The sequence below is a fragment of the Rosa chinensis genome, chromosome 1 (assembly GCF_002994745.2).
Source record: "Rosa chinensis cultivar Old Blush chromosome 1, RchiOBHm-V2, whole genome shotgun sequence".
NCBI classification, from domain to species: Eukaryota; Viridiplantae; Streptophyta; class Magnoliopsida; order Rosales; family Rosaceae; genus Rosa; species Rosa chinensis.
The window spans coordinates 13,395,222-13,467,310 of NC_037088.1; the positions used below are offsets into that span (position 1 = coordinate 13,395,222).

At 37.1% G+C, this 72,089-nt stretch overlaps 1 protein-coding gene, 1 long non-coding RNA gene and 2 pseudogenes across 2 annotated transcripts; 2 read left to right on the forward strand and 2 right to left on the reverse strand.

Annotated features, from left to right (window-relative positions):
- Positions 1-4,297: 4,297 nt before the first annotated feature.
- Positions 4,298-6,149, reverse strand: LOC112201563 (annotated as a pseudogene).
- Positions 6,150-23,106: 16,957 nt separating this feature from the next.
- LOC112182466 lies at positions 23,107-25,874 on the forward strand (annotated as a pseudogene).
- Positions 25,875-37,504: 11,630 nt separating this feature from the next.
- On the reverse strand, positions 37,505-41,029 carry LOC112181558. Its single transcript, XM_040519287.1, has 4 exons — positions 40,961-41,029; positions 40,413-40,601; positions 38,161-38,268; positions 37,505-37,783 (listed from the first exon to the last, which is right to left on the reverse strand). The coding sequence occupies exons 1-4, from the start codon at positions 41,027-41,029 to the stop codon at positions 37,652-37,654; spliced, it is 498 nt and encodes a 165-aa protein (XP_040375221.1). The 3' UTR covers positions 37,505-37,651.
- Positions 41,030-58,586: 17,557 nt separating this feature from the next.
- LOC112189877 lies at positions 58,587-61,966 on the forward strand. The gene is made up of 4 exons (XR_005804820.1): positions 58,587-58,775; positions 60,243-60,307; positions 60,852-60,919; positions 61,584-61,966. It is a non-coding gene; the product is annotated as an uncharacterized LOC112189877 (long non-coding RNA).
- Positions 61,967-72,089: the final 10,123 nt, after the last annotated feature.

The following is a 72,089-nucleotide window of genomic DNA, read 5'->3' on the forward strand; positions in this document are numbered from 1 at the left end:
TTCAGTGCAGATTGGTAATGGTTCTCAGCTCAAAATATCTCATTCTGGTAATACTATGTTGGGTCCACTCAAATTGAACAATGTTCTGCTAATTCCTGAGCTTGCTGCACACTTGCTATCCATTTATCAATTGTGTAAGAAAAATAATTGCCTAATGTGGTTTGATGAGTTTATGTGTGTGATTCAGGACAAAGTGTTGGGCAAAATTCTTTACAAGGGACTGAGTAAACAAGGGTTCTATCCAATACCTTTTGATCTGCCACTTCAACTGTCTGCATCTTCAACATCTATGATAAACAAGGTCAAGCCATCTACATCTTCCTCAGATTGCTTACCTGTCAAGCATACTGCTTATGTTGGAAAGATTGTAAAACACTCCTTGTGGCATCAGAGGTTTGGTCACCCTTCAAATGAGGTTGTTAGATCTATGCTAAATAAGTGTAATCTGTCTAGTACAGCAGATTCTGAGTCCACTGTGTGTGAGCCATGTCTTCTAGGTAAGTTTCAGAAGCTACCTTTCTCTAGCTCACAGTCTAGATCCTCTGCTCCCTTTGAGCTTGTACACTCTGATGTATGGGGTCCTTCTCCCTATGTGTCAATTGATGGATTCAGGTATTTTGTATTGTTCATCGATGATTGTACCAGATTCACATGGATGTTTCCCATGAGAAATAAAAATGAAGTGTTCAATTACTTTAAATCTCTGTGTGCCCTTGTTTCTACACAATTTTCTGCAAAAATAAAATGTCTCAGAAGTGATGGAGGAGGAGAATATATGAGTATTTTATTCAGGGATTTTCTTGCTAACAGTGGCATCATTCATCAAGTTTCCTGTCCCTATACTCCGGAACAAAATGGTGTCTCAGAGAGGAAAAATAGACATGTTAGGGAAACTGCAGTAACTTTGCTTCAAACTGCCTCTCTACCAGCACAGTTCTGGTATCATGCTTGTGCAATTTCCACTTATTTGATAAACAGAATGCCTACTGCAGTTTTAAATATGTCTTCTCCTTTTGAGATGTTGTATAAGTCTAAACCAGCTCTGGAATTACTAAGGGTCTTTGGTTGTGCATGTTTTCCCTTATTAGCTCCCTACAAATCAAACAAGCTCCAAGCAAAGACAATGAGGTGCATATTTCTGGGATTTGCAGCTGGTTACAAGGGCTATATATGCTACAGTCCAACTACTAAGAGATATATTATCTCCAGACATGTGTTCTTTGAAGAGACTTGTTTTCCTTATAGTGGTATACCTAGCAAGATCAGTCCACATGTGTCACCTGTGTCTTCTTCTCCACACTCTGCAATTATTAGTCCAATTTCTTCTCAGTCAGCTGTTCAATACTCACTACCAACACATCACGCACATATATCAGGTCAGTCATCTCTTCATACATCACATAATGCTGATAATGCATCTGGTCACTCTATCCCATCAGATGATACAACTAGTAGTGATTCAAGTTCAGGAGGCACTGAAGACAATCAATTATGTAATTTTGTGGATAATGAGCCTATCATTCACACTAGTGACTCTACTTCTGAGCTTTATCCAGCTTTTAGTCCTTCTGCAAATACAGAAATTCATTTTGAAGAAGATGATGGTCAGTTAAATGTTAGCTCACAGGCTGGCAATGGTTTCGTATCAGTTGTACTTGATTGCTCTTCTGCAAGAACTCTTTGCCAAGTATCTGATGCCAATGTTCTTCACCCTGTAACTTGTCTCACTACAATGAACAATACACATCCAATGCTAACAAGAAGTAAACGAGGTGTGTTCAAGAAAAAATGCTTTCTGTCCATCTTATCATCCACTAGTACTGATCCTGTTGATCTTGAACCATGTACTTACAAGGATGCTTTACAAGTTCTTGTCTGGAAACAGGCTATGCAAGAGGAATTTGATGCTTTGATAAAGCAGCATACTTGGGACCTTGTTCCTCTCCCTCCTGGGAAAAATCTTGTCTCCTGCAAATGGTTGTTCAAAGTCAAAAGAAATGCAGATGGTTCTATTGCTAGGCACAAGGCAAGGCTTGTTGCCAGAGGCTTTAGTCAAGAATATGGCATCGATTATGAAGAAACCTTCTCTCCTGTAGTCAGGCATACTACAGTTCGACTCATTCTTGCTTATGCTGCTCATTTTGGCTGGCAACTCCATCAAATGGATGTGAAGAATGCCTTTTTACATGGAACACTGAATGAAGAAGTATACATGACTCAACCAGGTGGCTTTGAAAATCCCTGTGCATCCTCTCTTGTCTGCAAACTGAACAAATCCATTTATGGCTTAAAACAGGCACCTAGGGCCTGGAATGAAAGATTTACCAGTTATCTTCCTTCAATTGGCTTCTCTTCTTCATGTGCTGATCCTAGTCTCTTTGTGAACATTACAGGCAGCTCAAAGGTATATCTTCTTCTTTATGTAGATGATATTATACTCATTGGGAATAGTGAAGCACTCATTGCTGAAGTCAAAGCAGCTCTTCAGTTGGAATTCGATATGAAAGATCTTGGTCATTTGCATTTCTTTCTTGGCCTGGAGGTTCAATACTTAAAGAATGGTGGACTATTTGTCTCTCAGCACAAGTATGCAACTGACTTGATACATAAAGCAGGTCTTGATAATTGTCACACTCACCTCACACCATGTCTCTCAGGTCTGAAGCTTCTTAAAAACCATGGAAAACCTCTTGATCATCATGATGCCACTCACTTCAGAAGTATAGTTGGCTGTTTACAGTATCTAACATTTACTAGGCCTGACATTGCCTACAGTGTCAACTCTGTATGTCAATTCATGCATTGTCCAACTGAAGATCATTTTATTGCTGCAAAACGAATACTTAGCTATGTAAAAGGCAGCATTGATCATGGTATACTTTTCAGGAGAGACTCCAATGCCAGTAAGATCAACCTTGTAAAATTGCAAGCCTACTGTGATGCAGACTGGGCTGGCGATCCAAATGATAGGAAGTCTACAACTGGTTTTGTAATCTTGCTCAACTCAGCACCAATCTCTTGGTGTAGCAAAAAGCAAGCCACAGTGTCACGATCTTCTACTGAAGCTGAGTATCGTAGCATGGCTGATACAACTTCAGAGATCCAATGGCTACTTCAACTGATTACAGATTTGCATATTGAGCTTCAAGAAGTCCCTACTCTACATTGTGACAACATCTCTGCCTTGACATTGGCTACAAACCCAGTGTATCACTCAAAACTCAAGCATATCGAAGTGGATGTTCATTTTACCAGGGTTCAAGTCAAGGCTGGAACTATTAAGCTTCAATTTGTCACTTCAAAAGAGCAACTGGCTGATATCTTTACCAAAGGACTGTGCTCCCCACAACATCGGGTTTTATGTGACAGCTTAATGCTTGTATCCAAGCATGAAGCTGAGGAGGGGTGTTAAGAAGGAAGATATTTTCAGTCACACAATTTACACCTGTCATTACACAAACTCTGTTGATTATAATTAGTTTGTTCTGTTATAATTAGTTAGTACAGCTTAGTTACTAATTAGGGTTTATGTCTGTTAATTAGCATGATTAGGTGTGTTGCCATACAGCTGGCTTACACGTGCTTATCATAGCTGATCTCAGCTGGTACTATATATACACCCTACCAGCTTGTAACGAAGCAGCTCGGCTCATTTTTCATGTGAATCATATTCTGTTTTAGCTTTCTCTCTCTGTTTCTTTAAGCTTCTTTCAATACCCTGAGAAAGAAAAGATCGCGGATGAGAGAGGACCAAGATTTCCAGACGCACTTAAACCTCATCAGGGACTTGTCAGTTAGATTGGGGAGGATATGAGACAGTAGGATGTCGCTTGGGATGAACTTTGCAACATCAGGTTCAACTTCCATGGTTGGTCTAGCTGAGTACAAAGAAGAGTATTCTTGGCTGTTTAAATAGAACACCGTGAACCAAACTAGGAAAGTGATCCCATCTATGATTAGGAAACCCCAAACCGATTGGGACTTGGAAACCTAATCAAACATTCCATATCATTTAGATTCAGTTCAATTTAAGCCCAACCCATATTGGTCGTGCTGCATTATTGGACTCAACTCCTATTTCCTTATTAGCGTTTAATACATGTCAATATTGAACTCACTTCACTTTTCCTATTACTTTCACATTCTTAGTTTGAACTCACTTCACTTTTCCTATTACTTTCACATTCTTAGTTTTCATCTGGCCATACAACCCCTTTATATAATATATAGATAATTACACACTATATCTATGAAACTAAAACGGAGATCGTTTCTGATCATAACATCTTATATCTGACTACGGGCTCAACGGAAGAAGTCTGCACAAGTGCACAACTACAAAAATTATCCCACGGATATATATGCTCCGGGCATGTAGAGCTCCTTGTAGGCATTGAACAGCACCGTAATAATTTAAGAACCCCCATAAACCAATATTCATGGTTATCAGTTGAGATAATCTGTATGTACTTTTCACCAGGATTGGATCTGCTTAACGAAGAATTAATGGGATAACCATCTTATAATAGCTACATTCAGTCTGGTTTTCAGCTTTGTATGAAATGGGATTACTTCAATAAGCAATCTTTGAAGTAGATACATATAACGATCCCATTACTGAACCGGACGACGTACATAAGTAATATGCAAATGAATTTTGAAGTTGCTCCTCAGGATCTATCTCAAATGTCGATCGAAAGATCCTACCGTAACCACCTTCCGCTAAAAGTTTTGTTCCTCGTGCAATTCTTCCCGTGGCAGCATCAGCAAAACTATGGCCTAGTTTTCAAGTGCCACCACGTGTTTCCGGAGATATCCACAGACTTCTTTGTAGCTTCCCCGACGGACTTTCTCAATGTCCCAAATGCATTCCATACGGTCTTCACAGAACCTTCGAAGGAGAAAGATGGACTTAGCACTGGTGCATAGTGAGCCACGAAAGGACTAGATCCCTGTTGCGATTTAGACATGGAGCTCGGACACTAGGCAATTCGATGCTTCAATGATCAAACCTAAAACACAAGAATAATTTGAGAGAACACTCTCGATTTCAATATAAACGCGCGATCGAATGAATATTACGACACCTAATTATTTGCCCATGTATAGGCTACGAGTCTCAGTAAAAATCTAACAAGTATTCTTAGAATCTTGCGGAGCAAGAAAACAAGTAGATCGAATTCTAGAAGAAAAGAAATCCAAATATGACTATCTAAACAAAATAATCATATTTACTTTCATACACACGGATATCTCCTACGTAAAAAATTTGAGGTGTCGCAGTAGCTAGCTAGGCCGTCTCATTCTCATCCTGACGGGACTATAGTTCTGGTTCTTATTATTTTGGCTATAAATAATGGTCATCGTTTTTCTTCGACGAAATAAGTTCCATTAGAAATTGAAGAATCTAATGGGGGACCCAGCCAAACTTGTAATTGTTATAGTCGATCAAGTAATAATTAAACAAGTACAATATTGAAATTTGAAAGTTTCAGTAAAAGTAACTTAACATTATCAGTCTACTGTCAAGTGATCACTCTGGAGTCGGACAACCCAAATCAAGAAGACAGAACAATAAGTACAAAGACTAATTAACAGCAGTCCTACCTAATAATAAAAACAAAATCACCTTCCCCATACAGGAGAAAATTTAACTGGCCATCTCATGATCTCAAGGAGATCACACTTTCATCATAAGCAGTAAGCAAGCTCCATAGTCCAATCTTCACCGGCAAACTAGTCTTACGTTTCCAAAAGCTATCGCTCTCTATATTGTAAAGATGAACATAGACATTAGCCGAGTCCCGTAATGTAGGCTTGAGCAGGAGCTCAGTACCTGTGTGGATTGTACCCAACGGAATAGGGCATCCTAATTTCTCCCAGCTCTAAGTAAATATGATAGTCTTCTTAACCCAGACATGATTTTGGTAATCCTCCAAAATCCACAACAACATCAAGTCTTAATTGGTTGAGTTTCACAGAGTGAAAGTGTTGAAGTGTAGTTGCTGTGGTCTCGTCCGACGTGGTGAAGAGGAGGTAAGTGGAAGGGCTACACCGGAAGATCCGGTGGATGGTAAGAAAAGAAGGGAGAGAGGACCATGATTTGCAGACGCCCTGCAACGGATCACGAACTTGGTCGGTAGCCTTGGGAGTATCTGGAAGAATATGATTATATCATTGACTTAGCTTCCATGTATATATCTTTTAGTTTCGCAACTGGAACGTAACCCTATCAGAGTTTTGACTTTTGAGTAGGAATCGATTTAGGGGATCGAGCAAGAAACCATCAAAGTGTCTTCGACTAGTAATTTTTTCTTTTTCAATAATAAATAAAGACTTAGATGACATTAGCATGCTTGTGATAATCAATTTAGATCATCAAACACCCAATCACAATTCTGAATGAAACGAGACCATCAAATTCGGAATTCCACCCGGTTAAAATTAGCATAATAAATTTCTAAACTACAATGAATTATAAAACCTCGAAATTGAATTAATTTAGATATGGCGTTCATTTAAAAAAGATCTTTATGATTGAGGGAAACCTAATTTAGTGCTCAGACATAAAACCTTGAGAAGAAGAAAAGAAAGCAAACAAACAAAGAAGATAATTAGAAAAAAAGAGAAAAAAAAATTGTCTGCCGGCAGACAAAAACACGGGTTAAACTCATTATGCACGAAACATGCCTTTCATACCAATAGAAAGTGGAAGACTTTTCCAAATATAATTGACTCAATTCTGTCCACTAATCCTGAGTGGTGGAGCCAGAGGCAACCCGGGCTCCCTCTCGTGGAATGTGGATGGGTACTCCTCTAGACTTGGAGCCTAGGGTCTTGGATGTCGATGTATGACATCATCACTCTAATTAGTGATTTTGCTATCTACCCTCTATTTTGGGTAAAATAGTGCTAATATATATTCGGTGTAATATGACTTAAAAAGAAAAAAGAAATTCTAGCACCCATTTTATAGTTTACTATGTATATACACTCCAATATGGAGTAGTAAAGAAATTTACCCCCTTTAGGACAATTTCTAGCTCCTAATCACTTGGACTAGTCCCAGTCCCAGTTTACATAGATTATTCTAAACCTTATTATTTCTCATATTATATTGAGTAGTTCGCTAGTCCATACACAATGTGAATACTATTTGAATAAAACTAAGTAAACCACTTTTCTACATCTCACCTAAAACTCATTTAATATAATATAACAGCTCATGTGGCCTAGAAACCACTATGTAGAGGACACACAATGTGGTCCTGGAGTACCACGTGACATTGTCATATGGTGCTCCCAACCAATAATATCACTCGAATTTGGTGAGGACTATACAGATTGGTAGAAAAAAAAATCAAATTTAAAAGAGACCAATTAGAAATACTTATATGTCATACAAGCCAATAATATCACCTCGGACCACCACGTGTACTACGGTCCAGAACCATGTTATAATTTCCCGCATATTAGAATGTTTCATTAAATTTTGTGGATATGTCACATGAGGTGGGTTTCGGATAAGATGCAAAAAAAAAAAAAAAAAAAAAGTGATTCATTTAGCATCACTCGTACTATTTTAATAATACATTTTCTCTGATAATATGTTAGTAGAGCCCTAGAGGTCCCAAATTTAATATCTTTGACTAGGGCTTCATAGCAAGAATAGAAGTTTGTACACTAATTTACAACTTTGTGTAGAAAAAGTGATCACAAAATACAAAATTGTTACAATATCTTACAATTTAAAGTTGAAAGTAAAATGAACCAACTACAAAACATAATGTTGAGTGGCATATATGTACTTGGTAACTAATATATAAAAAATGCCATATTTGTTTCTGTCGCTCAATTCTGGTTTAGCGTAACCACCATGTGTCTCAATCTCTATCCGACCATAAAGAGCAGAACCTGAAACGAAGCACTTCAATTTGAAACTAGGATTTTGAACTTCCTAAGGGAGTGACTTGATACACATTTACGCAAGTGTGCGTATCATTGTCAAGATAGGGAAATATTATGCCCAAAGTTTATCGTACCACGCGGATTAGTGGCTAACCCACAATCCTTGGGTAATCGGAAATAAAGACACTTAGCAAACAACGAAAAGAAAAAAGAAATAAATAAAAATGTTAATCTAAGGCACCAAGCCTTAGCAATGCTCGGCTTTGATTTTCACCAAAGCCTAATCAAAACTAAGAGCCTAGTGATGAATATTTACAATGAGTTGGAGTTCAATATTTTGAGAGTTGATTTTAGATTAACAAAATGTAATGAAATGTAAAGCAATTAATAAAAATGAAAATAAATTAATAAAAGTGTAACCAAATAAATGGGAATGTCGGGTGTTAAGGAGGTTTCTTCACCCAAATCTCATGTGTCGGAAGCTAATCTAATGTAGATGCAAATCCCTACTTTGGCGGTAGTCGTATCCAAGGCGGTTCAAGGCTCAAGGACCGAAATTCCCTTTCATGGTATTCCTACTCCGGTTCAAAGGCCGTATGAACTCACTTGGCATTAATTATAGCCGGTTCAAGTGTCACTAATTCACATCAAGAGGCTTAAAGATCGAGGAATTAGACTACTAAGCGACCCGCCCGCACAATCACGCAACGGGTGTAAATCACCATGCTTATAACCCCTCGAATACGAAATTGAAGGTTTCTAGCTTAGGAATTAGAGGGGGTCAAGTTTCTAACTTCATCCTAGACATGCTCAAAATACACACCCTAGAGTTGACTAGGCTCCTAGACATGCATTTTAACCCAACAAAAATAGATATAAACATCCATCATATGAAAATTGCATCATTACATTAAATTAAACATCTTTTACACAAAATTTGGGTTAGGGACACAACCCTAACCCCCAACAAAGAAATTACTCACAACCCATAACTATGAACATCAAAGATACAAAATTCAAAGAGAAAAGATTATAGAAGTGTAGGAGAACACAAAGGTAGCCACAATTAGCTAGGAAGCTAATATGACTTCCCTTGAATTACAACTCCCACAAATACCTAAAGCTTGAATCTTGTAGCTCTTGATGAATCCTTGAAGCTTGTGTGAGAAATTCTAAGAATACCCAAAAGAAAACTAAAACTATTATGAAAAATGGAGGAGGAGATTGGGAAAGAGAGCAGCCCCAAGGCTGCCCCCAATACTGTGCGGCGTTGTTGAGGATCTCCTCCAAAGATGAGATATGAGGATATATATATATATATATGTGTGTGTGTGTGTGTGTGGGGTGGCTATCTGGGTCTTCGTAAAGGACAGAGAGCAGTGTGAGTAAATGGATGGATGGATGATTGCCAGAGGGAGAAGAAACGGAATCGTGGCTGTTCAAAAAGAAGGAGAGGAATTAAATGGCACGTGGTGGTCTATGAGGTAGAATGGACTAGGCTCAATGATGATTAATCAAACCATTGATTAATATATGGTTTAATTAATCATCATGTATGTTGTTGATTCTCTTTGCTTCCTCACGTGGCCACCATTGTTAATTAAACATTTTGTTTAATTAACACTTCTTTGCTTCTTTTATTTTATTATTTTTCTTTTCTTTTCTCCTTCTTCTTCTCTCTTCTCAATGCATTTCCGCATCTATTATTAGAGGTAATTGGATTCTGCTCCTTTGATAGCGATGACTACGGTTGACCCGCATTGACTATTTCGTCTCTTTCTCGGAAACTCCAACTAGCTCTAATTTTACATCATTTCCGCAATTCCGCTTATTTCCTACACAATAAATTAAAATTGATTAATTACATAATAATAGCCTTGAGGATTAACTAATTCTCGTATTTTAGATACAATTACATACATAGAAATGCGTGTAATCAGGGAGCTAGGAAACTCCGGCAAAAGGGAACACATGACATGATTAATACCTGTCAAATGGTACAAGCAATCTTTATGAAAGAAATGAGCACATCTTAGTTCTCTCATCTCTTCTCCTTCGATTCCTCAATTTTGCATAAACACACAGAACATTCTTTCAGAGCACATCACAGTAGGGTTGGAGCTTTCGTAGTGGATTGTGCTACTAAGAGTCTCTATAGCTTCTGCAGGCAATTCAAACTTGTAGTAAGGTTTGGCAAATAAACAGAAAAGCAAAGTAGTTGAACAACCAGCTCAACTGGGTAGCAATTTGAACTATGAACTTCCACATTGTTTGTAGAAGAGAAGAAAGAAGAAGAAGAAGAAGAATGAGATTGAAGAGTTATTCTTCGTATTTATAGAAGAAGAAAATTCAAGGAAATCAATGCTAACATCGTGGGTAGGGGTGTCTAAAGGGCGGACCATTACTGTTTGAAGGGATTTTGGATGTCATCAAGAAAAAGGAAAAGAGAAAGGGTTTTGGACCCCACCCTGATTAATGCTGTACCATTTTTTGTAGTTGAAAGCTTCAAGAGTGTGCAATTAACCTATGAACTGTTTAGTTTAATTGTCTGGACTCCCCCCCAACCCCCCCCCCCCCCCCCCCCCCCCAAATCTCAATCCAATTATACTGTGCTACTTTTTTTTTCTTTTTTTTTTTATGCAATATCATTTTTTTAATAGGCCCACAGGCGAGATAATATATTCATCAAAAACTAGAGTAGACCGTTACATACCATTTCGCTGTCATTGAAGGACATAGACAGACAAGAAGATAGTGGTAATAGAAATAGACCTACTCATTCTACAATCAAATACGTAGAGGTAGTGGGGATTCTCCATTGGTACTACACTGGAAGCTCTAGTGATCTAGATTCCTAATACAAGGAAATTTATTGTTAGACAAAAGCTAAAAACATAGAGTTGGACCAAGGGCAAAAGCCCTAACCCAAATTAAGCCAAACAGCTCACAGAATAGGATCCCAACTCAAGGCCCAGAAGGTAACATCCACCAGCTCGATGTCGTACTATTGCTCTAATGCAGCGCCGCCCTACTCTCTGCCGCCACAAGTGTGCAGGACACGAAATCTCAACCCATGTCGCCATGAAGCCCTTTGACCCATGCCGCCCTGGCTAATCCAGCACCCACGAAACCCATGTCGCCTCGAAGCCCTCGACCCATGCCGCCATGACGCCACATCGCTCGACGCAGCACCCACGACCCATGTCGTCATTTTCAACACCTTCCGACATCGTCGACGAGGCCCACCAAACCTATGCAACACAGGCATCGCGCTGCAGCAACGTTCACCCGACTCTGGCTTTCACTCAACAGACCTCGAGCCGACGACTATCCATATGAGCCCCGGACAATACCATCTATCATCCCATCCGGCAGCAGCCTCCAAATAGCGGCGAGGCTAGCAAAGCCAACTCAGACTTCAAGCATCGCCAGACGAGAAACGATCTCGTAGTCGAAGTCGGCTTTAGGCTTTGCTAGAGAGAGAGAGCGGCTCAGATGATAAAATATAGATGACCGCAAACTGTTTTTGATCTATATATAGTGATTAATATATATATTTACTTGTCACCAACCTGTTTTATATATATATATATATATATATATATGCTCCAACGTCTATGTTGCATACACTTATGTATAACTGTAATCATCTTAAATGATCAATGAAATTCTACCGTCATTCAAATATATATATATATATATATATATATATATGGGGTTGTGACCACTTACCCAATTTTAGTCTAAAAATTACCCACTTGCTCCACTAAGAGTTTTTTAACCTCATTTACCCAATCTAATATCTATTGACAGTATTGCTCTTTTAATTAACAACCTACACCTTTCAGACTCCTCTCTCTCTCTCTCTCTCTCTCTCTCTCTCTCTCTCTCTCTCTCTCTCTCTCTCTCTCTCTCTCTCTCTCTTCATGTCTGTATCGGCGGAAATTTCCGGTCATCTCTTCATGTCTGTAGATCTGGATCGGCGGAAATTTCCGGTCATCCAATGAACATGAGGGAGAACAACGGGTTTGGGTTTGAATTAGGGTTCAATTTGTCCGAATCGAGGGAGATCCGAGGCAGGTCATCGTGCTCGTGCTCCGAGGAAGAGGACGAAAGCGAGAGGCGCGAGGAGATGGATACAGAATTGCAATCGCAGAGGCAAGCTGAGCGAGGCGTCGGAGGATGACAACGACAACGATTTCGAGCTTCTGTGAAGGAAGTGCTTTAGAGTTGGGCGCTGCCTTTGGTGAGGTGCTGGACGACGTTGTTTTCTGACCACTCTCAGCCTTCATGTCGCTGTTACCATGGTCTGTAGCCTGATTTTGCACTTTTTTTTTTTTTGGTCTGAGTCCCAACTCCCAATTACATTCTCCACTGCTAGTCTCTCTATCAACTCCACCTCATTTTTTTTTTTTTTGTAAACTCTGAGCTCCGCGAATGGAAGGAAAAAAAAAATTGAAACTGATGGTTGGATGAACACTTGATGGTTAATTTGATATTCAGCACAAGTTGTTCTAGAGCTTGCTTTCCCCGTTGGTTATGTATGATTTGCAAGTACAGTAGGCTTTTTTTTTTTTTTTTAGAAAACAAGTACAATAGTTGGGTAATATCTTGTTAATAGAAGCATGTTAACATTGCAGTTGGGTGCAATTTTTGTAGTGTTTTCTTGCTGAAAAGAAAGAAGAATGAAAAAAAAAAGTTTTATTGAGTAGTTAAACATGTCTATTGCTGGCCGGGACAATAATATAATTATTGGAGGCAATAATATGATTATTGGGAGGCAATAATATGAGTATTGGGGGGCAATAATATGCATATAAATTGATCAATTGTGACTGTAGTGTATTCATTTTGGTTTTGGTAGTTTATGCAATTCACTGAAAGGCAATAATATGGTTACTTGGTATTATTAGGGGGCCATAAATTCAGACGCCGGAATCCGATCACCAGTCTGGTAGCAGGATTCTTGATTCCGATCATTGGTTGCCGGATTCCGGTCATTGGTCGCAGGATTCCGATCACCGGCGTCGGGTCACCAGTCGCTGGAGTCCGCCACCAGAGTCAAGCAATGTCTCCAATGACTTCTTTCTCAAAGTGACAAAGAAGGAGAGGGCAAAATTGTCCCAAAAATAAATAAAAATGAATTAAAAAATACTTAATTGGGTATTAGGGAAATAATCTCTTAGAGAGTTTGGGTAAGTGGGCAATTTTTAAGCTAAAATTGGGTAAATGATCATTTCCCCTATATATATATATTTACTTTCTTCATTATGTAATGATTAATATTTATTTGATTTTTAGGCCATGAAAAATAGCCACTTTTTATAACTTTTATTACTCTCTAGGCCACCTAATTTTTTTTCCTCATAAAACCACTAAAATATAAAAATATCAATATTTATAAAAATGTCACTGCACTTTTAGTTGTCATTATTTACGAAAATGTCACTGAGTCAAACATCTACTGTCATTAATTGAACAGCGGCGAATGGAAAAAAAAAAAACTACTTCCAACGAACAAAAAAGATACTTCCGTCGAACAACCATAAAGCTACTATAGACGGACCAAAAAGCTATTGATTTTCAGAAAAGTTAATATAATTCATAAAAAAAATCACTACCTTCTTTCAAACAGCTATTGTCAACTAGCTAATAGTAATTTTTCTAAAGAACGACAATAAATTTTCAGTTCATTAACAATAACTTTTCTATTCATTGATAATAATTTTTTCAGTCATTGGTAGTAGCTTTTTAATTAATAAAAATAGTTGTTTAGCTGCAGTGCCATTTTCGTACATAATGAAAAACAAAAGTGCGGTGATATTTTTGTGAATATTGATATTTTGTATGTTTTGGTCGCTTTTTAAGGGATAAAATCATATAGTGGCTTAATTGATAATTTGAGTTTCAAAAAGACACTTATGAGTAATTTGCTATTATTATTTTTTTGTTACATATATTTGATTATTATTTTTTTGTCTACTGGGTTAATAAAAAAAAAATTAATGATTTTTGCACGAAAATATTTTCCCCATTTTCCAAATAATAATACTATCTTTCCAAAAGTAAAAAGCTACAATTATCATGTCCAAAACTTATATTCACGTCTAACCGCTCTAAATTTCAAATCCTAGTTCTGCCTCTCCCTCGGTGTTTCTCTAATCTTTGGGATCTAGAGTCTTCCACGTCAATGTATCACAACGTCAATTTTTCTTGATAGCTTTACTACCTACCTCTCTTGGATAGGTAAACCTGGCCTCTAGTCCTAGGATCTTCAATTTTGCCTCCCCCTCGATGGTTCTCTAATTTTTGGGATCTAGAGTCTTCCACGTCAATGTATCACAGCGTCAATTTTTCTTGATAGCTTTACTACCTAACTCACTTGGATAGGTACACCTGGCCTCTAGGCCTAGGATCTTCAATTTTGCATGCCGGAATATCACATTATCACTTTCATTGATGATTTTGCTAGCTACCCACTCCTAAAATAGTGCCAATATCAAATGTAATATGACTTTTTGTTTTGTTTGTTTGTTTTTTTTTTTTTTTAGAGATCAGTGTAATATGACTTAAAAAGAAAAAAGTTCTAGCACCCAATTTATAGTTGACTATATACTCTAATGGAGTACAAAAATTAACCCTCTTTTATAACAATTTATATCTGCCAATCACTTGGACCGGCCCCAATTAACTTAGCTTTATTGTAAAAGTAGCCTTATTATTTAATAAGGTTGCATTATACTAGATAGTCCTATGCATAGTTAGGTCTCAGATGAGATGTAAACAACTGATTCGTCTAGCATTATTCATACTATTTTGATAATATATTTTCTTCAACAATGTATTGGTAGAGTTATATGTAGAGGTTCCAAGTTCAATATCTTTGACTAAGGGGGTGTATTGTATTTGGATTTATGCAGACTTTGTCATTTAAAAAGACTTTTTTGAAAAGTCCACAAACTCCTTAAAAATTTGGTAGACTGTTATTGATTTCTTAAAACCATTGATTTTAACAACAGACTTCTATAATCAATCAATTGACATTCAATTGTTCAACATTTCTTTGAACCATATATAATATAAATTTAAATCAATGAGAATAATTAATAAGATAAAATTTAGTATGTCATAGCAACATTGTTCAAGGTCACAATATTTGGCTTTTAGGTTTCATAAATTATTTTTATTGCTATTAGGGTTTGAAGTATCACAATTGAAAAACAAAAAAAAATCACATTCAACAACTACAATGAACATGCTGGGTATCAAAAAACGTTGATATCATAAAATATTAGAGAAAATACAAAAAATCAAGAAATAGAGATGATGAAGGACCAACCTCTTCGGCGCAGAGAGAAGAACTCTGATAGTTTATTTTTTTTGTTAAGAGGGAACTTTGATAGATTTCTTTTGGCTGGCCTAGATCCAATATTTGAGAATGCAAGGAGCGAATTACTTCGCCGGACTACTACACCAACCTTGCAACAAGCCTTTGCTTATATTCGCAAAGATGAGACCCAGAGGGCTGGAACTAGAGCAGTTACTTCTGAAGTTGCAGGCCTTGCAATACAATTAAAGCCATCCAATCCCTCAAGTAATCAGTCACTCTCAGGCAATCGGCCTCCTTCTTCTATGCGTCCCTTTCCTCAAGGTCCTCCTCTCGGGTTGTCCTCAAATATGACTTGTAACTACTGCAAGAATCCAGGCCACATCAAAGTAAATTGTTATAGATTGGTTGGTTTTCTAGCAGGCTACTTTGATAGGCCCCAACCTCAGGACAACAAACCCAAGAGAAAGGCTGTTGTTAATCTTGTTCAAGACCAAGATTACTATGCGGGGACTGAATCAGATCACACCAACTTGGCTGGTAAGGATACCGCATCAGTATGTCGCGGTGGTTATGGTAAGATTTGAGTTGCTTTAAAAATTTCTATCTTTACTGGTGGCAATACTTGGATAATTGATTCTGGAGCATCTGACCGTATGACCTATGATCATAGTTTCTTCCTTTTTCTCAATCCACCCTCTATTTTCTCTGTTGTCAATGCCAATGGTGATTCTTTCCCTGTTTTAGGCATAGGGTATGTTCGTCTCACCCCTTCTTTGATACTACATAATGTTCTTTATGTCCCTGATCTCTCTCATCATCTTATATCTGTGCCTTAGCTTAGTACTCAATCTCGGTGTTCCGTAACATTTTTTTCCTTTGTATGTGATTTTTCAGGACCTCCTCACCAGGGAAATAATCGGCAGGGGTTATCTGAGGGGTCGACTATTTCATCTGGATTGCATGTTCGTCGAAATGAACCAGGAGAAGGCAGTCCAAGCAGCTTTGATTTTGACTGGGGTAATCAAGTTGAAGAATTATGGCTATGGCATCGGAGATTGGGACATCCTTCCTTCAGTGTCATGAAGAAATCTATGCCATCCTTGTTTCTAGGCATTGATGAGTCTAAGTTGCATTGTGAGTCATGTGTCTTAGCTAAAAGTCATCATACTAGTTATCCTTTGAGTACTACTAGGAGTTCTTTTCCTTTTGAGCCTATTCATTCTGATGTATGGGGACCTTCCCGTGAGTCAACCTTGTCTAGCAAACATTGGTTTGTTTTGTTTATTGCTGATTATACCCGTCTTATTTGGGTCTCTTTATTGAAACACAAATATGAAGTTTTCTTTGCTTTCCAAGAATTTTTTGCTCTTGTTCAAAATCAATTTGGACCCAATATTAAAGTCTTTCATTCTGATAATGGGGGGAGTTTGTCAATCTCAGTTTCACCAATTCTTTCATTATCATGGGATTGTTCATCAAACTACTTGCCCTCAAACCCCTGAACAAAATGGGGTGTCAGAAAGAAAGAATCGTCATGTTCTTGACATAGCTCGGTGTCTTCTATTTAATTAGTGCTCATATGCCTAAGTATCTTTGGGGAGATGCAATTCTCACTGCTTGTCATCTCATCAATAGGCTACCTTCTTCTGTTCTCAATGGTCAAACCCCCTATGCTGCCCTTTCAAATCATGTATCTGTCCCTTCATTTTCTAATCTCCCTGCTCGTGTCTTTGGATGTGTCGTGTTTGTCCATGTCCTTAAGAATCAACGGTCCAAACTCGATGTCAGAGCATTAAAGTGTGTATTTGTGGGCTATGGTGTTAATCAGAAGGGCTACAAGTGTTTTCATCCTCCTACACAGAAAGTTTATGTTACCATGGATGTCACCTTTTATGAGGATGCATGTTATTTTTCTTCCACCAATCCTTCACTTCAAGGGGAGAAACACACTTTTTTGGAAAAGAAGTCTTGTGGGATTAAAATTCAGCCAATTGAAGATATGATATTCAGCCAATTGAAGATATGATATTCAGCCAATTGAAGATGATGGTCGTGTAATTTCGGGTCCAACGATCGAACACCAGAATGCCAGCGTTCGATTGCCAGACAGGTTCGAAGAAGACAGTAGCCAAACGATCGATCGTTCTACTCCTAGCGATTGATCATTCAGCGAGGCAAAAGCTCTCAGTAGCAAAACAATAGATCGTTCCATTCCTGACGATCGATTGCCGGCAGAACCAGAACACGACATTCAAAATTTAGTAGTCCAAGAAGGCCAAGTTCCTCCACCCCTCTCAGATACAGATAACCCTTGTCAACCAATCCCTGAGGATCGTCCTAATCTTGAGGTTAGTGGTGTTTCTTCTAACTATGATAATAGTGATAATGCGTATGTTTTGCCTCCTAGGTCCACCCATGGTAAACCGCCTCGTCAATATGAACCAATTTTAGATGTTAAGTCTAAGTATGCCATAGCTAACTTTGTATCCACCCATTGGTTATCCAAATCCCATGCTTCAATTGTGAATCAAATATCCTCTGTATGTGTTCCCAGTAAAGTGCAGGATACTCTTAAGGATCCCAAATGGTCTCAAGCGATCAATGAAGAGATGGAGGCATTGGAGAAGAATAATACTTGGTAGTTGGTACCACCTCCACAAGAAAAGAGAGTTGTTGGATGTAGATGGGTGTTCACTATCAAACACAATGCAGATGGTTCAGTGAACAGATATAAGACAAGACTTGTTGCAAAGGGATATACTCAAACATATGGCGTGGATTATGAGGAGACCTTTGCTCCAATAGCAAAGATTAATACTGTTCAAGTGTTGATGTCTCTAGTAGCTAATCTAGATTGGCATTTGCAACAGTTTGATGTGAAGAATGTCTTTTTACATGGAGAGCTTTCTGAAGAAGTCTACATGGATCTACCACCAGGATATGAGGCAAGCATAAGATGAAGATTTGTGTGTAAGTTGAATAAGTCCTTGTATGGACTCAAACAATCACCACATGCTTGGTTTAGTAGATTCTCTCAAGCTATGCGTCTTTTTGGGTACAAACAGAGTAACTCTGACCATACATTGTTTCTGAAACACCGTGAAGGTAAATTAACTGCCTTGATTATTTATGTCGATGATATGATAATTACTGGTAATAATTCAGAGGAGGTTGAAAGATTAAAAGATTTGCTTGCATCAGAGTTTGAGATGAAAGATCTTGGTTCTCTTAAATATTTTTTTGGGGATTGAGGTCGCTAGGGGGAGTTCAGCAATTTTCTTGTGTTAGAGAAAATATGAGCTTGACTTGTTGACAGAGATAGGAACGCTAGGTTGTAGACCTGCTGATACTCCTATTGAGCAGAATCATAAACTGGGTGAGTACCCTAATCAAACTCTTACAGAGAAGGCTCGCTATCAGAGGTTAGTTGGAAAATTAATCTATCTCTCACATACTCGCCCAGACATTGCATATGCAGTTAGTGTTGTGAGTCAATTCATGCATAATCCAAGTGAAACTCATATGGAAGCTATGATCCGTATTCTAAGGTATTTAAAGTCCGCACCTGGAAAATGCTTAATGTTTTCAAAGCATAATCATCTGGATATTAGTGGTTATATAGATGCAGACGGGGCAGGTTGTGTTACTGATAGAAAATCCACTTCTGGTTACTTCACTTTTGTAGGTGGTAATCTTGTTACTTGGAGAAGTAAGAAACAAAAGGTTGTGGCCAGGTCAAGTGCTGAAGCAGAGTATAGAGGTATGGCACATGGAGTTTATGAGTTACTTTAGTTGAGAAATTTACTTTGTGATTTGGGATTTAAACCCAAACGAGCCATGGATTTGTATTGTGATAATAAGGCAGCGGTGGATATTGCTCACAACCCAGTACAACATGACAGAACTAAGCATGTTGAGGTCAACAGACATTTCATTAAAGAGAAACATGATGCTAAGCTTATCTCTTTTCCGTTTGTCCACTTAGAAGAATAGTTGGCTGATGTTCTCACTAAGGCAATATTGAATAAGGCATTTCATGACTCACTTGACAAGTTGGCCATTCGTGATTTATATGCGCCAACTTGAGGGGGAGTGTTGGTATGAGTCATACTTACCTTATTTATGTAGATATTCTGTAATATTCTATAATATCTGTAGTATTATTTGATTTACTACTTACCTTACGAATAGTATTTGTCTTATTAGGCACAATTATAATTTGTATATAATTCATTCTTGTAAGGTGAATGAGATATATAAGTATTTAGCCAAAATTGTCTCTTTTTTTTGTTATATTTTGACTTAATTAACAGCAGTCCTAACTAATAATGAAAACAACAATATATGTTCAACTCTTATGAAGCCATGTCAAAAAAAGAAACGTAATCTTATGAAAAACCCTAGCGAGAGCAAAACTCTCGACTTCTAAGCACCGCCGACACTAGGCGTCACCAGTGGGATTCCTCAGTACCTTCCCACCAGCGGTCTCCCCAGCGGCCGAGCACGGCGGAGGCCGCTACCCTGCCTACCAGTTTCAAGCCGTTTTCAAGCCTTAATCAACCTGTTGTCCGATGCGGGGACTTTCTGCTTCAGTGGTTCATGGCGATGATTGGGCTGGGCGACTTCTGGCCACGGCCTAAGTGTGGGCGTCTTCGGCGGCATCCTCGATTTCTGGTGAGTTTGTTTTGGATCGGCTAGATCTTGGCTTCAATTTCAGGACTGTTGGTGTCGCTCACAACTATGGGGATGGGTGGCGTTAGTCTCCTATCGCTAGGACTAGCGGAGATGTTTCAGGGAGGTGGCGGGCCTCTAAGTTGGTGGCTGGGAAGATCGAAGACAACATCGTGTGGTAGGTTGCTGCCATGGGTGTCCACATCATTCTGGGTTACCTGGCTTTTGGGCTGTCTTGAGGCCAATTTCACTGATTTGGTGGCCCAGCTCTATCCCTGGGTCTGGATTTGGGACCCAGGAGACTTTTTACTGAGTCTTTTGATCAATTGTGCTATTTTCATTCCCCTGGATGTGTTGTTTTTATTCACAGGTAGACTGCTCATTCCTAAATTCTACAAGAAGTCTCAGTGTAATTACATTGTGAGTACCACAATTGCATGCCTTGGTGAGCAGTGTTCTTTATACTGGGATGAGTCTAGTTTTGATTGGTCTGCCGATCTTTTGCATATCCAGATTGCGGATTCTGATGGTTGGATCTACAAATCTCAAGGTCGTGACAATATTTCTATTGTTGGTAATTATCATGAGGAGGCTGGGGATTTACTTTCAGTTTCTGCTAGTTTCTCTAGAAAAGTTTCAGAGCATTGTTTTATTGTATAAGGACAATTGGTTGGTGTAGTACACTTTCTGATTTGTCTTATCTTAGCTCTAGGCCAAAACCATTTCTGGCCTTTTTATGCTCCCTATTGGGATGCCCTTATGAGTGATTTCACTACACCAAAAACGTTAACACACAACACTTTTTGCACAACGAAAAAAAAAAGTGTTGTGTGATGAAGAAAAGTGAATCACACAACACGTTTAGTAAACTTACGTTGTATAAGGTGGTTAAAATTATGAAGTTTTTGTTTAGAAGGTCATTGCACAACGGTTACAAGAATAATCTGTTGTGTGAATGAAAAAAAAAATAGAGGCAGATTTCCCTCTTAGCCTAACTCAAATTTGGCTCCAAATTGGTACTCGAAAGGACAACAGAATAGTTATATCTGTTGTATGAGTGTAGCTTGCAAAACATCATACAACAGTTTTTTACTTTGTGTTGTCCAAGTAATGAAGATATATACTGGGAAAATTTCAATGCATCCAAAATGTCATTCATTCCCCCAAAATGAACAAACTTTGATTGAAATGTAGGTTACATATATGTACTCCTACAACGTAATTTCTTATTTGTGTTGTCTAAATGAGAGATACCTATCTCTAACGCCAAAACTGGTACTATGATTGCACATAGGCGGGAACTATCCCTCCTTGCTCCCTCAGCTCAAATTTAAACTATGTATAATCAGACAACATAACTTCATATATGTGTTGTCTGATTCATGAATACAAAATTAAAAAAAAAAAAACCAAACCCCCGCGCCTTGATAGCTATTATCTCCCACTTGCACAAAATAACAAAGGACTTTTTCTTCGAGCATCTCTCCTCAAAACATCATCTCCTTTTGCGTTTTACTTTCCCTTTTCCTAGATTGCTCCTCTCCCTATTGTCTCCGCAATCCCTTCCTCCATCTATATCATGATCTTCGCCTACACACATCACCGCCAAGATTAGGGTTCTATTATCTCGATTCAGCCATCACTCAATTCCATTTGTGAAGAAATAGGGTTCTACGTATTAGGAACTGGGAAGAAGGAGGAGGTTCTTCAATCCGCTGAAGATTAGGGTTCTTCAATCTCTAGGTTTACAATGTCAATTTGGGGATTTGTGGGCTACTCGATTTGGGGGTTTCACAGCTACTCGATTTGGGGTTTTTAAGGCTCTTCATCCTCTCTTCGATTTGGGATTTCTGGGCTTGTGTTGGTCTTCGAATGAGAAAGGTAATGGAGCCTGGGCTTTCGTCTGGGAGGCAAGGCGACTAGGCGGGTTTTTTTTTTTTTTTTCCTTTTCGCGACATCTAAAACCTCCTAAACCATTCGATCCCCAAATCAATGAGACATTGAGACCTAATCTGCCCAAACCATTCGATCCCCAAAACTCCTATTCGCTCTCCAGTCTCTCCCTACCAAGCCACCGAGCCTCTGCATCACTCGTCCACCCCTTAATAGCAGCTCCCCCGAACCACCGCAGCTCTCCCCAAGCCACCGGAGCTCTAGTGCTTTATCTCGGCGGCTTCAGACTCGCTTTGTAATGCGCACCGCCTTCAATCTCTAACTCTGTAAGTCCTTCTATTCCCTTGAATTGGAAGTTTGAATTGGTATTTTGAATCTTTGATTAGTGGGTAGTTGGGTAATGACCGTAATGGGTACTTCACTCTGTAATGGGTAATGGGTATTTCACTCTATAAGTCCCTCTTCAGTTCTTCGTTCTTCACTTCTTCATATCTGCTAATGCTCTGTAGCTCTGCTTATAAAGATGTGATCTTTATATGAAGGTTGTTTTGATTCGTGCTTCAAAAGAGCAAACGATTTATGACTTGCAATAAGAAATGTCATTGTTTGCTGCAATTCCCCCTCTCTCGGAATGACTGTTTGCTGCAAGTTGATTTGCTAGAGAGATGATAGCTTTTGCTTCATAATGTAGATTTGCCTATGCTATGTTTTAAAAAAAACGCATGAATGTAAAACATTAGAAAAGAAAAATTATAGTTGCAAGTAAACTTTCGATGGGAAAGAGGCAAAGAGCATATGGTATAATTAATAAAAACTTAACACACTGAGTATCCTAGAACAACTAAAGTATATGAAATAGTATATGAAGTCGTGGAATAAGAGAGGCTCATTTATTCAAGCACTTGATGAGCAGGCACAGACAAATCTCAAAAAATCTTGAACCTTCCACTTTAACTATTCTGTATAATTTGACACCTCCACAATTGTCAGTTTTATGTGTGCCGTATTATTTGTGAGTTTTCGTTTGTCATATTCAAATTATCATGTAGTTTCTGTGATTAGTGCCATGTCTTTCTATTATTCGACTTCTTCAAAGATAGTGGAGGTGGACCTCTATTTTTTACAATCTGCAGTTTTTCTTTCTGTGATTATGACATCTCAATTGAACTAAATCCTGGATAGGAGCAACTTTTATCGATGCTGCTATTATTTTTGCTTTTATTTTTTTAAGCCATTGAGATGATGTTGAGTTTTCTACTGCTATGTTTGGAACTTTGGATATATCTGTTCTCCCAATTTAACACATGTATTATTCTTCAGACTACTCCGTTGGACAATTTTATGACGATGCAAGGCAAGCTACAAGGTGTATTCTTGATAATGGGCGTGTTCCCATAGTTACTGGTGGCACTGGATTGTACTTGCGATGGTAGGTGCCACATTGTTCTTGTGTAAATATTTTCTACAAAATTTTCTCTGTCTTATTATTAGTGTATATGTTAATTATGTTAAAGTTAGAATGTTAAGTCACAGAAATGCCACTTAGCTGTTGATAAAATAGCCTTCCTGGTAAACAAATATCTTCTGAAAAAACAACTCTATGTTTGTTGGTGATATTGGCACCATTTAACTCAGTCTCTTCAGGTTGAATTCAGATACACTCTGGAATTTAGAGGGATGCTGTTATTTATGTGTTTTTCTCTTCTTTTCGGTTGTATTCATAACATTATTTGTTGCTATAAATATTAGGCTAATATATGGAAAACCAGATGTTCCCAAAGCCTCAAAAGAGATCGCATCTGAAGTGTCTTTTGAGTTGGCAGATTTAGAAAGAAATGGACACTGGGATGCAGTTGTGCAGTTGGTGATCAAAGCAGGTGACCCTAAGGCTCAATTTTTGGTTGCTAATGATTGGTACCGATTAAGACGCAGCCTGGAGATCATCAAGGTTAGTCTGTAATTTTTCTGCTTATATATGTGAATAATGGAATATCCCCCTAGCCCCGCCCTAAACAAAAAAGATAGGGACTTAAACGATACATTCTTTAAACAGAGAGACACATGACAAACATAAGTGTTTTGTTGATAACTTAAATCATTGTTGTCTCTCTGGTTGAATTTTTTTTTTCATGAAATGACAGTCTAGTAGATCACCTCCATCTGCCTTCAAAGTACCGTATGATTCTTTCCGCAAAGAATGTGATTCTAGTGTAGTAGACACTAATGACATTAGTTCCTCTGCTGATGTTGTGGAGGAAGTTAAATCAAAGGAATTGGACTATGACTTCATTTGCTTTTTCCTCTCAAACCAAAGGGTTGATCTATACAGATCAATTGATTGGCGATGTGAAGATATGGTGTCAGGTAAGTCATATTGGGGTACATTACTACAGATTGATCATCCATCTTTGTGTTCTCGAATCAAATCAGAAAATTTCATTTGTTTTACATAAGCTCATCATTTAGTTTACTGCAGGAACTGATGGTATCTTGTTTGAGCCCAGATGGCTTCTTGATGCGGGTCTTATTCCAAATTCCAATTCAGCAACCAGAGCAATTGGTTATAGAAACTTTTTTATTATTCAAACAACCATTTTTGATTTTTTTTTTCATTAGAATCTTATGCACTTTGTCATATCATGTTATTATTGTTTGCAATGGGTGGTAACACTCGGAATTATTTCAGGCTATGGAGTATTTATTAGTGTGTAGGGAGCAAGGAGGTAGTTCTTCACCAAGAGAGTTCTACAACTTGTTGACTGAATTTCAAAAGGCATCTAGGTAATGCATTTTTTTTCTACAATTCTGTCTTGAAAGCTCATTTGAATAATATATATATATATATATATATATGTATAAAATAAATAAATCTGTAAAAAAAGCCATAAGCCAACTTTTTGGACATGCTCAATAAATATTGCTAATACCTTTTATAAAAGCAACATCTGATAAAACCATTGGGTTAGGGGGAACAAAGAGACATTTTGCAAATATCTTTTATGAGTTATCCATTTGAATTTACTTGGTAAAAGATCAAGTAATACTAGAAAGAAAAGTACACGAGTGCCACCATCCTCAGCATTAGTACTTGTTGCTTTCAAATTTGTTCCAAAGGGTAGCATTCTCATTTTGTTACAGACATCTTCAAATGTTTGACGGTTTCTCGTTTCTTTTCCAAAATGAAGTTAGCATTTAACTTGCATGATTGTGTAGAAAACCTGGTGCTACATGGAGATTTAATAGTCCTTGTGTCCTATTTAGTGTTTACATGTTTCTTACTCCTTACATTCAAATTTTAAAACCCATAATTTGTTAATTCTCTGCAGAAATTTTGTAAAATGGCAATTGACATGGTTTTGTAACGAGCATATCTATCACTGGCTTGACGCTTCCAAACCCTTGGTATGCTCTCCAATTTGTTTCCATTATTTGCTAGAGATGTAGGTAACTCTCCCCTCATCTTTATGTATTATTTCCCATACTATTTCTTTGCACCTGTGAATGGTTAGACATATTAGCTTTAACAATTTTTTTTTTGTCATTAATCAGTATGGGCATTTGGAATTGTTAAATTATGCTCATGTAAATTTTGTGTACTCATCTCACACTGGACAAGTTTTCCAGGACACTGTTCTAAACTTTATTTATGATGCATACCATGACAAAAGTGGAAATTAGGTTGTGCCTGAATCACTGCAAATGAAGAAAGAATTGTCAAGCCGCCGAGAAGTGTCTGAACTAAAGAGCAACTGAACTAAGAACAGGTATAGTATATGAACACTGAATGGTTTTAGTTATTGTTGAGTTGGCAAAAAGGGCTAATAGTTTTGTTTATATGCAATCGTGCAGGCATTTTATCAGACATGAAGATTGTTCAGATATTCTAGACTGGATACAGAGAACACAAGGCTGAAACAATGAATTGTCATTTAATATTCACTTCCTTGGTGCTTGATTTTTGCCAAAGCATCTGATATGATCAGATAGAACTATACTTGAGTAGGGATAATCTTCTCCTTACCGGCCAAAAAATCTCATCACAGAGTTTGTTTCTTTGGATAGGTTAGCTTTTAAGGCTTCAGCTTACTGTAGCTTTTATGTTGAGTCCTATAATTCTTTTCTTGAGATGATGTCCCAAGTAGATGGGACGCACTATAATTCTTTTCTTGTTTAAAATGTTGGCTTCAATGATTGGGAAATACACCCTTTTTTACTCTTGTATTGGTTAGATTTCTCATTTGATGGTTTGCAATATTTGTATTTAATGACATACTATTCGTTTGGTAAATGGACTAAATGAATGCACAATCTAATTCAGGAATGAGATGTTCAAATGATTGCACAACAGATTAGATATAATGATCACTGCCTGTTGTCTGAATGGCCAAAAATGGGACTAAAACACATTGTAATCAATCATATCACACATCGGTTTTTAACGAATCAGTGTCTTCTAATTTATAGTCAGACAACATAATTAATTGAACTCTGTTGTCTTAAAAGTTAATCACACAACATAATTAATTGAACTCTGTTGTCCTAAAGTTAATCACACAACAGATATAGTCCAAGAACTGAAGTTTGAAGATCAATCAAACAACATACAAAATAAAAAAATGTTGTCTGACACCTTAACATACAACAGCTTAAAACTGGCACTGTTGTCTGAAGACAGCGCCTCAACTGCTGCGCTTGGCATCTGCAGAGCCATCTGCCGAGCTATCACACAACAGTTATAACACATACCTGTTGTCTGTGTGTTTCTCACACAACTGTGTTCCACCGTTATATGATTTTTCATCAGACAACGGCTCACTCTACAACGGTGGGTCTCCAAATCCCACAACGGTTTTCTGCCGTTGTCTGATAAGATTTTTGGTGTAGTGTTTCAATCACTAATTCAATGAACTTTTCCTTCAAAAATAATAAAAAACAACAATCACCTTCCCCATACAGGAGAAAATTTAACTGGCCATCTCATGATCTCAAGGAGATCACACTTTCATCATAACTAGTAAGCAAGCTCCATAGACCAATCTTCACCGGCAAACTAATCTTACATTTCCAAAAGCTATCGCTCTCCATATTGTAAAGATGAACATAGACATTAGCCAAGTCCGGTAATGTAGGCTTTAGCAGGAGCTCAGTACCTGTGTGGATTGTACCCAACGGAATAGGGCATCCTAATTTCTCCCAGCTCGAAGTAAATATGATAGTCTTCTTAACCCAGACATGATTTTGGTAATCCTATAAAATCCACAACAGCATCATGTCTTAATTGGTTGAGTTTTACATAGTGAAAGTGTTGAAGTGTGGCTGTGGTCTCGTCCGACATGGTGAAGAGGAGGTAAGTGGAAGGGCTACACCGGAAGATCCGGTGGATGGTAAGAAAAGAAGGGAGAGAGGACCATGATTTGCAGACGCATCTGCAACGGATCACGATCATGGTCGGTAGCCTTGGGAGTATATGGAAGAATATGATTATATCATTGACTTAGCTTCCATGTATCTTTTACTTTCGCAACTGGAACGTAACCTTATCAGAGTTTTGAGTAGGAATTGATTTAGGGGATCGAGTAAGAAACCATCAAGTGTCTTCGACTAGTAATTATTTCTTTTTCAATAATAAATAAAGACTTAGATGATATTAGCATGCTTGTGATAATCAATTTAGATCATCAAACACCCAATTACAATTCTGATTGAAACGAGATCATCACATTCGGAATTCCACCCGGATTAAAATTAGCATAATAAATTTCTAAACTACAATTTGAGGTTTTATAATTCGTAGTAAAACCTCGAAATTGAATTAATTTAGATATGGCGTTCATTTAAAAAAGATCTTTATGATTGAGGGAAACCAAATCTTGTGCTCAGACATAAAATCTTGAGAAGAAGAAAAGAAAGCAAACAAACAAAGAAGATAATTAGAAAAAAAAAAAAACTGTCTGCCGGCTGACAAAAACACGAGTTAAACTCATTATGCATGAAACATGCCTTTCATACCAATAGACACGGGAAGACTTTTCCAAATATATTTGACTCAATTCTGTCCACTACTCCTGAGTGGTGGAGCCAGAGGCAACCCTGGCTTGGAGTCTACCTCTCGTGGATGGTTACTCCTCTAGACTTGGAGCCTAGGGTCTTGGATGTTGATGTATCACATCATCACTTTAATTAGTGATTTTGCTATCTACCCTCTATTTCGTGTAAAATAGTGGTACTATATATTCAGTGTAATATGACTTACAAAAGAAAAAAGAAAAAAAGAAATCCTAGCACCCATTTTATAGTTTACTATGTATATACACTCCAATATGGAGTAGTAAAGAAATTTACCCCCTTTATGACAATTTCTAGCTCCTAATCACTTGGACTAGTCCCGGTCCCAATTTACATAGATGATTCTAAACCTTATTATTTCTCGTATTATATTGAGTAGTCCGCTAACCCATACACAATATTCCATTTAAAGGTGTGCTAATATACACAGTCATTATTAATTCTATTTGAATAAAACTAAGTAAACCACTTTTCTACATCTCACCTAAAACTCATTTAATATAATATAATAGCTCATGTGGCATAGAAACCACCATGCAGAGGAATTATTTTGTAGTTTCGGAGTATCACGTGACACTGTCAAGTGGTGGTCCCAACCAATAATATCACTCGAATTTGGTGGGGACTAGGCAGGGGGTGGAAAAAAAAATCAAATTAAGAGACCAAATAGAAATAGTTACAAGTCATATAGGCCAATAATATCATATCGGACCACCACGTGTACTATGGTCTAAGACCATGTTATAATTTCCCCCATATTAGAATGTTTCATTAAATTTTGTAGATATGCCACATGAGGTGGGTTTCGGATAAGATGCAAAAAAAAAAAAGGTTCATTTAGCATTACTCATACTATTTTAATAATATATTTTCTCTGATAATATGTTAGTAGAGCCCTAGAGGTCCCAAATTTAATATCTTTCACTAGGGCTTCTTAGCAAGAATAGAAGTTTGTACACTAGTTTACAACTTTGTGTAGAAAAATTGATCACAAAATACAAAATTGTTACAACTTTTAAAGGGTAGCTAGATTGCAAGATTACAATATCTTATAATTTAAAGTTGAAAGTAAAATGAACCAACTACAAAACATAATGTAGAGTGGCATATATGTACTTGGTAACTAATATATAAAAAATGGCATCTTTGTTTCTGTCGCTCGATTCTGGCTTAACATAACCATCATGTGTCTCGATCTCTATCTAACCGGAAAGAGCAGGACCTGAAACGAAGCACTTCAATTTGAAACTGGGATTTTGAACTTACTGAGGGAGCTAGCTAGGAAACTCTGGCAAAAGGGAACACGTGGCATGATTAAGACCTGTCAACTAGTCCAAGCAAGCTTTATGAAAGAAATTAAATGAGCACATCTCAATTTTCTCATCTCTTCTCGTTCCTCAATTTTGCTTAGACACATAGAACATTCTTCTTCAGAGCACATCACAGCAGGGTTGGAGCTTTCGTAGTGGATTGTGCTACTAAGAGTCTCTGTAGCTTTTGCAAGCAATTCAAACTCATAGTAAGGTTTGGCAAACGAACAGAAAATCAAGTAGTTGAACAACCAGCTTAACTGGGTAGCAATTTGAACTATGAACTTCCACATATATTGTTGGTAGAAGAGGAGGAGGAAGAAGAAGAAGAAGAAGAAGAAGAAGAATGAGATTGAAGAGTTATTCTTTGTATTTTTTTTTTTTTTTGAAAAGATTCTTTGTATTTATAGGAATAAAATTTAAGGAAATCAATGCTAATATTTTTTTGTGTAATTTATAAAAATATCAATATTTATAAAAATGTCACTGCACTTTTAGTTGTCATTTGTTATGAAAATGTCACTGAGTCAAAACATCTACTGTTATTTTTTTTTTTTTTAGGGGAAAGGCGACCAAATTATATTACTCAATCAAAGAGTACAATGAGAAGCCACAAAGCTTCTAATAATAGGAGGGACAAGCCCACTCCATGAAAGATTAAAAGAAGAACGTAAAGCTAGTTTAGCTAAATTATGAGCAGCCATATTAGCTTCACGATACACATGTCTCAAGGAAGAACCCACCAACATCCCAAGAGAAAAGTTGATGTCCTCAATAATACGACCCAAGGATGAAGTCTTCTCCCTTTCAGCCTCAAAATAGTAGAAACTAAACATCTATTGTTATTAATTGAAAAGCTACTGCAAATGAAAAAAAAAAACTACCAACAAACAAAAAAGATACATCCAACGAACAACTAAAAAGCTACTATCGAAGGACCAAAAAGCTACTATTGATTTTCAGAAAAGTTATTGTAATTCATAAAAAAGTCACTACCTTCTTTCGAATAGCTATTGTCAACTAGGTAGTCAACTAACTAATAGTATTTTTTCTAAAGAACGACAATATAGATTTTCAGTACATTAACAATAACTTTTCGATTCATTGATAATAGTTTTTTTTGTCTTTGGTAGTAGCTTTTTAATTGATAAAAATAGTTGTTTAGCTACAGTGCCATTTTCGTACACAATGAAAAATAAAAGTGCTGTGACATTTTTGTGAATATTGATATTTTGTATGTATTGGTGGCTTTTTAAGGGATAAAATCATATGTTGGCTTAATTGATAATTTGAGTTTCAAAAAGACACTCATGCTTAATTTGCTATTTTTTTTTTTTACATATATTTGATTTTGTTTTTTTGTCTACTGGGTTGATAAAAAAAAATTAATGATTTTTGCACGAAAATATTTTTCTCATTTTCTAAATAATAATACTATCTTTCCAAAAATAAAAAGCTACAATTAGCATGTCCAAAACTTATATTCACGTCTAACCCCTCTAAATTTCAAATCTAGTTCTGAGTTCTGACTCCCCCTCTATGTTTCTCTTATCTTTGGGATCTAGAGTCTTCCACGTCAATTTATCACAGCGTCAATTTTTCTTGATAGCTTTACTACCTACCTTTCTTGATAGCTTTACACCCAGCCTCTACGCCTAGGATCTTCAATCTTGCATGCCGGATATCACATTATCACTTTCATTGATGATTTTGCTAGCTACCCACTCCCAAAATAGTGCCAATATCTGTAATATAAGGTTTTTTTTTTTTTTTTTTTTTTTTTTTTAAGAGATCGGTGTAATATGAAAGAAAAAAGTTCTAACACCCAATTTATAGTTGACTATATATACTCTAATGGAGTACAAAAATTAACCCTCCTAACAATTTCTATCTCCTAATCACTTGAACCGGCCCCAATTTAATTACTTAGGTTTATTGTAAAAGTAGCCTTATTATTTAATAAGGTTGCACTATACTGGATAGTACGTCCTCTACATGAGTTGGGTCTCAGATGAGATGTAAAAAGTGATTCGTCTAGCATTGTTCAGACTATTTTGATAATATATTTTCTTCTACAATGTATTGGTAGAGAGCTATATGTAGAGGTTCCAAGTTCAATATCTTTGACATTCAATTGTTCAACCTTTCTTTGAACCATAATATAAATTCAAATAAATGAGCATAATTAATAAGATAAAATTTAGTGTGTCATAGCAACATTGTTCAAGGTTGTAGGGTAGGCTACAATATTTGAGTTTTAGAGTTTCATAAATCATTTTTATTGCCATTTGGATTTGAAGTATCACAATTAAAAAACAAAAAAAATCACATTCAACAACTACAATGAGCATGCTGAGTATTAAAAAACGTTGATATCATAAAAGAATATTAGAGAAAAGACAAAAAATCAAGAAAGAGAGATGATGAAGGACCAACCTCTTTGGCACAGAGAGAAGAACTTTGATAGATTTTTTTTAATTTTTTTATATTATTTTTTTGTTTTAAGAGGGAACTTTGATAGACTTTTTCAAATCTTTGGTCTGGAGGCTGAAAAATTATTGGAGTTTGGTATGTATAGTTAACACTACAAAATCCATGATTATCCGTGATTTTCTAATTCCATAACTATGAATGATATTTTGAATACCTCTGTACTTTTATTCATTTTTAGAAGTCCTAATTGAATACCCCTAGATTTTGGTGGAATTCATAAAGTCTTTAAAAATCCTAATTGAATACCTCAAGATTTTTATGGACTGCTAAAAGTCTATATTAAATACACGCAGACTTTTAAATTCCAAAGATTTTTTTAAAAGTTCCACTAATTCCATATATAATACACCCCCATTAGGCTCTATAACAAGAACAGAATTCACGCACTAATTTCACAACTTTTTCTAGGACAAGCGATCACAAAGTAAGAACCAACTCCAAAACATAGTGTAGAGTGACATATACTTGGTATCAAATATCTAAAATGGCGTCTCTGTATCCGTTGCTCGATTTTGGTTTAGCGCAACCACCATGTATCACGATCTTTATCAGACTGGAAAGAGCAGAATCTGAAATGAAGCACTTCAATTTGAAACTGGGATTCTGAACTTATTGGGGGAGCTAGGAAACTCCGGCAAAGGGGACACGTGACATGTTTAAGACCTGTCCAACGGTCCAAGCAGGTTTTATGAAAGAGATGAGCACATCTCAGTTCTCTTATCTCTTCTCCTTCCTCAATTTTGCATAGACACACAGCACATTCCTCTTCAGAGCACCTCACAGCAGGGTTGGAGCTTTCGTGGTGGACTGTACTACTAAGAGTCTCTATAGCTTTTGCAGGTAATTCAAACTCATAGTAGGGTTTGGCAAACGAACAGAAAAGCAAATAGTTGAATAACCAGCTCAACTGGGTAGCAATTTGAACTATGAACTTCCACATTGTTGGTAGAAGAGGAAGAAGACGAAGAAGAATGAGACTGAAGAATTTGTCTAGGGACTAGAATGATGACCTGACGAGGAACATACGAAGGTATTTAAAGAAAAATGTTGACGAAGACGCGAAGCTCATTATAGAACACAAATGTGCTCTCGTCGATTATTGATTGAATGAACTCTGAAAAGGACATGCGCATGATTCACGCAAAAAATGAAAATAGTGTCGGTCAAAGTACTTAATCAGAATTTCAAGGAGTGAGCGACACGTACTAACTAACAATGCCAAACCTGTCTTCTCTCCTATGCTCCCAGTCATTTACATATATCAATATTTTCATAATATGGGTTGATCAATATATATTTCCAATTGTAAAGTAACTATTCTTTTGGTGTGTTCAAAACAATAACATGAACTTCTCTTAGCCAAAATAATAAGTCAAGCCAACAAATTGCTTTGCAAGTGGTGAATGAGTTGAAACATTAATTACTAAACTTAAGTTCCACAGGATTGTGACAAGAGAATGTAGACATGAAATTATAGACAAACTAATTAAAGAATAGGAGGCGTTTTAGTTTCAATTAAAATTAGGGCAGCACACTTTTTATTGGGGGAAAAAGCTAGAGATGTACGTACATTTTTATGAAGACATGGTTCAATTAACTGTATATTGATCAAACAAGAAGCCTTTGCATTTTTGTAATGGAATCCTCTTCTTTTTTTTTTTTTTTTAGAATTTTGTAATGGAATCTTTAATTGTGTGAAAGGCGCGGGCTAATTATAGCTGATTATCTTCATTGGCCTAATCATCCATACCAATTTTCATTTAACCAATGGTAAAGAGTTGGTGATGCAACAAAGAGGGGTGGCGTCTCTGAAAAAGGTCATTGAATTGCTACCGTAAATTACGGTTAATATCATTTTAAAAAATTGTGAACATCGTCAATCTCACAAATAGATTTCAACAATTAGAATCATTGATCCTTTAAACTTTTATATGATAAGTAACTTTGTAAAATTTCAGCCATGTTAATTAACTGTTTAGTTATCTAAAATGGTGAAATATTACAAACAAGTACAGCTAGAGCAATATATATTAGAACTACATGAGAGTGTACGCAAATTTTTCTGAAGTAAAATTAGCCTTTAATAAAGATATTTTCTCTTACATACAAAATTGAGAAAATATATATGATTTTTTTTTTCGGTGAAGGAAAATATATATGATTTGTGGTATAAGAAATAGACAAAATATATATCATTTGTGGTATAAGGAATAGACAAGTGGATTATTGTATGCCACTAAGAAGGTATGAAGGGGCCTATTAGTGATATGTAATTTTCAGTACGTAAATCGATGCATGAACAATATTAATGCATATTCATGTGAATTGTGATTTCCATAGAAAACGCATTAATTTTGTCATCGAGAAAGATGACCAAGTAAGACCAAGTTACATATACGAAAGCAACATTTGCAGTTGACGACGTGCACTGAATCCTCGCCTCAAGTTTCATCGTTGATTTGATAAATAAAATAAAAACAAAACCCAGATAAAGAAGATCAAGGACAACTTCTAGTTGGCAACGTACCTCAATCACGGTAATGCTTTATTGACTCCTCGTGTTCATGTTATCCTTGGTTCTTGGACATACTTTGTTTTATTTGGGTGCTGACATATAGCATACTAATTAATCAGAAGTGCATACGAAGGGCGGATGTTGGTTCTTGTAAAGGTGCCTATATCTGATACTATGTTTGCAGAACTTGCCAAAATATTTCTTATTGATTCAAAAAAGGCTGCTCAGGAGTTGCTCATTGTTTTCTGGAATCATCTACGAGGGTCTATTCACCGTCGTTTTTGTACCTGCCCGACAACATAGGGTTTGATCCAGAACCCTCCTGTATGGTGCCCGCTCCTTTCCTCTCACGGAGTGTTTGGGTATTTTATCTAAGAGAATGAAATTCACACTCTTAATATTTGTCTTCACAAAAATACAATATTCAAGATACTAAAGTACGAAACATGAAGTCTGTATTATGAATTATAAAATGGCGATTGTGCATTTCACTCCCCTTGACCTAAAGAAAATTTTAGTACTTTGATGAAGTTTATGCGGACTTTGTGGAAGAATCGTGACAACTATAGGAGGAGGTGCAACAAATTCCTCAATAGATAATTTGTTTAACCAACCGAGTGCAAGTCTCTGTTCACTATGTTAGTCATCAAACTAATATGATAGCACATATTGCGATTCTTTCAGAAGGCCTAGATAAACATCATCAAACAACCGAATAGACCAGCCAAGTGATTTTTAGATTCTCATGTAAACTTTGTGGTTGTCTCTATTGTTCTTGATTTTGTTTAGAATACCCGTTTAGACATGCTAATTAGTAACATAAATATAAAAATTAAAGCTTATTAATATTTCATACTTTATTTCTCTCCCACTTTTTCTCTCCAAAGTAACTAGATACTTTCTCCACACAAACTTACTTTCAATAAGTAATTTCTCACCATATAATACTTGTCCAATAACAATTTTTATTTGCAGACGTATATAGTATGCGTTCATGATTTAGTATGTACAGAAGATGGTTTTTTTTGTTTAGAAGAAAGTAAAATGATTTTTTTTTGTTTTTTTTGTTTTTTGGGACCATTTATTCTAGATTCAATTTTCATAAGAAATATTAGGTACACCCCTTTCAACAAAAAAAAAAGGTAGAACTCATCCATTATATTTTTTTTTTCAACTTACACCCAAAAGTTGCCATCTAAGATAAACAGTGGCCGAGCTAGAATTTTAAACTTACTAGGGCGCAAAAAAACAACAATAGTAAAAATAATCTCAAAACATAAACATTCTCTAAATGAAGTTTATATCTATTACAATAGTTTAGAGATTTCATATTAGTCTCATCATCTATACTAATAAAGTGTCTTTCTTACAATCTGAAATCAAGCAAAGATTTTCTTTGGGAGAGCTATAATTTTTTATACATGAATGAAGAAAAGAGGTGAAGTGAAATGAAATGAAAAAAAAAAAAAAGACAATACACAAATAATTATCTCAAAATCCCTATTATATATATACACAAATAGACAAAACAAAATTAGAATTACATTTGACGTGATTAACAGATAATTAGTTTAATTAATTTTGTTTTATTAATGGACGGGACCAGCTGAATTTTAAGTTTATTAGAGCATCTTTAGCAGACTCTCCATTTTGGCTCTTTAGCTATTTTGGAGAGCATGTTTAAGCTTTTTATCTATTTTAACAGTTGCAACAGACTCTTAAGTGGCTCTCCATTATAACTTTTAGCTATCTCACTCCTAAATATAGAGAGCGAGATGAGGCTCTCTAGCTATAATTTAAAACATTCATTTTAAATTATTTTATGTAATTTATAAATACATTTAAACTATTTAATATTCATTTTAAAAATAATATAAATTCAAAACTAGCTAAAATAGAGAGCATCTTTAGCAGACTCTCTATTGTGGCTCCTTAGCTATTTTGAAGAGTATGTTTAGCTTTTTATCTATTTTAGCAGCTGCACCAGACTCCTAAGTGGCTTTCTATTATAACTTTTAGTTATCTCGCTCCTAAATATAGAGAGCGCTATGAGGCTCTCTATAATTTAAAATATTCCTTTTAAGTTATTTTATTTAACTTATAAATACATTTAAACTATTTAATATTCATTTAAAAAATAATATAAATTCAAAACTAGCTAAAATAGAGAGCATTGATGCGGACGTAATTCTAAAGTGACTAGCTAAAATGACTTTTTAGCTACTTTAGCTAAAATATGACTAAATATGGCTAGCATTGCTAAAGATTCTCTAATGTAGACGTATTTCTAAAGTGGTTAGCTAAAATGACTTTTTAGCTACTTTAGCTAAATTTTGACTTGAAAATGGCTAGCATTGCTAAAAATGCTCTTAGATAGTTTCAATGTTGGCTATTATATATAATAAATATCATTAAGTAGGTTTAATTAATATTATGTATATAGTTTGATAATGTTTTGCTTCAACCAAGAAAAAAACCCTGCCTAAGGGGCAACAAGACACTTCTGAACTGAACTATTAGACCGAAAACTTGACCTATGCAATGGAATTGGACTGGACTGAACCTGGACTATTGGACTGTGGACATCTAATTAAAACAAGCGCAAGCAAGAAAAAAACCCTAGCACAGAGCGAAGCCAAAGAGTATAGTCGGCAAAATACTGTGATTTTTGTCTCGTCCAGAGGCAGCCGACATTGGCGCTAGTGTTGGCCTCACTGATGCTAGGTTGTTGCTAGACGAGAAGTGTGTTTAGTGTCACTACTAGAGAAAACCCATTTAGAGACAAATTTATTTTGTCTCTAATAGTTGAGAATTCGTCCCCCAAAAAAATTTGAGACGGAACCATTTTGTGGCTAAAGTCGTCTCCTAAAGCTCGTCCCAAATTATTTAAGGCAACGACCGATAAATTCCGTCTCCTAATGTATTTGGAGAAGAAATAAAAATTGTCCCCTATTCAATGAAATTTCATCCCCCATTCTCATTTGAGCATTGTGAGAATGGAGGGAAAATAAAATAAATTGGCGCCAATTAGAGAAATAGGGGACGAACTCACAAATAGGGGACGAAACTCACTCCGTCTCCTTTTCTTCAAATTAAAAAAAAAATTCAAATTTAATGGCGCCAATCAGACAAATAGGGGACGAAACACACTCCGTCTCCTTTTAATTTTTTTTTATTTTATATTTTACATTTAATGGTGCCAGTCAGACTAATTGGGGACGAAACTCAGTTCGTCTTCTTTTATTCTCAAATTTTAAATTATTTTTAAATTTAATTTTTATTTTTAATAAATTATTGAATAATATTAGACAACAAATCTAATGGTTGTCGCCGATTATATAAATAGAATTTGTTTTTACCAAAAATTTGAATTTATTATGGATAATAATAATAAACAGAGCCTAACATCAACTCTTTTTTCAAATCCAACAAACATTAACAAATTGAGCACTTTCATAATATGCTTCACAAGTCTTCAACTATAAATAATATCAGTAACAAATTATGATCAATAATGCAGATGGCTTTTGATGGAGAACCAGAGGCATATGGACTATCCTTGAACATGTGTCTGATCAGTATACCTGCACCAAAAGCCTTAATCATAAAATACCGCTGACTCCAAGAAAATTCATGAAACTGAGGAAATAAAAATATATGTTGGACTTTGATAAAGGAATATTGAAAGGAGTAAACAAGATTTCATAAGGAAACATCAAAGAAAGCAATCATAATGTTGTACAGAAATGGATTCATAATGAGCATAAAACATTATTTAATAAGTGCAAAATATCAAATTGAACAAAAGTTAGTTTTTAGTACCAAAACCGCACACTGAATGCTTACCAACTAATTAAAGCAAAAATACACATAAGATATCAATGGTTTAACTTGAGTTAGACAATTAAAGACAAGCAAACAAACATGAGATAAAGCATGTGATCAGACCTACAGGCCCAAATAAGAAAGGGTACCTTAACTGTAAGGGGATCAAGGTAGGATCCTACCACATAATTAACCTTCATGCTCCTAGCCACATATCGATCCAACTGCATAATGTAACGAAAATCGAACACCAAAAGTTAATATCAAGAATGAAAATCCATAAGTAAGCCAAATAAAATTATCTTTATAGTAAATATCAAGAGTGGAAATCAATACTAACTTGAAATTTAAACCATGTAAAAAAAAATGGAGAATTCCCAGAGCATCCGACATTGAATAATCTAGTTCTATAAAAGTGGATATTTAGTAAGAAACAGAGACAATAAGTAAATAATAAACAAAAACACATTCGATTTTCTTGATCCATTCTATTTTCTTGTGGGAATACATCATTCAAAATATCAAACACATCATCATTTGGTCCACGCTCCTCTTGACTGACATCCATTTGCGGTGCCTTTGTTTCTCCATGTTCAGTCCATGTCTCATAAGTCACTGCCATCCCATTCTTAGCTAAATGGTATCTTATAACTAAAAGAGAATGTGGTTCATAATTCTGACACTTAACACAAGGACATAATGTCTCATTATTTGCATCCAAATGATGTTATGCAACATCAATGAAAGACTGAATACCATCCTTGTATTCTTGGCTGAGTTAGTTTTTAGAATGAATCCACTCTCTATTCATTTTGGATCCCCTGACATTTACAAACAAAGATTACCCTATGAATGGGCACTAAAAAATAACAATAACAAAGAAAAGTAAGACTTGGTCTGTTTTAGAGTTTTATTCATGTAATATTTGGTTAGATTTACAGTTTTATTAAGTAAAGCAAACACCTCAAGTATTAAAGCATAACATCAAGGGTATCAACAAAGTTCAATAATTATTTGCTATGAATTTTATATGTAATGAAAAAGATTCACATACCTCTAACTCCCAATCTCTAGTCAAGCTCACCTCACCTCATGTGTTGGATAGAAAACAGGAGCCTTTTCAAGAGTGTCTATTACTGCACCCTCAGGATGCCACCTTCTGTTACCTATTCCAAAAATGCAATCACAAACACCAAGTGAAAGAGTGAACTTGACATGGCAATGCTTTTAGAAAATCAAAGACGAAAAAAAAGGTTGAAACTAGCACCTAATAATCATACAATTCAAAGAGAAGAGAGGCAACTGAGTGAATTAAAATCAACCTTTACACAATAACCGGATTCTGGACATCCACGAGTAACACCTTTCGGGAGGCGGGGTTCCTAAAAATAAAAGGTTAATCAACTTCCAACCAGAAATGAAACATAAACAACTGCAGTAAACTTCCAGCAATCCTACAATTGTTCCCAGCAAAGAGAAGAGAAGCATCTGAGTGAATGAAAATCAACCTTTAAACAATAAGGCAAGTTATTGAAGCGGGTTCCTAAAAAGAAAAAGTATTAACAACATCCAACCAGAGACGAAACATAAACAACTGCAGTAAATTTCCAGTAATCCTACAATTGCCTCAGTGAATGAAAATGGAAATGTTGAAACTAGTACCTAATAATTATACAATTCAAAGGTGAGTGAATGGAAATCAACCTTTACACAATAACTGGATTCAGGGCTTCCACGAGTAACACCATTGGGGCACGTTTTCGGTGGGGGTTCCTAAAATGAAATAGTATTAACAACTTCCAACCAGAAATGAAACACAAACAACTGCAGTAACTTTCCGGTAATCCTACAATTGCTTTCAGCTTTTTTTTTCTTTGGACAAACAATATCAACATAGTACACCCTTCATCTATTCTAAAGGGGTAGAGATACTATTAAGCCCAGAGGACATATTCTGGTCCTCAACATATTGGCCACAGAAAGTGGTAAAACATATATAAGAATAATTATTACCCAAAAAACACACATATGACAACAAATATATAGAGGTTCTTCATTTCTGATAATATTCTTGCTATTAGCTACTGTTCTTGGTACTCTCATACAAGATATGATTGTTGTGTTTATATTATTAGCCCAATTGATGATGAAACATATACAAAGCTCTTAGTCAGCAACATCGTTTGCAGATGCATAACCAAGTTGAAATTTGAGTTCAAGGTAATTTCATGCTTAAAATAATTACATATATATGACAACCCAGAGGTTTAATCGAAAATTAAATCAAAGCTTGAATGAAACAAAGCTTTAAATCAATGAAAAACTGAGCGAGAGAGAGAGAGAGCGAACCTGAAGACGGAAACGGAAAACGAATATGAGAATATTCGGGAAGAAAACAAACCTGAAGCAGAAAAGAAGAAGCTTTAAAGTGAGAGTAAGAGAGATTGGTTTGCGAGGAATTATGGGTCTGCAACTTTGTGTTGGGAGAGGAGAAAACCCGAACAGAGATGAAGGCCAAGCTGCTGCACCCTAAACCCACGAACAGAGGGACTAGAGTTGTGGAGAAGGAATTGGAGGCACCTGCTGCACCCTAAACCCACGAACAGAGGGACTAGAGTCGTGGAGAAGGAATTGGAGGCACCTGCTGCACCCTAAAGGCCTAAACCCACGAACAGAGGAGGCTAGAGTCGTGGAGAAGGAATTGGAGGCTAGGTAATAGACTATACGGCAAAGACTATAAAATAATGGGAAAAGGAAAAAAAGATTCGTACAAAAAAAATCAACAAATTGGAGGCACTTAATTTACAACATATATAGAAATTTACTATTTATTTTTTAATATGAAATTATATTTAATATAAAATGTTTTCCAAATTGAAAAAACACAAACATTATTATATTCAATATAAAATGCTCTCCTACTTGAAAGAAATCCTCCCCAAAGCGAACCTGGGTGAAGAGAAACCCTCTCAAAGTGAATCCCCTAAATATAAATCTTTGTGAGGACAAATCTCTCATTTCCTCAAAGCGAATATGGGTAGAAGTATTTCCTTCAAGGGAAATCCGAGTGAAGAGTGGAATCCAGATGAGGGGAAATCTTCTCAAACCGGATTTAATTAGGTGGGGGAGCATTCCCTTCCCTTCAAGGGAAATCCAAGTGAGGAGTGGAATTCAGGTGAGGGGAAATCTTCTCAAACCGAATTTAGGTGAGGAGTATTCCCTTCAAAGGAAATCCAAGTGAGGAGTGGAATTCAGGAGAGGGGAAATCTTCTCAAACCGAATTTAGGTGAGGAGTATTCCCTTCAAAGGAAATCCAAGTGAGGAGTGGAATCCAGGTGAGGAGAAATCTTCTCAAAGTGTATCTAGGCGAGGAGTATTTCTTTAAGGGAAATCCGAGTGAGGAGTGGAATCCACGTGAGGAAAAATTCTCTCAAGACGAATCTGAGTGAGGATAATTCATGATGGAGCAATTTTAGCAAAAGAAAAAAAAGTTGATGAAGCCATGTTTCAAAAAGTAACTCATTGTAGTTCAAAAACTTATTGGAACCACCTATAATCTCTTTTTGGACATAAATGAAGATGACATTCATATTTTTTTATATGTAAATCTAATAAGCTGACATTCATATTTTTTTTATATGTAAATTTAATAAGCTGACATTCATATCACTAATGATCATTGAATAACTCGATCACGCTTGTTGAGGTCGTATTATCTAGAAACTCAAATCTTCGTTGCGCATTGGCTAAATTAAATGTCCAAGTAAATTTTAATTAAAGATAAATTATATATGATAAATATAAGAGCTAAAGTCATTTTTCTACCCTTAACTTTATACCTAAAATCATTTGAGCCCCTAAACTTCTAATATGAACGCTTGTGCTTTGATTAATTATATTGGAGAGTATAAGGGCATATGTGATTAAATTAGAAGTTTGGGAACATAAATGATTTTAGATGTAAAATTCATGGTGGTAAAATGACTTTAGCTCTAAATATAATATTATAAAAAAAAAAAAAATACCATACATATGATTATCATAAATTTTGTTTACGTAAATACCCCTTATACATACACTATATGAACCACATTAATTTAGAAGGGTAAATAAGTAAAATTAGAGATTAGAGATAATAAGAAATTAAAATAAATTTTTTTTAAATATGATCTTCTATTCCTCTCGTAGGGTTTTTTCCTCTTCTTTTGGATTCTAAAGCCGAGAGCTTCTTCTTGGTCAATAATATCATAGATTTTTATATGTAAATCTAATAAGCTGACATTCATATCACTAATGATTGAAGAACTCGATCACTCTTGTTGAGGTCAGACAATCTAGAAATTCAAATCTTCATTGCGCGCGCATTGGCTAAATTAAATGTCTGAGTAAATTTTAATTTAAGATAAATCATATATGATAAATATAATTATGAAAGAATAAAGTGTAGGGTGAAAACATGATATAGTGTAGGGTGAAAACATCACACGGCTCTCAAGGAATGTAAACAAAGACATAACATAAATTTTTTATTCAAACATCACACGGTCTCCTACTTATAACCTCTTTGCTAAATCCCACCAAAGGTCTCCTACCTTAAAAAGTCTCCTACTTATTAACAATGCTAAATCCCGCCAAAGTTCTCCTACCTTAAAAGGTCTCCTACTCATTAACTCTATGCTAAATCCCGCCAAAGGTCTCCTACTTATTGATTCTTTGCTAAATCCCGCCAAAAGAAAACGTAAGTAAGACAAAAATTCTTTTATTAACTATTGCTAAACCAGCCAAAAAAAACTTTAGTAAAACAAAAATATTGCCAATAGAATTGGGGGCAAAAAATTTCGCCCCTATTTCTTTTCGTCTAAATTTTAAAAGTCATCATAATTCTCCGCTTAAATGTTTACCAATTATTTACAAAATAGAAAAAAATATAGGAGACCAAATTCAATCTCATCCCCAATTAAATTTTGGGACAAATATTTTTCGTCCCCTATTGAAATTTATTTGTCTCTAACAGCGTTGAATGAACAATTCGGAAGATCAAAACTTTTAGAGACAAAATTAAAAAATTTGTCCCTAATTATGTGTTTGGGGGACAAAAAATTAGTCCGTCCCAAAAAATTTTGTCTCTAAATGGGTTTTCTCTAGTAGTGTGTCCTTTTGGCTTCGGATTGCAGCTCTTGAGCTTGACGGTGGTGGGTGGTGTACCCCGAGTCTAAGTTTTCTGAAGCAGGGTGGTCGTGGGCTTCGTGCTTGAGGGAGGGTGTCTGGCGGTGTGAGTTTGGGTTCCAGCCTTGGTTTTGGACCTGATCTAGGCGACGGCAGTAGCGAAGATGGCGATATAAAAGGACTCGCTGAAGGCATGAAGTACAGGGGATCCAGATCTGGTGGTTTGGGTCGGGCCTGTTACTTTCAAGTCTAGCAGGGGTCCTCTAATGGCGTCGTGGTAGTGGTGGCTTCCTTCCAGCGTGGCGGCTGCGGCGGTATGGCCTGAGTGTCCTTGCGAGGGTTCTGCCTAGGTAGGTGATGACTGGGCTGGGCCGAGCCTACCAATTTTGGCTTTGGGTGCTATTGGTTTATGGGCCATTTGGTCTGTTTTGGTTTTTTATTTCTAGCTTGTTTTTATTAATAATTCCCTTTTTTTGGGGAGGCAGTGGGCTTAGGCCCGGTCTAGATACTTTTTATGTTGTTTTACTTTTTAGTCGTTAGTTAGGTGACATACTACTCAACTCGATCGGGTTTGTCTTGTCTATGCTAGTAGAAACTCCTCTAGGAGTCTTTGTAGAAATATTTGGTTTAAACGTACCATAATGGCGTGTTCGGCGTTTGGAGTCAGGTAGAATAGATTGCCTAAGAGGCAAGGAGATTTTGTTAGCATAGACTACTCTGAGCTTTCAGCGTTTTAATAGAGTAGTCTTCTATGTACTATTCTAACCCATGATTCAAGGTCATATATATCAATGTTATGAACTCTTTATTTCAAAAAAAAATATATATATATATATATATTTCAAAAGCTGACCAGGGCATAGGACCCAGGAGGTCCCTTCGTCGCTCCACCCTTGAAGATAAATAATACACTTTTTTCCCCTAAAAATTACAATAAACTCTAATCTATCCCTTGACAAAAAAGTAATGTTATGTAATCCCATGATTAAAGCACTCTACGTCAATATTTTAAATTGTAGGTTTTGTAATCCCTAGCTATCTTCAATATTGTTAGAGCAACTCAAATAGTTTATATATAATTTCTGTGTTATAGGGAAACAAAAGTCAAAACTTTAAGCAATTTTTCTTATTCAACTCCAACAGATTCCCTATTTTATAGCAATCTCTCAAGTCTCCATAATTTTTCCTTATAATTTTAAAGATTGCTGTAAATTTAAAGGATCTCATTTTCTCTTTCCTCACTCTCCCTAAAATGGGCATACTTAAGGGAATCTGTTGGAGCAAAAGAGACTCATTTTTCCCTAAAATAGAGAAAATCAAAATATATGAAAACTGTTGGAGTTACTCTTATTAGTGCATCTCCCACAGTTTCTCTATAAAATCCTTAATACGTGGTTTTAAAAATTAAGATCCCCATAATTTTTCTTCTGCAATTCCAACAGCTTCTCTATTATATTCTCTATAATTTATGGGTCATGATTAAATAAAGTAAATTTTTAAAATTTCAAAAATGTAATTAAATTATTCATGATAGAAATTTAAAAAAAAAAAATTGAAGAGTTAAGAGAGAAAAGATTAAAAACTTCTTAAAAAAAGATTCCCTCTAATTTTAGAATTTGCTTAAAATATTGGGAAATCTGTTTTGAAAAAAAGAAGCTTATTTTGCCTATTTTTCTCTATAAGAGCAACTCCAACCATGGAGTCAAAAGCCAAAATGGCTTCCCCAATCAAAATCCACCATCTCCAACAATAGCGAAGATAGAGTCATTTTGACTTTTGAGCCAAAATGAGAGTCAAAATGACTACACATTGTAGAACGAAAGCCATATGTGGTGAGACATGAATTGATGTGGGCCCCAGCAGCATGTGATGAATTTATAAAATGACTTTGGTTTTTGACTAAAGATAGTTGAAGATGCAAAATACGAATGAATATGGATGACACTAGGGGAGCCAAATTTTGCAAATGACTTTGGCTTTTGACTCCATTGTTGGAGATGCTCTAATAGAGTAAATATAAGATATAGGGAAGCTGTTATAGTTGCTATTAATTTCTCTAGAATCATGCAATATTAGTTTTTTTTTTTTTTTTTTCAAATTTAAGTTGGTTGATTGCTACTTTTAATGAACCAAATGCTAAGAGATTTTTGCATATCTTTCTTTTTAGTTCAAAAACCTTCTATCACAGAGTTAATTAAGTTATTTGATTCATACTATTGACAGTATTTGTTATAGTGATTAAGATGGGAAAGAACAATGTCATTGTTTTTTTTTTTTTTTTTTTTGTGTTTTGTACTTTTCGTTGCAACGAATTCAATTAATGTATTTGATGAAATGTCATTAAGAATTTGGTTCATATGATGGTTTGTATTAGTTACATACCTAAAATAGAGGTTTGCTTGACTATATATACCATACTTATTATACACATACTAACTTGGGTATAATACCTAACTTTCAGGTGACAATTGAAGGAATAATAGTTAGTAGGCGTGACTTTTAAGTTCAAAATAGTAACATGCCTACCGGCTTTTTATTTATTTATTTATTTATTTTATGCTATAAGTTTCATTGGTTAGTTATTCCAAATGTATGGTATTTAGTGATGGTCATGGCTATGAGGTAGTTGTTTTATGGTAATTAAGTTTTTTCTGATACCTTGTCAAGAGGTATATAGTTAGATATCTCATGTCATAGCTTAAGGTATGTTTATTATAATTTAATGTCATAGCTATAAGGTATGTTTAATGTCATGACTATAAGGTAGTAGGTGACTAAGCGTTACGTCCAAGTTCTAAAAATTTAATGCTTACTGGCTTTCTATTTTCTTTTCACTATGCCAATAAAGCCTTCAGACAACAGATGAGATCTGTCGTCTGATATGTAAATTATATGTTGTCTATCCAGCTGCCGTCTCTTACGGCATCAGACGACAGATATCATCCGTCGTCTGTCCTCATTCAGACAACAGAAGTTTCACAAGGCTCTGTCGTCTGAACAACCCAACACTGAAGGATTTGGGACTTTCTGTTGTTAATAATCACATACAACGACAGATTAATGTTGTTCAAATGAACTACAAACTACAGTTTTAATAAAACTGCTGATGTCTGACATGTAATATGAACACATTTATATGTTGTCTGAAGTTACCAAAATAAAGGCTTGTTTTACAATCTGTTGTCTGAATGAATTTGTAAAGACATTTGATTGTTGTTTGAAATTCACTTAAACTGGGTAAATTATGCCTCATCTGTCGTCTAATTAGTTTTAAGAATTTATTGTATGTCTTTTGTCTTGTATTCCAACCACTGTTTTAAGTATTTATGTTGTCTGATAGACAATATAACTATATGAAATCATGTACTTGTGTAGTTTGATTGAGGTCAGAAACTCACTCTTCTGTTGTTTGAAGCACATTTGAAATATAGATAACTTGTTACTTCTGTGGTTTGATATAACAAGAAACAACAGATTTTGGTACAATTTAGTTGTTTATTTTCATGTTGAGCCAACATATGTTGTAATCTTGCGTTCGTTGTTAACCATATGGACATCATTCATTTTGGAACAATACAAAAAGCTTGTTATATATATATCATCAAAGTCAAAAAGCTTGAAGCCAATTCAGAACCTAATTTAAGAAAACACCAAGCAAAACTAGACTACTTCTAACCCAAAAGCAAATAATTATAGAGTAATATTACTCCAATGCAGTATGTTTGCAGCTAGCTGTGCCACTTCTTATCACTTGATATCCTTCGTACCATTGCGAAAAAGATAAATGTTGGGTCAGTGACAGCTCTTTGTAGTAGGCAAAGACCAAAGCTGCATCAGCATTCATCCTCTCCCCCACAAAGTTGCAACGCTTTCATTAGCTACCTTCCTCAACGATGGCGACGTTTGTCCTTTTAGTCACAATGGTAGGTGTGATGGCAACACATGCGGTGGTGGTGGTGTACATTGATGTTGTAGCTTCGATAGCAGATATGGTGGTAGTTTTCGACAGCGACTGGATTGTGGATCTTCCCCCCTAGTGTTTGCATTAGATGACCTGTTTGGGCCTGGGTTCCTTATTGGCCCTTGGGCTTATTGTGAATTAAGTTGTCCTAAATCCACTTGGTATTTAGGTTAATATGTTTTATTTCTTTGTTTGAGGGCCTTCATCAATTTTTACAAAAAGGAGTGATGGGTTTGCTTTTTTCTTTTTTCAAGTAGAGAGGATCGACAAGAAAATTAGAGCTTTGATTGCCCAAGTTGTTTTCTTCTTCGTAGTTTCTAAGTTTTCTAGTTTTGAGCTTAATTTTCTTAATTTTCTAAAAGGTGGTGTACTAGAAGCATACTTTTATATACTATTGTCAGGGATGTGCTAGTTTAGTGTTCTCTAGGTAATGACTTTTTCTGACTGCCCTTTGGGCAAGTCATTATTGTACTGATTGCTGAATTGCATAATGCACAAAATTTTCTATTCATTGTAGAACAAGCACTAAATGAAAGTGGATATAAGCCGCTCTCGTTTTCTCTATAATAGCTAGGATTTCCCCTCGTCTAAAAATTTTCTCTTCCAGTGGCGCACCCGCGTTGGCGTGGGCCTCCGGTCTCGTCGGCCTGAGGCGCATGAGCCGGATGGGCTCTGTCCTTCTTGGGGTTTTAGGTTCCTCCCATTGTTTCTCTCAGACGGCGAGGATTGTGGTGGGTCACTATCCGGGCTCAAAGGCATCTGTTGGGTTTCCCTCTGGCTTGCGCGAGTTGGGGGCTGGGTGGTAGAATTTGCACTATCAAGGACTGTCGCTAGTTTCAAGGTGAGTTTTGGTGGTTTATTTAGTGGGCAGGGTGGATGGCTACCTCGATTACGAGGTCAGTTTCTCTCCGGTCTTCCTAGAGATGATGAGGCATTAACTTCGATAAGGTTGGCAGGAACGGTAGAAGGTGGATGTGGTCTGAGCATGGAGGGTGGTGGTGAGATTGTGGTAGAGCAACGATGGAGGTGGTGCGAAGAAGATAAGGGTGTGACTGTGGGAGGCAGTCAAGGGCGCTTTTGGGCTTGATAGGTGGGCTTCTGCAATTCCTATGATGGGTTGGAGATTGGGCCTGGACGAAGTCATTGGGCTGTTATTGGCTTGCTGTTATTTTTCTTGTTTTATTTTATTTCTGCTTTTTAATAGATTATGGCTTTATGCTGGAAATAAATCCCTATTGATTTGTGGTAGGGCGACCTGGGCTTTGTCCCGGTATGTACACTCAGTGTACCTTGTCTGGCTTAGTGAGGCGGCGAACTGTTTACTTGATTAAACATACTCAACCTCCTAAAGGCCAGATGGCAGGACCTGCCCCGGATTTCACCCTGATATCGGAAGTGGCCCTGCAGGGCCCACCTTAGAAGAAATTCTACTAAAAATTTAGTGGAACTTCCCCTAAAATGGGCTACCCAAAACCTGTAGAAAGCATTTACACTTCTAAATCAAATCATCCTTATACTTCTGGAGCCACCCTGCTCCCCAACTCAACATCAATCTCCAATTCACAAAACACGAACCTCAACTTGAAAGACATAAATCCCATAGGTAATCAGAGCAATTTAAATAGAAAGGTAAATAAGGACAACCTAACTCAAAGGCAAACGCGGAAGCCATGCTGTTGACTATGTTTCAACTCTGTGTACGCCCGACCTCACTAATTCGCCTGCAAACTGGGCATTAGAAACCGAAGGGCCCAGGGGAAAGTAATTGAAAAACACGTTAGTGTGAGTGGACAAAAATAAGCAATTTTAAACAAAAGAGATTTTATACTTTCCCATATTTAATTTATTAAAAAAAATCTTCCGATGCATGCACTTGTTTAGGAAAACGAAACAAAAGGAGTTCCGCTCAAGAAAACCGACTAGCCCCGCTAGTCCCAAACAACTGAAAGGAAGGATGGAAACTCCGATACTCAACAGAATAAGACCAGCCCCGCTGGTTAAACGGAAATCAGACTAGGCCCCGCTAGTCAAGTAATGATAGGATATGGGGAAGAAATATCATCACACGGGTAATGGAGCCTCCCAGGCTCTACATACCCTCGACTGCCACTCACACATAGATTGTGCGAGGAGGAGAACTAATAACCTCAACTTCCACTCACACATAGATTGTGTGAGGAGGAGAATATGACCTCGACTGCCATCCACGTGAGGAGGAGAATAAATCACCTCGACTGCCACTCACATACACAAAGTAAGTGAGGAGGAGAATAAGCTACCTCAACTACCACTCACAAACACAAAGTCTGTGAGGAGGAGACCAAATCACATGACCCGCGTATGGTGAGGAAAAATCATCGAAAACCAGTAAATCCATGTAGCTTCCCCACATTTCTCACGAGATAGAAACCATGTATTCAACGACATGACCCCGCACGCCAAGACTACTCTCAACCTCAAAATAAATAAGTGAGAAATAGAAATAAATCAACGGCGCGTCCCACATGCCCAAAATATTCTCAAATCCGTAACCGAAACCGGAAATTAGTATAAGCAAATCCCATTTCCAAAAATCTCTCAAAATCTCCAAGAAACCAACCAAATCCAAAATCCTTAATTAGGCATTCCCGATGCCAAAACCGACCGTCAATAAATAAATGAGAAAATCCAACTCCATCGAAACTCATCTCGAGAATCTTCCAGGAACTTAAATCGGCAATTAGAAATATACTTAATTCCGGAAAATTACCTTGGAAATAAGCAATTTGTCAAATAATATTATAAATCATAATCAACCTTTGAAACTCATTATCGAGAGCAACTCCATGAGATAAACCGAGATCGGATTTCCGAAAATCAAATCATTTGCTCAATAAGTAATATGATTAAAACTAGAGCATTATTTAAGAAAATAAATGCATGCATCAATATTTAAAAATAAAAGTCCACTCACAGTACTATTCCGACAATCACGCATTCGTTTTCCGTCATCGAGCAATAGCTCGGTACGTCGTCCTGTACACAATTATATTCCGTGAATAGTTATTCAACAAATTTATACGATTCCTAAAATCAATTCCTCATAATTACATCTCCACTTCTCCTCGGATGCAACCCAAATTATACCACTAATACCAATACGTTGATTTAAAGGTTCCAAGGCAGACCCGAGAGATATCCGACGACCGGATTCTTGTAATTCGATAATCGAAACCCTAAACTTCAAAAATTCATAATTAATTCCAAGCTTCTCCAAAATTCACCAAATTTCATATACAAGCTCCACAATATTTATAGGATTTAATGGGCTAAAAATTGGAATTACAACACAGCCCAACACGCCTCCACGCGCCACCCACAGTGGCGGCGCGTGGGACCCACGCGCCGGAGGCCACCAAAAATTGACAGTAGCTGCAAAACAACAAATCCAACAAACTTCTCAATTGCAACAAGTCCCAATTTTACCTTTAAGAGCTCGGATTAAGTCGATGAAGAAAACCCAGAAATCAAGCTTTGGACCCTAGGATGTTCTTCGCCGATTCGACCTCCACGATGCAAATCGGAGCAAGAGGCCTTAGGGGAAACGTTCGCCGGCTTAAGGCGCTCCTACGGTCCTAATTTGGTGGTCGGAAACGGTCGGAAATGGAAGATTTGCTGGAAAAAGCCAAACTGCACCTATGAGGAACTTTGCTTCGATTCAAGGTTTCTCGGCCAAATCGCCACAACCTAAGGCTACTAGGGTGCAGAGGGGAGGGAGGAGCTCTTGTGGTGGCCGGCTGCACGCCGGTTGGTGGCCGGAATGCGCGGAATCGAAGGGTGGAAGAAGGACTCGAAAGGGAAAGAAGAGAGTTCGGGGGAGAGGAGAGAAAGAAGGTAAATTTCCGGAAATGGAAATCTACCACAGTAACTTTCTATATATATAGAAAGTTACCATGAATAGTAACATTCACATTTTCACTTATAACTTTCGCATACGAACTCCGAATTTTACGTACCACATATCCACGCGCTCGGTTTAACGTTCTCTACAACTTTCATGATGAACATTTTCTCAAATTTTGATCCGAACAAAAAGTCAACAATTTAGGGCCACTAAAAGTATCGAAACGACAGTAAAAGTGAAAGTAATTGTCGTTTACCGTCCAAATGACTAGTAAACAGGTAAATTAAGATACGGGACATTACACCAGATGAAATAGAGTGTTGGCCAGATTTGTTATTGTGCGGCAACGTAGTGGGAAAGCTGTGCTATTTGTAATGATGTTTTTTCGTGATAAAGTTATCTTTCCGGTATGTTACCGCTTTGTTAAAGCAAATAGAGTAGATAGTCGAGCACTTTTTGCTAATTGGTGTATGTTAGAATACATAGATTTAGTGGTGACTCCTGGTATTATTTCAGGATGTTCACTCGATGCTTATTTTAATTTGGGGTTCAAGCTCTACGTCCCCCCTCGTCTTCTACAGTTTTATTAATCAAGGCTTTAGGGCAGCCGCATCAGTCCCCTTTAAAAAAAAAAAAAATTCTATTGAAAAATTATAATAAATTGGAAGAACAAGAATTGTTTTAACGATTTTATTTTAAGAAATAAAAGAAGAATTTAGAATTCAAGTTTCCATAAGTAGCAACAATTGCTAAAACTAAGGATCAGTTATCATCGATCTCATATTACTTTTAACTATCTCAAGGGTAAATCAGGCATATAGGAGAACACAAAAATATTAATTATACAATAACACTCTACAAGGAAGCTTTGCATTGGGTGTGATTTCATTTAATAAGAAAATACTTAATTATTTTTGGGGTAAAGTTATGGTACGATAACACTTCTCATACATGTTCTGTTTCCTATTTCAATATTTCTTTAGAAAATTAGGCTTATATCTAATTTTCTCTTCTTCTTCTTCTTGTTTTTTTTTTGGCTCTAAGCCTAGAATTTAAAAAGACACATGTATGAAAGTACAATACTGCTCATCTAAGAGACAAATGAATCTCAACCATATGTGTTAAATGTTGGAATTATAACAATTTTAAATTATACACTTATTTTCAGCAATGAACTACACTTGTCTATATTAGTCTGTCCCTTATGTAGTATGACTCTACAAAACTAACTAAAGTAAATATAGTATGTGTTCGTTTTCTTTTGTTTTTTGAGTAAAGCCACGAGGGCGAAATAATATATTCATCATATGCCAGAATAGGCCGTTACATACCGTTCCGCTGCCTTTTATAGACAGACAAGAAGCTAGTGGTAGTACCCATGAGTGGTACGTACATATAGTCCTACTCATTAGACATTTAAATACATAGAGGTAGCAGATACCCTCATTTGGTACTACTCCAGAGGCGCTAGAAATACATAGAGTGTTCCTAATACAAGGAACTTTATTGTAATTAGACAAACTAAAAACATATGGATGGGCTGAGAGCAAAACCCTAGCCCACCATAGAAGCCCAAAGGCAGCCCAAAGAGGAGTGATCCACAAGGCCTAACAGGATGATGTGACCCAAGCCCAAAGTTCACCTCAGCCTCCCAAGCTATACACAGCACCGAAGCAGCCGCTGGATCCCATCGCTACATCCCACCGTCTCAACCCTCGACGCCCGATTCCACCGCCGCATCCCACCACCTCACCTCGCTACGCCGCATCCCATAGCTGCAACCCCACGCCTCAAACTGTGACACCACGTCCCTCGCCGCCACCTTGCTGCAAGTTGGGCCGCCACGGTCAAAAACGCAGTTCCGAAGTCTCAACCTTGATCCCGTGCAAATCCACTATCCAGCCTGGCCATCGTTGATGACCTACCGTGTACAGACACTCATTGCGTCCAAGTCGTCATATGGTACTCGCTGTCAACATCATCAGCCAAACCTTGAGCCAACCCCCTTTCAAAGCTTCGGATCATTCAAATCCCGTCCGCCATCAAAGCCATGCGGCTTCGGCGAAGCCAAAAGGCCTGCCTAGGCTAGGGCCGCCGCTAGACGAGAATATTCTCAAGGTCGTTAAGCCTCCTTAGGATTTCCTCAGAGAGAAAACGTTTTAATCGTTTGCATCACATACAATGAGCCTTGCAAGTAACCATGGTTTATGAAGCTGTTTGTTTTCTTTTCGATGCAAAACAATAGTGTCATAATTGTGAAAGTAAGTCTTATTTAGTAATTAGTATAATGCTTATGAGTATTGAAATTATAGGGAGCGGACCATTAGATCAGAATAATATGTGGAGCTTTGCATTAAATTAATCGATACAAAATTGAGAAAATACATACAGGTACTCAATATAATTAAGTAATGGGAGATACAAGAAATTAATGGACAATTATTATTGTATACCACTAAAGAAGAAATATTATTTTGTGTGATTGTAATTACATTAGCTAGTTATTGGTTAACCTTTGAATTAGGCCTCATCATTTAGCCCTTCAGCCCTAAGCCCGCCCCAAACCCGCCCGGCCCTTGCATTAGGTCGGGCCGGCCCTACCCTTTCTCAAATGGGGTAGGGTAAGGGTCATGCAAATGAAGCTCGGCCCTACCCTACGGCCCGGCCCGGCCCTTTAAGCCCGCCCAATTAAGCCCTAATAATTTTCTATTTTTTAAATATGTTTCTCTTTAGTCTATAACATACAACTTGTCTATTTCTTGTAATTGATTGCCTAAGCTTTATTTTCTTTAATTTTTGTTTCCTTTGTTAAACAACAATTAATTTGGGAGATTTAGAGAGATAGTTAATTGAATATAACCATCTTAACTAATATTTATAAATGTTATAACTTATAAGTTAATTTCAATATATATATTTATATTAAATATGATTAACAAAAAATAATGAGTCTGTTTGGCTCAAAAATCAGTTGGCGTGCAAACTGTCTCTTTTGAGCGTGTGCGCGGGCGTGCCAGCACCGTGGGGTGCAGTCATCGGGGGAGTCCCTTGACCTGACTTCTTCTTCAAGCGTTGTGGACGAGGAGAGCACCAACCTCGCCACAAGGTTCTTCTCTAGCCTTCCGAGAAAGGACTTCTTGCCTTACGGATAAGGACTTTGGATGTGATCTCTTCGCGTCACCGAATCGATACTCAACGTTGTAGGCTGAGCAGAGCAATCACTGGGAAGTTTGGAGAAAGCACGGGTTTTGCTAAAGCGTGACTTTAGCTTCGCTGGGTTGCGAGGGCGTTACCCTTGCTTCGTTGGTTGAGAGAGTCTCGATGGCAATGGTACTGGCAGTCGGCTCTTGGAGAGACTAGGACTAGAAGTACGGTCGCCTGATTGATCTGGTGATGCTGACAATCGGCTCTTAGAGAGACTAGGACTGGCGCGCGGTCACCGGGTTTCAACGAGGTTGAAGGTTTGCTCCGGGGAAGCTTTGTAATCACTGGGATTGATTGATTTGAGAGAGGTCCCGTCTCTGTCCTTTAAACCTGGTATTTATACCTAGGGTTTCGACTGTTTCTTGCTATATAAGGATTATTGATTGGAGTTTCCTATTCAATCTCTACTACTTGACTCCAATAAGGTTTCGTTTTCCTTATGGACCACGGAATGGGCGAAGCTGTAACCCAAACCCCAGTAGACTTTTTTTGGGCCGCAGGTATCGGCCCGCTGTGCTAAATCCACTAAACGATCTTGGCAAAATTACTTTTGGGCTCAAACAGAGTCTTATATTACCTATATAATCATTGAAAGCTACATTTTGAGATAAAAAATAAAAGTAATATATTTCTTTTTGTTAAACAAATTAAGGCCCTTTTAGGCCCATTTCGGCCATATTCGGAAGGCCGGCCCGACCCGGCCCTTTCAGCCCTAGTGGCTCAGGTCTTTTGGGCGGGTAAGGGTTAACATATTTAAGCCCCGGGCCGACCCTACCAGACCCTAAATTTTGTTGACTTTAACTAGGCCCGGCCCGACCCTAAGCCCTAAAATTTAGGGTAGGGCCTGATGACCCCTACTTTGAATCTTAGATGCCACAAGAGGGAAGACAACAATCAATTTTAGGCAGAGATCTGTCAATTAATATAAGCCAATCAACCCGTACTTAACTAGTTAGTTTTAGGTTCTCTGGTCCAATTCAACATGTAATAAATTGATGCATGCATCAACAATAATGCATATCCATGCCTGCATGTGCATTGTGATTTCCATGTGAAACACATTTTCTGACTAAGAGGAAATGACCAAGTTACATGCACAAAAGAAAAATTTGTAGCCACAAGTTTTTTTTTTTTTGGAAAACGAGAAGAGGGCTAGCTCAACGGCCACTCTCGGAATTTTATTGATAACTCAGAAACAAAACAAGTGGGGTGGAGGACGTAGCCAAGGCCACTCCCAAATAAAATTACAAAAAAGCAATGAGACCCAATTCTACATAGAACATTCTAGAAGATTTGTACTAATGCAAAAGAGAACAAACATAATTGAATTAATTGCAAATAGAACCAATAAAGTAACTTATAGCACTAAGAGAACTTGTAGGTTGGTCTTGATGAAAAATCACGACCAAAACCATGAACCAAGAACAAAGGCAGTGCTAACCATAAATGGCTTCCAAAATGAGACACATCGTAATTAGCTACGATATCAACTGGAGCATTCCCCTCCTTGAATATAGCAAGAGCCAGACAGTTGGACCATTGCACACCCAGTCGCCAAGGAATCAATTTCGGAGTAGCAACATACTTCAAGACCAAGGCCAAGTCCGTTTCGACCCACAGGTAATGCCACTCATTCAGTTTGGCCACCCTGATAGCCTCAATAAAGGCCAAAACTTCTACATCCAGAGCACTTGGGACACACACTCTTGAGGCAAAAGCAAGAACAAAGGAACCATCATTATCCAGTGCTATGCCTCCAAAGTCTGCTTGGTCCCGATTTTTGAAAGACCTATCAATATTAATCTTTATCCAAGGGGCCGATGGAGGCATCCAAGTGACTAGTAAAATTGGGAGCACTATGCCGTAAAGGAGAGAGATGCAAGAACTTAAACATGGGATCCCCAGAATGTGAAGTGGATGACGCAAACACCAAACTAGCAGACTCTTTTATAGCATTAATTAAAAAATGCATGAAGCTAGCCCAATTAAACCTACTTGCTCCATCATGTCGCAATCTGTTTCCGTCAGACCAGAGGCACCACAGAACGTGGCACACAGTGATACGCGAAAGGATCTTCGAGGAGACAGAGAGATAAGACATAAACTCCACAGTAAGAAAATCATGCAACGAAAGTAGCTGAGGGAAAGCTATATTGAACATGCGAAAGCACCACCTTTAAACTTTTAACACCACCGTGCAACTTAAAAATAAGGGTTAAATACTGCTTACTCCCTATACTTATAGATTTTCATCGTTTCAGTCCCTGACCTTCGAATTTCACCTAAAAAGTCCCTGAACTCCTAATTTCCTCCCAATTGGTCCCTGCCGTCAAGCATCCGTGAAAAACTCCGTTATCTTCCCTTAAAAAGTCTATTATACCCTCAATTACTTTAAAAATAAAAATAAAAATAAAAATTTTCTTCCTCTTTTTTTTTTTTTTTAATTTTTTAATTTTTTTTTCTTTTTTCCTCTTCTGCTTCCAGCTTTCTCGCCTCGTTCTGTTCATCTCCTCATCAAGATGGTTCCAATCCACAGACCTTCAAGAGGTGAAATGAAAAAAAAGAAATAAAAGAGAAAAAAATAAATTAAAAAAAGAAGTAAGTGAGGGCATAATAGACATTTTCAGCAACTTTAACAGAAAATTTTGACGGCAGGGACCAATAGGGAGGAAATTGAGAATTCAAGGACTTTTTAGGTGAAATTCGAAGGTCAGGGACTGAAACGATGAAACCTTATAAGTATAGAGAGTAAACAATATTTAATCCTAAAAATAAATGCTGCCAATTCTCACAACCACTACTACAAAAATTGAATCAGACGACGCATTATGGTTTTCCGTTGTCTGATTGATTTTTATTTTTTAGATGTTGTTTTTTAAAAATCCGTCGTCTGATATAGAATTATGGATTAGTTCAGAAGACGTATAAGGACAAAACTATTGTATGACCCTAAAAATTTAAGCGCCAACTTTCCCACCATGTCATGTGGTGCCAAACCCCATCTCAAACCCCAAATTTTCCCCAACATGTATTAATCATATGACAAGAAACAATAAAACTGTGGTCTGATTAATATGTTTGACAGAAATGAGGGAGATTTTCCGCCACAATTTTTCTCCAACTTCTGAGGGAGGGAAGTCCAAATATTAGGAGACAACCTCCAAATTTAAATGGCTGCATTTAGACCACGTTCTTACACAAATCTGTTGTGTGAATCCTTTTCCAAATTGATAGGTCCTCACTAATCCAGTTGAAACCCTAACACTTGTAGCAAAAAACATAACAAAATAGCAAAACCCTCTCTCGACTGCTAGCGCCTCCTTCAATCTTGACTCGTCTCTATCAACAGACCCAAACACAAAAGCCAAAATAGGAAATGCAACACAAATCCTCACTCGTCTCCTTTCTTGGTCGCCTCACTGTCGACAGACCCAGACCAAACCAAAATCCTCACTTGATCTCTACCCGAAACCTCACTCTCCTGAACTTTCATTCTTCTCTCTATCTCGACAGACCAATACCAAAACGAAAATCCTCACTCTCTAGCCAAAACCTCACTCTCCCAAACCCTCATTCTTCTCTCTAACCAATCTCATCTCTCTGCGAATTGGATTGAGCCGGTGAACTGAGATTGAGCCTCTCGAGATCAAGTAGATTCCCTTGGAGCGAAGCACCTTTGGCCAGTTTAGCCAGACTTGTTCTCGTCGCCTTAGGTATCAAAATCATTTCTTTTGGTTGATTGGCTTTGATTCTGTAACTGGGTCTCAATTCTCTTCAAAATCGTTTTCACTTTTTGATTTGGGTCTCGATCCCTAACCCAGAGTTCGCGTTAGGAGTTCGATTTCGATTCGCGCAGTCAGTTTGAGCTAGATTGGAGCTCGATTCGTAGCAAGCCATTTGAAGGTATTGGAGTTCGGTTCGCAACAGGCCATTTGAAGTTATGATTCCCATCTATATTTATCTGGGTTTGAGTTGTTCCTATCTAGACAATCATATATGTATCTGGGTCTGAGTAAATGTATTACTTTTGGGCATCATTTGTTGATGGGTTGATTGCATTGTAAGGGACTTTTAAGTTGTATGAAGTTATGAACTATGTAATTTGGTGATTTAAGTTGTATATAATCTGGTGTTTTTGTCAAGTATAATCTGCTGAAGCTCTGTCCAGCAACCCCATTAATTTGGTTGCAATTAATAGTTTCTGGGTTACTGTCAATTTTCAGATTTTGATCTTTTATATATTCTTGTTTGTGGGTTACTATCAATTTTGCAGATTTTGTGATCCTATTGGAATTGATTTGGATTTTGTTGAATTCAGTTTGACTTCATCTTTTTCTATTGGGTGATCCGATATTGTCAAGTTTGGTAGCTGAACAACATTGCATGTTATGTTTGTGGACTCTACACTCTTGACTTCCAAAAGGCAGCAAGATGATAAAAATCTCTTAGAACCCATTAGTTTTCTCAAGGATTTGGCACTAAAAGAGACTATTTGCACTTGGAGTTTTAGTTGCAGACTTGGAGTTCGATTCGCATCAAAAGATTTGAAGGTATGCTTCCAATTGATTTTCGCACTTTGAATGTTTAGGCTCTGCTTTTCAAAGGCTTTGTGAATATAAGATTGTTGATTGTTACTACTGATTCGAAATTTCTTTGTATCATTGACTGAATTGCATAGATGTTGTTTGGTATTCTTCAAATTTGCTGCCCAGATTTCAATTGATTCCTACCCAGATGTTGAGACTTTAGGCCTTTATTAGACTTGCTTTTGGTTACTATTGTTGTTGTGTTGTGGGTGGGAGCCATAGAATAGCGGGTTGTTAATTAGAAACTTCCCGAGTTTACTATGTGGATTATGCTAAGAGGCATAAAGTGAACAACTTGTTTGTTTGTTGTATTTTATTTCCATCAATGATAGGTATTGATCTCTTGGCTTACTTGATCCACCTGAATGGTTAACATCACGATTTGTCTACCTAAAGTTTGGCTGTTTTGTGCTCATATTACAGTTTAGTCAACAAACTGAATGCATTATGAACCAACAGTAATAGCCTAACCAGAACCAACATTCTCAAATTGAAAAGAATAGATAAAGGTCAATAGGAAAATGAATAAAGTAGAGCTTGTCCAGATTGTTATGCTGATTGCTATGCTCCTCAAAAAGTACAAGCAGCTGCTGATTTCAATTGGGAGCTACTGATTGTTATGCTGCCCAGTTTGTTTAATTGATATATTTATATATACTTAATAGGCTTGTCTACTAGGAAGTTTAATTGATATGCTGCCCAAATTGTTATATTTTAATTCTTGGCAAATTGTTATGCCCAAATTGTTATGTTTATGCGTAATTGATAGGATATTTTGTTTAGTGCAGGAAACAATGAGTTCTAGTACTACTACTTGTGCAATTGAGAGGATGTTATGTTATGTGTTATGTTCTGTCAGGCCTCAGCAAAAGAGTTTTAGCATTTGAAGGATAGGGTAGTGCTCAGTTTTGACACAAATATTTTTGTAGAATCCTTGAATAACTTTTGCTTCAAGCTTTTTCTCCTGGACCCAGCTAATGCATTTTTTGTGCATCAGCGTTTACATAAAGCTTATGTTTTATTATACTCCCATATAACTTATCGAAAAAAAAAGCACTAAAACGGGCCACTTCTTTAATATTTAGGTTGAACTCATTACATATTCACTTTTCTTATCCAAATATCTTTTTTCCTTGCCAGGACATCATTGCAACTGGAGGACTAGAATAGTATAAATTTCTTTTATACTTGAAAGAAATTTGGTTTATTGCAGCTTCATGTTTTATATAGCATTAGTTTTGTATTACCTTAGACAGAGGACTATCTATTACTATTGGTTGAGGTTTTGCCTTATTGTTGTCTACTAGCATGTTCTGTTGACTATATGTGCAATTTCTTATCTATCTTGCATACTGGAAATTAGCTGGAAGATTCTTATGGTACTGATTAAAATTTTTCCCTTTTTTTCTATTTGTAATTCTTATGGCCAAGGCTATACAGCTGCTACAAGTGCCAGAACAAGAAATTTCAGAATGAGGGAGAAAGGTTGAATACTGGTAATGCTTTCTTATTTGGTCTGATGCTTTCTTATATGTTTGTTTCTGTTTCATGTAGAGATCCATATGAAAAAAAACTAAAGAATTGACTACCTTTACGATCCCATAGAACATAGACAAAGTAAGATGGATATTGTTAAACTATTGGTAACTATTAAATTGGGAAGTTTTATGACAGTTAATAATGAGTTTGAAAGGTCAGCTATCTAGTGATATCAAGAAGTTTTATGTCAATGTCAAACCAGTTTTCACATGTCTTCGTTAATGCCTTGTCTTTCCACACATTTTAATCCATCGTCTTAGAAATAGTTCAGCAGTATTAATGCCTTTCATTACTCTTCCAATTTGTACTACGTATTAGTTTCTTTGGTATTATATTATGTTAGGACTATTGGGGGCAGTTGCATATCAACATGGGTCTCAACATTATGGTCACAGTAATGTTACTAGCTGATAGAAATATTGAATATTCTTTTTGTACGAGTACTAGTTTAGAAAAATGGCAAGCAAAGATTTGTTGCACATTTAATATTTGCCTTCCCAGGTGATGAACTTGATTGGCGATGTAAAAGGAAAAGTTGCTGATGGTGGATGATATGATCGACACTGCTGGTGAGTCTCGAAAATATATGAATTTTCATGTTATATATTTGTCCTTACTCATGAGGCCAAACGGTTAAAGATGGATGATAACAGTAAAGAGAAAGAAATGTGTGTGAACTTGGAAATATATTATGTAAATATAACAAAGTCGCTGAACAAAGTGTATTCAAACTTGAGGTGTTGTCATTTTAGGAGAGGTTATTCACTGCTTAATAAAGTGATCTTGATTTAAGGTTATTATCTTATAGTCTGGAGAAATAGAACTTCCCATCTCCTTTTTCACTTACATGTTACTGTAGAGTTTTCAGTATACATTCTTTTGGTTTAGTACCTTTTGGAGTGGATCAATTGAATGTAAACAGTTTTAAAATTTCATTTCATGAGATCAAGTACAAGAAGTTGTAATGTTGCATATGTTGTACGTACTTAACCATTGTTGTGTTGATGGTTAATCTGTGGTTCTTTGCTGCAAAATGGTGTGCATTACATGGTTTATACACTCTCTGATCCACTTCTCAGCTTGTTTACGTTTTCATGGTGTTCTCTCTAATTGCTAACATTCTTCTCATTTTTATGTGAATTTGTGTTATTAAATTGATTGGGTTATTGGTTCCAACTAACTATATCAGGCAATGAACACACTGTGATTATATTAAAGAGGTGACTATAGCAGGCAATGAACACACTGTGATTATATTAAAGAGGTGACTATAGCAGGCAATGGACAACTGACTATATTAAGGAGCTGTAAAGTACCCGGCCACTGTATGATATAGAAAACAGCCAAAGTTGACAGAAAGAAAGAGAAGACAAATGTACAAATGAGCCTCCTATATTAGTTCTGATGCCATTGAAGAAACTCCAGAAGACATTGAGGGTGTGGAGCTCCTCAAACTTCAAGCTCCTTAGACTCCAATGAGGCCATGAGAGTAGCAAAGCTAGACACTCTTAAGTAAATTTCTCGATGTATTATTAGATGTACTCCTTTTGTGGACAAAAGATTATCTTTGCACAATCCATTTTGGTGCATGATGTGGATTATAACAATTTTTTCTATATATATATATTGATTAGTTACTGTTAATTTGATCATTTTGATTCCACATCCAACAAATATAATGCATTGAATCATTCTATTAGGACAACAATTACCACACAAAAAACTGTCGTACGTGCACAAATAGTCACAATGATCCAAAAATAAAAATTGTCGTCTGAATTTAAAATAGATAATGGATACTTTGAAAAACTGTCATCTGAATGAAAGTCACACAACGGGCATAAAATAAAGCAACCTCTGAATTGCAATCACACAACAGTTTCTAAAGTCACCCGTCATCTGAAGAATAGCACGCAACAGCTAATGTTGTCGACAGGCTGCCGAGCCCTTCACATGACGGTTCCTTACAATCGACCTTCATTAGACGGCGCCTCGATATACAACAGTTTGCCTCCATATTAGACGACGGTTTTTAGCCGTCGTCTGATTCAATTTTTGTAGTAGTGAACCAGCTTCACAAAGGCTACACTGAGAACAAAAAGTAATCCCCATATTTTGAAGCCGTTCATCGGTGAGAATTTTCTGATGAAAAATCTTCCAAGAAAAAATACTTTTCCACGGCTGAATTGCAGGATGCCATAAGAGAGAACCCCAAGCTAACATAGGAGAAGACGGAGCCAAGGTCAGGTAAGCATCCTTTGAAGTCAAAGAACCGGAGGAGGAGTCAGACCAAACCACTTGGTCCTTTGTTGGCTCTATGGGAAGTGTGGTAGAAGCAAGGGCTGCTGCGATCTCAGGAAACACCTGACCAAAGATGTCAGGTAATACCCATTTACCATGAACAATGAACTCACTAATTGTGTTATCAAGATTAGCAAGTTCCTGGGGACTCAAATTGAAAGCCTCCCCCAATATGTCTCCCATCCAATTATCGTTCCAGAGCCTTATTGAAGAGCCATCGCCAATTATCCAATGCAACTTGGAAAGAAGAGTCTTCCAAACTTGCTTCAACCCAAGCCAGACTGAGGACTTTTTGTAATAAAGACAAGGCTGAAATCCAGCAGTAAGAAACCGATCTTGCAAAAAAATGCTACAGGGGAAGCTTTGGAGACGACATCCCAACCCCGTTTGAGAAGAAGGGCCTGATTCAAGACAACTATATTTTTAAGCCCCAGACCACCCCTATTCTTTGGCTGGCAGACTTTTTCCCAGGAAACCAACGTACACTACTACACAAAAGGCTTCACACGACACCTCTCAGACGATGTAACACTGTTTTCCGTGGTGTGAATAATTTCTCATTATTGAGACGACGGTTGTAAAATTTCCGTCTTCTAATATGAATTCAACCAACGGTTGTTTTTCATGTTGGATTTATAAATTATTTCAGAAGACGTTTATAGATAGAAGCGTGGTGTGAGGTTAAAATGATTACTGGACGGCAAGTTTCCCCATTTAAATGGTGCCAAATTTCTCCCCAAACTCCAAACTTTGAGCTGTATCATGTATTGGTGATACGACGGATAATCTAAAACTGTGGTATGAATCGATATGTATGGAAGACAGAAACAAGTCCTGCCAGCCATTCACACCCCCCCCCCCCCCCCCCCCCCAGCCATTTCCCCCCAACCAGTTTAAGGGGGGAGGCAAACTCAAAATTTAAAATTTGGCATTTAGACAACGTAAATTAGAAAACCATTGTGTGAGGGCTTCTCTAAAGACTTAATAGTGTCCAAATGAGAGCCCAATAGCTTTAAACCACCGAAAAAAAAATATACTTTGACAATTTCAGAGGCTGAAGAGCCTGCAGCCTGCCCCTCTCTTCCCACGGTTCTCTTCAACAAACCCGACCCCGACAAACCAAAACAAAAACCAACTCTACCTCAGATCCCTTCCCATCCTCTCTCTCTCAATCGCATTCACTTTCCTTCAACAACAACGAGACTAGGGTTTCATTGTTAGGCCTCCGATGTCCCTTCCAGATCCCCATTCACTCTGCTGAATTCGAAATCCCCAATTTTCTAGGGTTTAAATTTTCAATCTCCAGTACCATTCACTCTCGAGCATGGCTTCCACGATTGGCTCTCCAAGCAGTTCGTCCTCGTCGAGGCCGCCATCGTCATCATCACCAGTGGATGCTGCTATTGGCGGCATCATGGGTACTTTCATACTTAATCCCAATTTACCCAAATCGAAGATAGGGTTCAGTCCTGGGGTCGGCGACTAGGCATTTCAGTCCTTTTTTTTTTTTTTAAAACTCTTCATACTTAATCCCAATTTACCCAAATCGAAGATAGGGTTCTGGATGTGATGAAGGCCATTTCTCCTCTCTCTCTCTGACACGGCCGCATGGGCCATCTATTATCAGCCTTTCTAGGACTCCGAGTCGTCGGTGACGCCGTGACAACGGTGACATTGCTGATTTGCTGCCTTGCTGGTAAGTCGAACTTCTGGGTTTATCGAATTTCTGGCTTTCATGAATCATGATTATCACAATCTCACAAACTCTTTCTGGGTTTTCACTTTCCAGTCAAAGGCGCTGGCTCTTCACTCTTGGTTTGCTCGCTTTGACTCCTCTTCAAGCTGTCAAGCAACAAAGCAGAAGACTTGGTTCAATTTCTGGGTTCTTCAAGCTCAGTGAGTCTCTGAATCTCTTGTTAAGTGCTGGGCTTTGGTGTTTCTGATTCTTGGAGCTATTTGGCTGTTTTGACTAGTATATAGAACCGTTGATTCTTCCACCATCTTATTTACATGCTTCGTTCATTACCATATTTCAGGTATTTAGTTCTCAAAGTAATTGTTGGCAAATAGCTTTTCTTCTGTAACTTAAATTGACTTTGGAAGTATAAAACCATTTCTAATTTCAAAGTAATCAATAGATCATCTGCTTAAAGGCCTAAATAGTGTACTCTTATATATGATCTATATCATTAGATTCACCTGGAGGAAGAAGCTGGTGACATACTTGTCTTCTTGACGGGTAAAGACGAAATTGAATTCGTAGAAAGACTTATTGAAGAAAAACTTAAACAGTTACCGGAGAATAGTCAAAAACTAGTAGCGGCACCTTTATTTTCATCTCTTCCGTCAGAACAGCAAATGCGAGCTTTTGCACCAGCCTGTCCTGGGTTTCGTAAGGTAATTTAGCGATAGGGTAACATTCTCATGTATTCTGATTGTTAGCATAATAAACTGTCAAGAGTAGGTATATTGCTACTCCCAATAAGGTCACTTGACCCTAAATGTTTTGAGTTGTTTTTGATTGTTTGCAAACCATAATCATAATAATTTTCATTGCTTCAGTTAAGATTCTACTAGTTCTCTACATTTTTGGTTTGTATATCTCACAGTGCGTTTCTAATGGTTCTTTTTATCAACTTCTCCATTTTCGTCTTCATACTATCTGAGTTCTGTTACATTTTCCTGTTAGCTAGGTAGTTTTGGCAACCAATATTGCTGAGACGTCAGTGACAATACCTGGAATCAAGTATGTTATAGACACTGGGGTTGTAAAAGCACACTTCTATAATCCAAACAAAGGGCTGGAACCTTTGATTGTTGTTCCAATTTCGAAAGCACAGGCTCTAGAAAGGAGGTAGGCATAGCTGGTCATATTTCAGCATATTTTATGAACTTGATCGAACTGATGCTTACGAGCAAATAGTTTATGTATGATAATAGTCCCATTCTGTAGTTAGCGTGCAGGGAGAGAAAGACCAGGGAAATGCTTCTGTCTCTACCCAGAGAATGAATTTTGGAAACTTGAGGATTCAACAAAGCCAGATGTCAAGCGGTACGACCTCATTATATATGCTCTGTTTTGGTAAATGTGATTGCATATATATATATATATATATATATATATATATATATTTTGCAACTTAAGGCTTTGGGTGTTCATTATATATGCTCTGTTTTGGTAAATGTGATTGCATATATATATATATATATATATATATATATATATATATATATATATATATGGAGAAGAAGAATTTGAGGAATAGCCTTGTAAGAATTAAATTTGTAATTTTTTTTATTTCTAAGAACTCATTATTTCATTGTTGTTGAACATTTTATCCATATTAAGATTGTTTAACTGTTAATATGTTTTCAGGTGTGGGATGCAACTGCAGCTGATCCTAAATTGCTGGTCTTTTTGAAATCGTACAGGAATTTCTTACACATTGAATCTGGTAATTAGATCTACCTAGCATAACATACTTCCTTTTTTCTATTACTTTGTTTGGCATACCCCTTTTGCTCATACTAATTTGATGGTGTGAGTATGCTCTCTATGAATATAGGTTGGTTTCTTTATTGTCAGTTACTGAAGTTTTATTTCAACAACAATGTCGACTAGTATGAACTATAAACAAGTTAGAACTTTGGTTATGGGGGATCATGTATTGGAGTGATAATTATTTATCACTTGGCTGTTTGAGATTGGATGGTATATCACTAGCTATTAATGTAATGTGACATGTGCACTCTGCATGGTAATGTGACGTGCACTCTGCATGTAGAAATTACATGTGCACTGCATATATTAATTATTTATGGCAATGGTAGTTGTAATTAAGTTTGATAATACACATATGCACTCTGCATATGATAGAGCAGATTCATAACTCTGTCCATGTATCCGTATATGGACTATTACAGATTCATAACTGTATGGACTTTTACTTTGTTCTTTTCCCTTTCTGGAAATCATCTTTTCAAGTGCAGAAGGCTAACACTAGTTTATTCTGCTGTCTTTTGTGTATTTGGATGCTAATATCTCTATATTACAGATATTCAAATGTTGATTTCATATTGTTGTCCTGCGAAGGCTGGCACTAGTTTATTTTGCTGTCTTTTGGATTATCACAAAATTTTATGTAGATCAGTGCATACCACAAACTGTTTCTTAATCTATAGATGCACAATTCTAGCAATCTACATTGCTATGAGAACCTTGGTGGTAAAAGGAAAATGTGACAATTCAGTATCCTTTTGAGGCATGAAGTTTGACGTGGTGGTTTTGTTCTGCAGGGAGAATTGGAAAACCCATCTTTAAAAAGCACATTTCTGGCTGTCGTGGTGGTTTTGTTCTAAAAACAATGATCCAGGTTTGAAGGCTGCTTATAAACTGGACAATCATGTGGAAGATGGAGCAGTGACGAAAGCTTTTGAAGTGATAGAGAGAAATTTGTTTAGCTAGAAGTTGTATTGAGGCTAGAAGTTGGTCTTTTTTGGGTTGGCCTTAATTGCAGTTCTCCTATAGATTTCTGGATGTATTTTGCTATAAGAGTTTCAAATATGTGATCTGAAGGCTGCTTATTTTATGAATACAATTAGCATTATCAGATCCATTTAGATTGCTATGGGATTATAACAACTTTCTATTATGATTAGATTACTATTCTTTTGGTCATTTTTGCTTCCAGAATCTGAATTTTTCCATTACAACAATAGTAGGAAAATATGTCATCTGATGAGCTTTATAGGGTAGAGTCAAACAAAATTTCTACAATTCAGACGACGGTTTGTATTGATATCATTGTTGGATACACACAAAGACATCAACTATTAAGAAAAACCATGGTCTCAAATGTCATGGTACAACAGTTCGAGTTATATGTGTCGTGTGACAGCACACACGCACTGAATTTTTAAGTCATCACACCAAATTTTATGTTGGAATAACTGTCGTGTGTATACAATTCACACAACGTCTTAAAAATAAACCGTGGTATGAGTAGAAGTCACACCACGCTGGAATCCTAAAAACTGTGGTATGAGTAGAAGTCACACCACGACATATTTTTGTCGACAGCATGTCGGCAGATCTGCCGGTCTATCAGACGATGGATTTAGCTGCAAACCGTCGACCCAATGATCGGTATACGACGGTTGAAAACCGTCGTCTGACAGCGTTTCATCAGACGACGCCTCGATAGACCACGGAAATGCAAAACGTGAGACGACAGTTTTAAACCGTCGTGTGAAGCCTTTTGTGTAGTAGTGGTAGCACCTTTTTTGAGGGGATCCCAGTCCAAAAGAAATTGCGAATCCATCGCTACACTTTCTTCAAAAGAGAGCGAGGCCAAGCATAGATTTGAAAACTGTATATAAGCACCCTGTGTATAACCGAATCAATTAACTACAACCTCGCCGCTTGAGAAAGCATCTTTCTCTTCCATGCAGACAGTTTACACCGAACTTAAGAATTCACTCTTCGGCCTACCTTGAAAGATGGGAACACCAAGGTAGATAAAAGGAAGCTCACCTATTTTAATACCCAAGGTAGACTGGATTGCCGCTTGCCGAGCAAATGCATGCTTGCCAAGGAATAAAAGTGACTTGTTTTGGTTGACAACCTATCCTGAATTCGCAGCATACTCTTCCATGAACTGGGTGAAAGCATTTAAACCCCTAGGACTAGCTTGCATGAAAATCATTACATCATCTACAAAGAGAACATGTGAAGGAGGAGAACAAGAGCTAGGGGCAGCAATGCGCTCAATCTGGCTGTCAGATACAAGCCCAGAAAGACCCTGGCTCAACACCTCTTCAGCCAAACAAAACAAAATTAGTGATAAAAGGTCCTCTTGCCTCACACCACGCGAGTAGGTAAAGAAACCACACGATTGACCATTCACCAATATGGAAAGATGCGCGGACTGAAGCACACAATGAATCCAATGCACAAAGGTTCCATCAAAACCAAAAGCTCGAAGAACCCGAAGCAGAAAGCTCCAATCAACAGTATCGAAGGCCTTTGCAATATCGAACTTGATAGCAATATTCCCAAAATTATACTTGTGATCTAGAAGATTCATGCACTCCGAAGTACGAATAATAGGGTCAATTATTGACCTACCTTGAATAAAAGCACTCTGGTTTGTAGAAACTAAACCTTGGAGCAACTTGATTTAACCGATCAGCCATCAATTTAGTTATTATTTTGAAAACAAAATTCGCTAATGCAATAGGCCTATACACTATGCCAAAAACTGCATCACACTACACTTTTTAGACAACGAAAAAAAAAATTCCGTTGTGTGATCACTGAAAGTGCTTCACACAACAGGTTTAATGAGATTGGCGTTGTATAAGGAGATCGTACATCAATTTTTTTGGGTCCAAGATTATTGTACAACAGTTTTAAGGATTTGTCTGTTGTCTGAATGTAAAAAAAATTTCCCCTCACCTTGCTCAAATTTGGGTTGAAATTTTGACTCACTTTGCACAACAGTATTGTTGTATATGTTGTATGAGAGTAAGTTGCAAAATAACGTACAACGCATTTTTTTGTTTCCGTTGTGCAAGTTTGGAAGAAAACCACATGTACCCCAAAATGTGAGTGAGTAGCCCCAAAAAGGCCAATATTTGAGTGAAATGCTGGTACACAATTTAAGCTCCTACAACGGAATGGCTTATTTGTGTTGTCTGAATGAGAAATGTATGTCCCTAACGTCAAAACTGCTACTTTGATTGCACATAGGCGGGAATTTTCCCTCCTTGCTCCCTTAACTCAAATTTAACATGTACATGATCAGACAACTTAACTTCATACATACGTTGTGCGAAAAAGTTATAAAAAAAAAATGCCTGCCATTAGTTAGGGCCTTAGTGACTTTGTCTCTCCACTCAGCTTGCACAAAGTAACTCTGCCTTCGGGCTCCTCTTGTTCTTCATGTCTATCTCATAGAAGCCAACCATTTCCTCTCTCATCTCTCCTCACCTGCAAACCAAAAAGGAAGAAACCCAAAGTTTTGATTCTAAGCAACATCACCACGAAGGTAACTCCCTCTTCTCCTTCTCTAGATTTGGTCTCTTCGCCCCATTCTACCATGTTTTAATTTCCTGATTTTGATTTTAGGGTTCTTTTTGTTTTCCAGATTGAGAAGAGACACTCTTCATTCCTCTCTTTAATTGAACTACTTTTGGTTTTCCCTTTGGTGATTTTTGATCTTTCATATCAATTTCTCTTTCAGCTTGGGGTTTCAGATGTGGTTCCCGAATGGGGTTTCGATTAGAGTTCCAAAAGGTGGAACGATTAAGATCATCGTCGTCGTCCACCTCCAGTAGCTGTCACTACCTTTCCAAGTGCCTCATCCGAGGCACCGTCGTTCTCCAGGTCCTCTATGGTCACATCCACTTCCCCAACTCCAACGACATCGTTTTCGGTAAGGTCCTCTCTCTCTCACTCTCACACGCGCGCACCCTCCCCTTTCTCTCTCTCTCTCTACGCTCTAGGTCAATCTCTCCGCCCCCTACAATTTCTTCAATCATCGAAACCCTAATTCGCTCTCTCTAACTCATTCACGACCCCCTCGTACTCCACCATACTCTGAAGCTCGTCTCTGACCTGGCATCGGGACAGCCCACCTCTCCAGCCTCGTCTTCGCCTCCGTTCGCTCTGACTCAGTGAGTGAGCTTCTCAGAGATTGATTCAAACTCTCCACTATCTCTATCGCTCAAGCCGAAGGTATTATCGCGAATTCACTAATTAATTGACTTCGATTTCGTTTATGGTTTTCTCAGTTTTCAATTCTCGTTCTCCTAGCAGTGAAGAGAAGCGGATTCTTGGGCTATGAAGCCTCGAGTTGGGGAACGATTCTGAGTCGGCCGGAAGAACAATAGTATATCCAAGCTGTGGCATGAATTAGGTTGCTTCTTGTTGCCTTTTATTTAAGTATAGTCAATGGGTTTTGTGAGTTTTACTTGTTTCATCATTAGCTTTGGTGAAAGTGCGTTTCTTTTTAAGAATCAAAAGTTGCTTTGCTTGAGTACTTAGGTAAATTTGGCTCCTTTTGAGAACATCCATTTCGACTGACTCAAATTGGATTCTTTTAGGGTGTCTTCTTTCGATTTGTACTGGTAATACTCATCAAGTTTTTCTTTGAACAGTCTTGGTATTTGGCTTCGTTTTCAATCTAACATTATGTTCCATGGAAGATACTTAATTCATACATATAGATGAAACTGCAAGCTATGTGTATTTTGTGTATTGATTGATATGACTGCCACTACAGCTTGCTTCATTGACTTGGATTGGAAATTTAAAAACAAGCATCATGCCATTGTTTTTTTTTGTTAGTTTAATCACTTTAATGATCTTTTTCTTTTGGAGAGTAGAAGCCAAGTCAAGTATGTGTTTTCTCTCATACAAGGTACTGATTCCTCTATTTTCCAGAGGTTAGCAGTGGCATGGATTGTATTAATGTGCAATGCAGAGGTCCCGTAGAGCTCTTCTACATCGAAGAGCTTTGGAAAAAGTCACCACTGGAAGGAGCCGCTTGTATAAGGTGTCTCTATCTTTAATTTTTGCTCTGTGGGGGTTTGTCTTCCTTATCAGCTTATGGTTTAGTCATGGTGATGAACAAAGAGGTAATCTTGCTACTAAATGTTCTTTCTCTCATATAGTCTTTTGTTGGCTTTCACTATGAATTATTCTACTGTGTTTGATTGTATATGATGGATCTCCAAGTTTTGGTTGGGGTACAATACTTTTCTGATGCGTAGCATAACTTAGAATTGGCCTCACTTTAATCTTGCTTACCGGAAACATTCAGCGAGTCATTGTAGTGATTTGAAAGTTTTGGAGATGCTTGCTAGAATTCTGGTTTACTGATTTAGACATTTAGTTAATTAGCTACGGTCGTTCGAGGTGATGCTCTTAGCAGGTTGACATTCAATGTATGACTGATTTTAAAATTGTGCATGGGAAGAATTGGGGAGTTTACAAAACCAATAAAAGCATATAATTCTCCTATATTATATTGCAGTATAGTTTACAGATTGAACTACATATGATTAGAAAAGGTATATAAAGTCATGTCCTCATGGACTCATGGTTATGTGTGTCTAGTATCTACAACATATCTTCTTCATGCCTAATAATTAAATGCAAATAATACCTGAAAACTAGTTGGAAGTATGCAGGATCCAAAAACATGTAATTGTTGGTGAATTTTGATAATGTCAAACTTAAGGAGATGTTTATTTAGTTTGCAAATACTATTTTGTTAAGGAGCTGTTGGTTCTTCTAGAAAACTATTAATTAATATTGGTACTTGATATGTTTCAAATCCGAGTCTCAAGTCTTTCTATGGTTTTTCTTTGATTAGGAAACCCTCTTTGTGAAATATGATGTCGTCCTCCTTGATGTTGTAACTAGCTATTCTA

Coding starts and splice junctions, on each gene's coding strand:
- LOC112181558 (XM_040519287.1), bottom strand. CDS start 41,029: ATGAGAGATTTGTCCTCACAAAGATTTATATTTAGGGGATTCACTTTG. Junction 40,602..40,960: donor GAGGGTTTCTCTTCACCCAG/GTTCGCTTTGGG, acceptor TCGTGGGTTTAG/GGTGCAGCAGGTGCCTCCAA. Junction 38,269..40,412: donor CTTCTTCTTTTCTGCTTCAG/GTTTGTTTTCTT, acceptor TCTTGATATTAA/CTTTTGGTGTTCGATTTTCG.